Raw genomic sequence first — 66,294 nt, forward strand, 5'->3', positions numbered from 1 at the left:
CGTGACCTTGTTCCTGAAGAGGAACGGGGGTCATCACTCTTTCTGCCTATAGAGTGCACCCTGTTTGCAGAAGAGCAGCGGCCCGGCCGGGAGGTGGAGAAATTCTGAAGAATCGAGTTGGAGGACGAGAAGTGAGCTCTATCCTGTACTCGTGAGACAGAATGTCTCACACTCAATGGTCATTGACCTATGGCAGCTAAATATCGCCAAGGCGGGACAGCCTGCTACCGACCGAGGCCGCAAGTCATGAGGAAGCCGCCTTGGAAGCGGGTTTTCCGACTGTCGCTTTTTTGGGCGAGACTGAGCCCGCTAAGAATCTTAGCTCCTCTGATCCTTTTGAGTCCACCTTGGACGAGGAAAAATGGGACCTGCCCGAGCCTCGAAAAGGCCGAAAACCCCCACTGCCTCTTGCTCTGTTGGGGTTTGTTGTGTCCGGGCTGAGGAAAGGATGAATCCTTACCCCTGGACTGTTTGATGGTTACATCCAACGCTCACCAAACAGTCGGTCAGCAGAAAAAGGCAACTGGTTAGGCAACCTTTTTTGGAAGCAGAATCTGCCTTCCATTCACTTAACGAGCAGACCAGGCTCTGCTTAAAAACACGGAGTAGCGGAGGCTACCGCCGCACGGTTCGCAGAGTCCAGGACAACCTGAATCGCGTAAGAAACAAATGCAGACATTTGAGAGGTTAAGGATGCCACCTGCGGCACAGATGTACGTGTAACCGTGTCAATCTGTGTAATACAAGCTGAAAAAGCTTGGAGCCCCAAGGGAGAGAATGCCGGAGCCAACGGTGCGCCGACAGCCTCATAGATGGCTTTCGACCAGAGATCCATCTGTCTGTCAGTGGCATCTTTGAGTTTGCAGTTCCATCTCCCACTGCAACTATGGATCTAGCTACAAGCCTGGAGATTGGAGGATGCCGCTCGGGACATTGGGTCCAGTCCTTGACCAAGTCAGGGGACAGGGATAGCGTGTATCCTAAGCCGTTTGGAGAAGCGCATATCTGGATAAGCGTGGTGTTCCTGGACTGCCTCTCTGAAGGCAGAGTGGTCCAGAAAAATACGTGAAGCTGACTCCTCCACTGGAGGAGTTGTGAGAAATAACCCACATTCTATAGATGGACGCTATAAGATTATTTACTATGGCGTCACAATCAGGTGTATCCAGATTGAGAGCGGTCTCAGGATCAGAATCCTGAGCCGCTACTTCCGCCTCATTACACAGCGAGTCCTTCTGTCAGGACCCTGTGAAACCGAGGCCGCTCATAGCGAGCCCACTTAGGCTGTCTGGGACTGACGTCCGTGCAGAGCCGTGACTCTGGGATGCGTGTGACATTCCCGGAGCTGTTAGTTATTCACACTGAGGGGGGCCATGGATCAATGATTCAACAGTGCCCATATTGTGAGAGACATGTCCGGACTGCTAGGCTTCTAGTCTCATAGCCATAGTCTCAGAAAAACTGTCAGTAAATACTGCAGACACCGTCCTCATCCCCTGGCCATTAGTGCATACAATGGGAGTCTATGTACCTGCCGGCCGTATAGCCGTACATGCTGTACCAGCTGTATAGAAAAACATGTGGTTCTGCACCTTTGTTTTACACAGAGAATATGCTGATAACTCCTCCGCATAATCCAGGAGGGTATATACAACGTGCGACCAAACAGTGCAATGTATATAGTACAAGCATATCTATAAGTGCACTTCTGCACTAGTGGGGTTAGCACCACAGGTGCTGCTTAACGCCTGTTACAGCGATTGTGTGACTATCAGAATGCCAGGGTCTTCCACACTTGTCTCTGTATCGTACAGAAACTGACACTAATGGCTGCCGGTGTCCTTGTAGGGAAGGAAGCCGTGGGCGTGCCTGAGAAAGTGCGGGAATCCGGATTCACAGTGCACACAGTGAGAGGGGTGGAGTATGCAAAACATACTCCAGCTCTCAGCTCTGCTCTATGCAGCGTCACGCCCCTACCCTGACTGTCAGGGCTGTGGGCGGTAACGAAGGGAGACTAGGCCCAGAAGCCGGGGACTCGAGTTAACAGCGCGGCCGCCGTAAAAGCGCGGGCCGCGCTGAAGTCCCCGGCGCACCACAAGTGCCAGCCGCGCCGCAGTCCCAGCGGCCGGCGCGACCGCCCTAGAAGTGGCCAGCGTCCCGCCCCTCTCCTGACTGGCAGGTCTGGGGGCGGGAACGAACTAAAGCAGGCCGCAAAAGCCGGGGACTCGAGTTATCAGCGCGGCCGCCGTAAAAGCGCGGGCCGCGCTGAAGTCCCCGGCGCACTACAAGTGCCAGCCGCGCCGCTGTTCCAGCGGCCGGCGCGCCCGAGTCCTAGACGTGGGCAGCGTCCCGCCCCTCTCCTGACTGGCAGGTCTGGGGGCGGGAACGAACGGAAGCAGGCCGCAAAAGCCGGGGACTGTAGTTATCAGCGCGGCCGCCGTAAAAGCGCAGGCCGCGCTGAAGTCCCCGGCGCACTACAAGTGCCAGCCGTGCCGCAGTCCCAGCGGCCGGCGCGACCAGTTCCCATAAGTGTGCCTGCTTCAGCTAAGCTGAATGAGGCTATGGCACAGGCGCCGCAGCGCTGATGTCCCCCGGCGCACTACAACACCCAGCATGCTGCGGTGTGAGCGCCAAATGCACGGGGACACAGAGTACCTTGAGGAAGCAGGGCCATGTCCCTGATGTACTCCGCTCCATCCAGCATCTTCTCCAGGGGCTGTAGATGGAGCACGGTCTCAGTGCCTGGAGACCGGTAAATCCCACTTCACCCAGAGCCCTGTAAAAAGGGATGGGGAAGGAATCAGCATGTGGGCTCCTGCCGCCGTACCCGCAATGGGTACCTCAACCTTACAAACACCTCCGACATACAGTGGGGTGAGAAGGGAGCATGCTGGGGACACTATATGTGTCCTCTTTTCTTCCATCCGACATAGTCAGCAGCTGCTGCTGACTAAAAAGTGGAGCTATGCGTGGATGTGTTGCCTCCTTCGCACAAAGCACAAAACTGGTGAGCCAGTGATCCCACTGGGGGTGTATAGCCAGAAGGGGAGGGGCCTTACACTTTTAAGTGTAATACTTTGTGTGGCCTCCAGAGGCAATAGCTATACACCCAATTGTCTGGGTCTCCCAATGGAGCGACAAAGAAATGTGCAATAAGACCCAATAACTTTTAGGATTAGTGGCAGTCCCAGAAGTCGACCCCCCAGCAATCAAGTCTGGAATACTCAGCTTTGCGAGACTCCTGCAGGGGCTTCGAGATGTATCCTAGCTGACCAAAAAAAATTGTGAGCGCCAGCCCCGAGGGGTGCGGCAATGGCAGCCATATTGTTTGGCACCCCACTTTCTCAGAAACAGATCATATTACCGCTCCCACAGGGATGGTGATCACCCAGCTTTCCCGAGACTCCTGAATGACCAATCTGCTCAGGGTTAATTGGACTCACTGTCAGGAGGCGAGTGACGTCCCGTGCCAGCAGCAGGAATTAGGCACCGTATAGTAAGGCGGGTATACAACACCTGCGCTCGCTCACACAAGGCGGCAAATATCTGTAGACGCGACATCCCTGGCCCAGTCGCCCTCCAGATGTAGAAGTGAGTGGATGCGGAGTGCCCCTTTAATCGCCCATCTGATGCAGCAGCAGGCAAAATGGTAGTCACCCAACTTTCCCAAAAACAGATATAACAGGATAGATACAGGTAAGTAGAGGACGTGAGTTCTAGTGCACGGTGTGGCATTATTATTCCCGTCACAGGGGGTGATCGGCGCCATCATGTTGTATGATTAACCCTCTTGGAATATAATATTCCCAGCGTCTGTGTTCTGCTCTAACCTTTAACATGTCTTCGTGTATCCCGAAGTGCCCGTAGGAGCCGAAGTACGCGCCGTCCTCATTCTCATCCAGGTCTGCGATGGCCCCAGCGGAAGACGAACCACATCTGACATCTGCGTTCATCACAAAATCCTGCGCAACTTGTCTGTAATCAATTTCAAACATTCCCCCGAGACAGGATTACTGAACCGTGGAAATGAAGAGATGAGGACAAAACGGCGCCGCAGATGGGACGACTCCATAGCAGAAAGGCCGCAAACGCTACCGCCCCCCGGTGGCCAGAAGGGGGAACTGCTACACCACGCGATTCACTGACAAACCTCATTCTATGAAGCTCTTGCAGGGCGCTCGCCAGGTTGGCCTCGGCCTCCCGTGCCCGGATTTCCACCTCTTTTAACCGCTCGTGGACAGACGGTCCGGTGGCCTCGCTTTTGTTGGAGACCTGCAGGTCCTGCTCCATTTCATCAAAATCTGACCGGAGAAAAGAAGAGAAAATGTTCCGCTGTAAAAACGACATTGGATAGCCGACAACAATAAATGCCCCTTCCCCTTTTCAACTAGAAACCCCCCCCATCAAGCCTGAGAATCTGTCGGTCAGACGTATAAGGTCCCGGAAGCGGAGATATGAGGGGCTTTTGGTGACTGACGTAGAACATTCCGGTCACTGGGGATTTCATTCTATTGACTCCTCTGTCAGGATTATGATAATCAATGATGGAGAGGAGTGAATATTCCAGATTAAGGTCAGGCAGATTCTGTACAAATAAAATTTGATCTCAATCAAATATAATCTGAAAAGGTGATTACCGATTACTATGCTTCTATGTTTCACAAGCAAGGGAAGGGAAAGAAAGGGGTTAAAAAACAATAACTCTAGTGATGGTCCCAGACTCACCCCCTCATTTTTCCTGACTCCACAGGTTCTCCAGTTGCTATGGATCAACTCTGGATCTTTTGGTGCTGACTAGATCTCACATGATCTCTTGGGCACGATGCAGAAAAAAAATATGTCAAAGATGTGTGTCGCATGTGAGTCTTAGTAATCGTTGGAAGATACAGACCAAAGACAAGCAAGGAAAGGATCGGGAAGAAGGGATGGAGGACAGCGGGGCAGGGAGGCGAGCGGGGGCTGGGAGGCCCAGGGCGAAAGACGAGCGGTGCGGCAGGCCCAGGGCGAAAGACGAGCAGGGCAGCAGGCCCAGGGCAAAAGACGAGCAGGGCGGCAGGCCCAGGGCGAAAGACGAGCAGGGCGGCAGGCCCAGGGCGAAAGACGAGCGGGGTGGCAGGCCCAGGGCGAAAGACGAGCAGGGCGGCAGGAACAGGGCGAAAGACGAGCGGGGTGGCAGGCCCAGGGCGACAAACGAGCGGGGTGGCAGAACAGGGCGAAAGACGAGCGGGGCGGCAGGCCCAGGACAAAAGACGAGCGGGGCGGCAGGAACAGGGCGACAGACGAGCGGGGTGGCAGAACAGGGCGAAAGACGAGCGGGGCGGCAGAACAGGGCGAAAGACGAGCGGGGCGGCAGAACAGGGCGAAAGACGAGCGGGGCGGCAGAACAGGGCGAAAGACGAGCGGGGCGGCAGAACAGGGCGAAAGACGAGCGGGGCGGCAGAACAGGGCGAAAGACGAGCGGGGCGGCAGAACAGGGCGAAAGACGAGTGGGGCGGCAGAACAGGGCGAAAGACGAGCGGGGTGGAAGAACAGGGCGAAAGACGAGCGGGGCGGCAGGAACAGGGCGACAGACGAGCGGGGTGGCAGAACAGGGCGACAGACGAGCGGGGCGGCAGAACAGGGCGAAAGACGAGCGGGGCGGCAGAACAGGGCGAAAGACGAGCGGGGCGGCAGGCCCAGGACGAAAGACGAGCGGGGCGGCAGGCCCAGGGCGAAAGACGAGCGGGGCGGCAGGAACAGGGCGAAAGATGAGCGGGGTGGCAGGCCCAGGGCGAAAGACGAGCGGGGCGGCAGAACAGGGCGAAAGATAAGTGGGGTGGCAGGCCCAGGGCGAAAGACGAGCGGGGCGTCAGGAACAGGGTGACAGACGAGCGGGGCGTCAGGAACAGGGCGACAGACGAGCGGGGCGTCAGGAACAGGGCGACAGACGAGCGGGGTGGCAGGAACAGGGCGAAAGATAAGTGGGGTGGCAGGCCCAGGGCGAAAGACGAGCGGGGCGTCAGGAACAGGGCGACAGACGAGCGGGGCGTCAGGAACAGGGCGACAGACGAGCGGGGTGGCAGGAACAGGGCAAAAGATAAGTGGGGTGGCAGGCCCAGGGCGAAAGACGAGCGGGGCGACAGAACAGGGCGACAGACGAGCGGGGTGGCAGGCCCAGGACGAAAGACGAGTGGGGTGGCAGGCCCAGGGCAAAAGACGAGCGGGGCGGCAGGAACAGGGCGAAAGACGAGCGGGGTGGCAGGCCCAGGACGAAAGACTAGCGGGGCGGCAGAACAGGGCGAAAGACGAGCGGGGCGGCAGAACAGGGCAAAAGACGAGCGGGGCGGCAGAACAGGGCGAAAGACGAGCGGGGCGGCAGAACAGGGCGAAAGACGAGCGGGGCGGCAGAACAGGGCGAAAGACGAGCGGGGCGGCAGAACAGGGCGAAAGACGAGCGGGGCGGCAGAACAGGGCGAAAGACGAGCGGGGCGGCAGAACAGGGCGAAAGACGAGCGGGGCGGCAGAACAGGGCGAAAGACGAGCGGGGCGGCAGAACAGGGCGAAAGACGAGCGGGGCGGCAGAACAGGGCGAAAGACGAGCGGGGCGGCAGAACAGGGCGAAAGACGAGCGGGGCGGCAGAACAGGGCGAAAGACGAGCGGGGCGGCAGAACAGGGCGAAAGACGAGCGGGGCGGCAGAACAGGGCGAAAGACGAGCGGGGCGGCAGAACAGGGCGAAAGACGAGCGGGGCGGCAGAACAGGGCGAAAGACGAGCGGGGCGGCAGAACAGGGCGAAAGACGAGCGGGGCGGCAGAACAGGGCAAAAGACGAGCGGGGCGGCAGAACAGGGCAAAAGACGAGTGGGGCGGCAGAACAGGGCAAAAGACGAGCGGGGCGGCAGGAACAGGGCGAAAGATGGGCGGGGTGGCATACCGATCCTTTATTGCTTCTTATGTCTTTGGTCAGGATCTTTCAACACTGACAAAGACTCCATACAACATACGACAAAGATGTCTTTGTGCATCGTGCCCGTGTGGAATCTAGTCAGGCCCCCAAAAGATCCAGAACTGATCTGTAGCAACTGGAGAACCTGCAGAGGCAGGGCGAGAGTGGAGGGACCAGGGCAGGTGAATAAAATCTTGTGTGGTTTTTGTTTTTTTTAACTCTTTTCCAGCCCTCCAAATAAAATAGCGGCTGACTTAATTGCATAAGTAAACGTTCACTAAACTTTCCAGAGCACCGTGTGCATCACTTATTCACAGTCTTCAAGATCTCTTCTTGCTGCCTGTGAACGGGGACAGTCTAGTCGAATTGAGAAGCAGGAAAATTTTACGACGTGGCCTGCCTCTCGAGAGCAAGAGGCAGGAATGTCACACGGACAATGTGATGGGGGCGCAGATGCTCTGAAGAACAGAGAGTCTTCTTAAAGGATTGATAGAAGTTCTCCAGAATAAGAGCAACCAGGGATGAGATAATTCCCAGCTATAATGATCCAGTATTAAAGTAGACCAATCCCCCGTGATCGGAGCATTTATGTTGATATTCCAGAATATCGGATGTTCTGGATTAGATACCAGATGATGGGAATGAAGCCACATGTGTATCAGACCTTACCATATTGTAGCAATCCATCGTCCGGGATGACTGGTTTGAAGAATTCTTCTTTGTCCCAGGGTTTTGGGCCGGTTACACTGAGGACGCTCTCCGCAGAGCAACTCTGTACAAACATATCAAGCAAATCACCATTAGAAAAGCAAGAGTGCAGGCGTGCAGCTAAGGCTATGCTCACATTTCCGTTGTTTTGCTTCCGTCAGGTCCATCGTTGCGACGCAATGACAGATTCGTCATTTTTTAGATGTCAACTGACGCAATGGATGTGTTATTTCACAGAATTCTGTTCACAGGAATCTTGTGAAAACACTGATCCATCCCGTCCGTTACATCCGTTGTGTCTTCGTTTTTTGACGGATCCGTCGTGTTCCGTTTGTGTTTGGGACAGCCCAGTGGTTGTGCCAAACATGCTGGGCATGCCCAGTAGAACATGACGGAATCCAGCACCATAGACCGCCATTATAGCTTGTGACGGATGGCGACGGAATCCTGCGGAGTGCGTTTTTTTTTGCCGCTCCAAACAATGTTACATGCAGCGTTGCTCCGGATGCAACACAAGGCAATCCGTCGCGAATACAAGTCTATGGGGAAAAATGGATTCCTGCAAAATATTTTGCAGGATACCATAATTCCTCAAGGTGACGGATTGTGACTAATGCAAAACAACGGAAGTGTGACCCTAGCCTGAGGAAGGACCCAAAAAAAATACACCTTCCCTTTCTGAGACAAATAAGTAAAAAAAAACAATAAAAAACCAAACCTTCCTCAAGACCCCAGAAGACCACAACTCAGAATTCCAACATTTAAAGGAACTTTGTCAGCATAGAATGACTGTCCAAACCAAGCACAGGCGCTCGGTGCATCATGGTGTGGACAAACATTTAAGGGCAGTTCCCACCTGATAGTTTTCCATCTATGAAGCCAGCGCTGACAAAGAAGAAGGGGAAGAAAAGCATAGAAAACAAGCAGGTGGGAAGGTGCATCTGAATGAGTGGCCGCCATGAGACACTGAGCGCCTGTGCTTGGTTTGACCAGTCATTCCGTGCTGACAAAGTCCCTTTAAACAAGTGGCCCATGTGAAGATGCTGGCAGTCATCTGATGAATGAACAAAATACTGGATCTTAGGGGGATTGAATAATTTATGTTGGCATCAAAATCATTGTTCTCGGCAGCATTTCGCTGGTTTAATCAGGAGATGTGCTGCCGATTCCTTGCATTATATGGGGACATAACTTTCGCATTCATGACTGTTCTGTTCCCATCAGAAGTTGTGTAAACTGGTCAAAAATTGAGCAAAAACCTCAGTTTCTGTATAGCTGATTGGAGCCGTCTACAGGACGAATTCATCAATAAGGACCATTATAGTCCTGGGAAGCTGGAGGCAGCACTCACCGTCGATCTGATGAAGTTGATGAGTTTAACGTATCCGTAGAAGTCGAGACCTAGAGACAAGCCAGTGATACAAGTAATAAATTGGAATAGGGGGTGCGGGGGGTTTATAGGGGTCGTCCTGGTCACATACGTAAAGTTAGAGCATAAGGAAAGCATAGAGGTGGAAGCAATGTCCTTACGTAACAACACAAATGGACCCCAATCAGATGCTTTATTTAACTAGTATCTGCAACTTTTTAATATACTTAGAACATCAACGTTCACCTTATAGGAGCTCCGCTTGCTGTCAACTAATTCAGAATTTGCTACTTACAATTGAATCCTCTGTGAGCTTAAAGGGGCTGATTTCAGAAAGCTCCCATCCTCCAGATGCAAAAAACAAACTGTGCTTTACTCACCCACCCCAGGTCCAGCCTTGAGTCTCCTCTCCACCACCGCTCCTTCTGTTACTGTCTGCAGCAATGATGTCACATGAACAGTGCTGCAGGCAATCATTAAGCTCAGTGACTCGGGCAAAGATGCAGAATTCAGCTACTGGCAGAAGCACTGGACCCGGGGAGGGTGAATAAAGCACAGTTTGTTTGGTTTTGATACAAATTACAGCTGGAGGAGAGCGGTTTTACAACCTTAATTATCACTTTTCCCGGGAGGGTGCACCCTCTGACGGCAGAATCAGAACCATCAGGAATTAATGACGGCTTAAAGCATGGGTCCCCAATTCCAGTCCTCAAGGGCCGCCAACACTGCATGTTTTCAGGATTTCCTTAGTATTGCACAGGTGATAATTTAATCACCTGCACAGTTGATGATTCCAACACCCATGCAATGCTAAGGAAATCCTGAAAACATGCACTGTTGGCGGCCCTCGAGGACTGGAGTTGGGGAACCCTGGTTTAAAGGAAAGAATAATAATTAGGCCCTCAGCTGTGGTGATGATGCATCAGTTCTGGGGGAGTCACAGAAACTAAATAGCAGCCCCCCACTCTTCTACACAGACCAGTAAAGGTTCCACCGTCACAAGGTTTCTTAATCTTCAGAATAGACGCCCCCTACTGGACATTATCAGTGGAGCGCAGGCTGCGTACCGTGCAGGGAGGTGATCCGCTGGATGTCAAACTGATGCTGGGAGCGGCAGTGGGAGAAGGTGTCTTCTGGTGACGAGTCTCTCCTGGGGAGAAGAAGAGTCACTGATCACCCCGAATATCAGGCAGATGTGGGAACACACAGGGGACCCCGGTACTGTACGATTACCTGTCACAGAACAGACACCGGACCTCTACACCAGCACCCCCATCATCCTCATCATCCCAGGCACCGTCATCACCGTCCGACAGATCCGGGACGTCCTCAAAGTCCACATCATTCAGAGCTGAAAAACGGGAAACTATAGATCAGTAACAGATCGGGAGAAGGAACCTCTGTATAACACCATGGGATCTCCTCTGTGTATATATACAACACCGGTGTGACCGGATCTCCTCTGTGTATATATATAACACCGGTGTGACCGGATCTCCTCTGTGTATATATAACACCGGTGTGACCGGATCTCCTCTGTGTATATATATAACACCGGTGTGACCGGATCTCCTCTGTGTATATATAACACCGGTGTGACCGGATCTCCTCTGTGTATATATATAACACCGGTGTGACCGGATCTCCTCTGTGTATATATAACACCGGTGTGACCGGATCTCCTCTGTGTATATATAACACCGGTGTGACCGGATCTCCTCTGTGTATATATACAACACCGGTGTGACCGGATCTCCTCTGTGTATATATATAACACCGGTGTGATCGGATCTCCTCTGTTTATATATAACACCGGTGTGACCGGATCTCCTCTGTGTATATATACAACACCGGTGTGACCGGATCTCCTCTGTGTATATATATAACACCGGTGTGATCGGATCTCCTCTGTTTATATATAACACCAGTGTGATCGGCTCTCCTCTGTATATATACAACACCGGTGTGACCGGATCTCCTCTGTGTATATATACAACACCGGTGTGACCGGATCTCCTCTGTGTATATACAACACCGGTGTGACCGGATCTCCTCTGTGTATATATATAACACCGGTGTGATCGGATCTCCTCTGTGTATATATACAACACCGGTGTGACCGGATCTCCTCTGTGTATATACAACACCGGTGTGACCGGATCTCCTCTGTGTATATATATAACACCGGTGTGATCGGATCTCCTCTGTGTATATATACAACACCGGTGTGACTGGATCTCCTCTGTGTATATACAACACCGGTGTGACCGGATCTCCTCTGCGTATATATATAACACCGGTGTGATCGGATCTCCTCTGTTTATATACAACACCGGTGTGACCGGATCTCCTCTGTGTATATATACAACACCGGTGTGACCGGATCTCCTCTGTGTATATATACAACACCGGTGTGACCGGATCTCCTCTGTGTATATATACAACACCGGTGTGACCGGATCTCCTCTGTGTATATATACAACACCGGTGTGACCAGATCTCCTCTGTGTATATACAACACCAGTTTGACCGGATCTCCTCTGTGTATATATAACACCAGTGTGACCGGATCTCCTCTGTGTATATATAACACCGGTGTAACCAGATCTCCTCTGTGTATATATAACACCGGTGTAACCAGATCTCCTCTGTGTATATATAACACTGGTGTAACCGGATCTCCTCTGTGTATATATAACACCGGTGTGACCGGATCTCCTCTGTGTATATACAACACCGGTGTGACCAGATCTCCTCTGTGTATATATATACAACACCGGTGTGACCAGATCTCCTCGGTGTATATACACAACACCGGTGTGACCAGATCTCCTCTGTGTATATATATATACACACAACACCGGTGTGACTGGATCTCCTCTGTGTATATATAACACCAGTGTGACTGGATCTCCTCTGTGTACATATATATAACACCGGTGTGACTGGATCTCCTCTGTGTGTATATATATATATATATATAACACCGGTGTGACCGGATCTCCTCTGTGTACATATAACACCGGTGTGACCGGATCTCCTCTGTGTACATATAACACCGGTGTGACCGGATCTCCTGTGTATATATATATAACACCAGTGTGACCGGATCTCCTCTGTGTATATATAACACTGTTGTGACTGGATCTCCTCTGTGTATATATAACACCGCTGTGACCAGATCTCCTCTGTGTGTATTTGTGACTAGATCTCCTCTGTGTATATATAACACTGTTGTGACTGGATCTCCTCTGTGTATATATAACACCGCTGTGACCAGATCTCCTCTGTGTGTATGTGTGACTAGATCTCCTCTGTGTATATATAACACTGTTGTGACTGGATCGCCTCTGTATATATATAACACCGGTGTGACCGGATCTCCTCTGTGTATATATATAACACCGGTGTGACCGGATCGCCTCTGTATATATATAACACCGGTGTGACCGGATCTCCTCTGTGTATATATATATACACACAACACCGGTGTGACTGGATCTCCTCTGTGTATATATAACACCAGTGTGACTGGATCTCCTCTGTGTATATACAACACCGGTGTGACCGGATCTCCTCTGTGTGTATATATAACACCGGTGTGACCGGATCTCCTCTGTGTGTATATATAACACCGCTGTGACCAGATCTCCTCTGTGTGTATGTGTGACTAGATCTCCTCTGTGTATATCTAACACTGTTGTGACTGGATCGCCTCTGTATATATATAACACCGGTGTGACCGGATCTCCTCTGTGTGTATATATAACACCGGTGTGACCGGATCTCCTCTGTGTGTATATATAACACCGGTGTGACCGGATCTCCTCTGTGTGTATATATAACACCGGTGTGACCGGATCTCCTCTGTGTGTATATATAACACCGGTGTGACCGGATCTCCTCTGTGTATATATAACATTAGAGCAGCTGTAGAACTACAAGTCTCAGCACAGCCTGATCTGTCCGCCTGATAACAGCGCCATCATCCCCGGCTACTCACATGGAGCTCTGCACTGCGCCATCTTGAGTTCTGGCAAATCGAGGCCCCGCCCACCACAGCTTGTTTATGACAGATGCTGTAGAGGACCTGTGATGACGTCACGGTCATGTGACCCGGCAGTGTCGCTGTGGGTTGAGGCTGTGATTTGATGTGTTCGGTTCCGTCACCGTCCGCCGCACACTCCGCTCTGCCCCGTGCAGATAGGGCCGCTCCTCACTGCGGCAATGTGTCCGTGTACGTGACGTAGCTGTCGGACACTGGCCCCGCCCCACCGTTGGTTGCCATGGCACCCAGGTTTGCTGCAGGCCGCCATCTTGGTGCTCCTGTGAAGCCAGAGGCGTCTGAAGCGCCACAGTGAATAGTGCAGAGTTCAGTCTCTCATGGAGATTAAAAAAAAAATCAGTCAAAAGTAAAAAGTTTTTAGAAATAAACAGAAATATATTCAAATCATATTTCACTTTTTCTAATTTAAAAATAAATTAAAGAAACGCACATAAAGAATGGTCACATTCAGCCAAGTCCAAGCTACCAAAATATAAACTGAGGGCAGCAAGAATCGCCGACAGCTTCTCTATAAAGGGGTAAACTGATAAGTCTGCAGTCCCGCTATGTGTCCCTCTATGTGACTGTAGGCGCATTACTCCCCCATGGCCCGCACTGTGCGCTGCGAGGAGTCCGCGGAGTACTAAGCCGGTAACGGCGGTCATGTGACCACAATTGTGCGCTATGGACGTTCCCGGCCAGAACCTGACTGGTGGGCACAGCCTCGCTCAATACAAGTGTATGGAGACAAGGCCGCGACCACTGGATGTTCGCCCCTACTAGTCAGACACGCCCACTCCATATACAGTTAGGTCCAGAAATATTTGGACAGTGACACAAGTTTTGTTATTTTAGCTGTTTACAAAAACATGTTCAGAAATACAATTCTATATATAATATGGGCTGAAAGTGCACACTCCCAGCTGCAATATGAGAGTTTTCACATCCAAATCGGAGAAAGGGTTTAGGAATCATAGCTCTGTAATGCATAGCCTCCTCTTTTTCATGGGACCAAAAGTAATTGGACAAGGGACTCTAAGGGCTGCAATTAACTCTGAAGGCGTCTCCCTCGTTAACCTGTAATCAATGAAGTAGTTAAAAGGTCTGGGGTTGATTACAGGTGTGTGGTTTTGCATTTGGAAGCTGTTGCTGTGACCAGACAACATGCGGTCTAAGGAACTCTCAATTGAGGTGAAGCAGAACATCCTGAGGCTGAAAAAAAAGAAAAAATCCATCAGAGAGATAGCAGACATGCTTGGAGTAGCAAAATCAACAGTCGGGTACATTCTGAGAAAAAAAGGAATTGACTGGTGAGCTTGGGAACTCAAAAAGGCCTGGGCGTCCACGGATGACAACAGTGGTGGATGATCGCCGCATACTTTCTTTGGTGAAGAAGAACCCGTTCACAACATCAACTGAAGTCCAGAACCCTCTCAGTGAAGTAGGTGTATCTGTCTCTAAGTCAACAGTAAAGAGAAGACTCCATGAAAGTAAATACAAAGGGTTCACATCTAGATGCAAACCATTCATCAATTCCAAAAATAGACAGGCCAGAGTTACATTTGCTGAAAAACACCTCATGAAGCCAGCTCAGTTCTGGAAAAGTATTCTATGGACAGATGAGACAAAGATCAACCTGTACCAGAATGATGGGAAGAAAAAAGTTTGGAGAAGAAAGGGAACGGCACATGATCCAAGGCACACCACATCCTCTGTAAAACATGGTGGAGGCAACGTGATGGCATGGGCATGCATGGCTTTCAATGGCACTGGGTCACTTGTGTTTATTGATGACATAACAGCAGACAAGAGTAGCCGGATGAATTCTGAAGTGTACCGGGATAGACTTTCAGCCCAGATTCAGCCAAATGCCGCAAAGTTGATCGGACGGCGCTTCATAGTACAGATGGACAATGACCCCAAGCATACAGCCAAAGCTACCCAGGAGTTCATGAGTGCAAAAAAGTGGAACATTCTGCAATGGCCAAGTCAGTCACCAGATCTTAACCCAATTGAGCATGCATTTCACTTGCTCAAATCTAGACTTAAGACGGAAAGACCCACAAACAAGCAAGACCTGAAGGCTGCGGCTGTAAAGGCCTGGCAAAGCATTAAGAAGGAGGAAACCCAGTGTTTGGTGATGTCCATGGGTTCCAGACTTAAGACAGTGATTGCCTCCAAAGGATTCGCAACAAAATATTGAAAATAAAAATATTTTGTTTGGGTTTGGTTTATTTGTCCAATTACTTTTGACCTCCTAAAATGTGGAGTGTTTGTAAAGAAATGTGACAATTCCTACAATTTCTATCAGATATTTTTGTTCAAACCTTCAAATTAAACGTTACAATCTGCACTTGAATTCTGTTGTAGAGGTTTCATTTCAAATCCAATGTGGTGGCATGCAGAGCCCAACTCGCCAAAATTGTGTCACTGTCCAAATATTTCTGGACCTAACTGTACTTGTATAGCGTGAGGCTGCGCCCACCAGTCAGGTTCTGGCCAGAAACATGCATAGCGCACATTTGTGATCATATGACCGGTGTGATGTTCCCTCGTGAAGCAACCAGTGACCTCAAGGGCTGTCATGGGGCAATGGAGGTTTGAATGGAGGTCGGTCTTTTCAGCAACGAGGCCGCTGTTGTATTGGAGGCCTTTAGGAGGCGTCACACCTGTCCGCCTCTCGGGAATATGGTGTGTGATGGTGTCAGGCACGGAGCCGGACCCCTTTAGTCTTTATTCCAGACCGCTCACATGTCGGCATTACATTGATTTGGTGTGACCATTTCTCCAAAGTGTTCCAGGAGCTGTTTTTGAACACAACTCCAGGATGCATATTCCTCGCATTACTGTGAGCCGCCGGTGTAACCTAAACCTGCTGCATAAAGAGAGGAAAGTCCAGCTCACCGATCCTGCTGTCCACCGCTCCTTGTTCGGACCCAGCGCACAGAAAGCTTGGCTGCCAAATATCCAAAGAGAAAAGAAGTCCAGCGCAGTCCTCAGGTTATAGATAAAATCCATTTATTTAATAAATTTCCATAAAAAATGCGGTGTGCAGGATGATATTATCAGTCTATTACCCCATCGAACTACGCGTTTCGACACAGTCTTAGTTTTAGTCAAGAAACATGACTATGTGTTGAAACGCATAGTTTGATGGATTTTATCTACAACCTGAGGACTGCACTGGACTTCTTTTCTCTGTAAACCTGCTGCGGCGTCTCCAGACTCGACTCCCATGCCTTCGGCGTCTACAGACTTGTCTCCCACTTAGCACATCTAGGACGTCATTGATCGATGATTGCTCAGGAGCTGCCAGCAGCGGATCTTGTTGATTTGCCCAAGTGCATTAAGTGGAAGAACATTCCTCAAGCGCCCATTAATAATCTCAGTCATAGCAGCCGAGGCTGGAAGTGCCGGGATTTCTGCACCTAGCTTATACTTGAGATGTGTTGAAAGTTTTGCATCAATTTTCTCATCATTTGCAGAGTAGTGATGCGCGAGCACTACGATACTCAGGTCCTCGGTACTCGTAATGAGCAGCTTGACACTCGGAAAGGCTCGCCTTGCGTACCGAGTATAATGGAAGGTGTTGCTAAGCTCAAGCATTTTTTTAGAAGATCCAAAAAGGAGGTCTCAAGGAGGGTTGCAGGGGGGAAAAAAAAATAGCTGAAATGGATGGAAGCAGCATGGGGAAGACACCTAGACTCATCTCCAACTCCCAGGTCATTGCTAGGAACTAAATAAATAATTAAAAAAAACAAAACAAAAACTTTGTTGGGTCCTATATAGTTTTGATAACAAGCCAAGGTAAAACAGACAGCTGGGGGCTGGTATTATCAGGCTGGGGGGGACCATGGTTATTTGGCTCTTCTAAGCCTAAAAATATCAGAAAAACTCGCAAAGTAATGAGTAACCCGAATGCCGTACTTTTCGTGTGAGTAGCGAATAGTATGGCAATCTGGTTACTCGTTACATAGCGAGTATTTGTCATTGACTTGCATTGCACACGCTATTCGGAATGAATACGCTAGTATTAGACAGTACTTGTTATAAGTATAGTGGGTATGAATAGTTTGCTACTCGCTCAACTAACCAATTTTGGGGTGGCTGCTGGCTGCTATTTTGAGCCTGGAAAGGTCCAAATAACCATGGACCTTACCAGCCTAATCAGGTCAGCCCCCAGCTGTCTTTTTTACCTTGGCTGGTTATCAAAAATAATGTATTTTCTATAACTGTTACTTGTTTGTATATGTTCCTCCTGAATTGTAAAGCGCTGCAGAATATGTTGACGCTATAGAAATAAAGATTTATTACTATTATGATTAGTATTATTATTATTATTATTATTAAGGGGGAATGTAAGCTTTTTTTTTTTTTATTTGGTTAAATCAAACTAAACATCCTTTAGTGCCACAGACGGCAATAAAGGGTGCAAGTGTATAATATACAATGTACTGTGTTAATTAAACCCTTCCTATATGCCTGCTCTAATCTAAGCTCTCCCTCCTACATCATCTCTCCCTGAACTGCTTTCGGAGGAGAGTGTGCAGAGCATCGCGCCTCCAGTCTCATACAAGACCCGATGACGGTAGAATGAGGGTTACAGGAGGACCATTCAGTGGCCACAAACTACTGACTATAGACATCCAAAGTTTTGGATTTTTGAAAAAGTGGAGGAAAACTGAAAGTACAAAAATGAAAATTGTCCACATGTGTACGGGGTTAAAGAACCAGTAAAAAAAAAAAACCAGAATGAAACTGGGAAAAAAACAACAAACAAAAAAAACAACTTTGGCTCCAATAGAGAAGACTGGAGTCGTTGCCTTCAGCTCGTCAAGTGTCAGGTGCCCCCTTGTGGTTACATCTCAGCAGCACAGGTCACTATGACATCTGCGCTGCAGTTAGATCGCCCCCTGGTGTCTATTTTATAGTAATACATTTAAAAGCTGAACAATGTAATACTGATGTATCCAAATTCACTTTATTTTTAATATCCATTGTATAAGAGGGGGTCACTACGGTAAATATACATATCGTACAGTCGGCTCGTTTTCTGCCATTGTAATGTACCTTGATCACACAATGCAGTTATGATACGATGTATGGGGACTCTTTTAAACAAACCAATTGGGACTAATAAAAGGCACATGAGATATTATATGATACCATTGAAATGGGGTAGTCATTTCGGGAGCGCTCTGCATTCCAAGCAATTTCTGTATTGTGCTCTCACTTCATATCCTGGTGTTACGGTATTGGTCAACACCACCTACATTCCTTGTATATACAGCAGCAATCATAGGACAGTGTGTACAGTGCTACCTGTGCACTGCTAGGTCATAACCCAATAGATGCCACGGTCACTCTCCAGCATTAACATCAGCACAAACACTGCGCCTGCAGAGAGCTTCAAGGCCAAGCAGCTGCAGCAGCCGTACATCACCAAGCACAATGCCGAGCCGTACATCACCAAGCACAATGCCGAGCCGTACATCACCAAGCACAATGCCGAGCCGTACATCACCAAGCACAATGCCGAGCCGTACATCACCAAGCACAATGCCGAGCCGTACATCACCAAGCACAATGCCGAGCCGTACATCACCAAGCACAATGCCGAGCCGTACATCACCAAGCACAATGCTGAGCTATACATCACCAAGCACAATGCCGAGCCGTACATCACCAAGCACAATGCTCAGCCATACATCACCAAGCACAATGCCGAGCCATACATCACCAAGCACAATGCTGAGCCGTACATCACCAAGCACAATGCCGAGCCGTACATCACCAAGCACAATGCTCAGCCGTACATCACCAAGCTCAATGCCGAGCCATACATCACCAAGCACAATGCTGAGCCGTACATCACCAAGCAACAATGCCGAGCCGTAAATCACCAAGCACAATGCAGAGCCATACATCACCAAGCACAATGCCGAACCATACATCACCAAGCACAATGCCGAACCATACATCACCAAGCACAATGCCGAGCTGTACATCACCAAGCACAATGCTGAGCTCTACATCACCAAGCACAATGCCGAGCTCTACATCACCAAGCACAATGCCGAGCCATACATCACCAAGCACAGTGCCGAGCCGTACATCACCAAGCACAATGCCGAGCCGTACATCACCAAGCACAATGCTGAGCTATACATCACCAAGCACAATGCCGAGCCATACATCACCAAGCACAATGCCGAGCCATACATCACCAAGCACAATGCTGAGCGTCAGATGTAGCAATATAAAGCCGCCATCACTGGACTCTGGAGGAGACTTGTTCTGAGCACTGCTGGATCACACACACACACACACTATCTGATGGAGGAGTCTGGGTTTGGTGATTCCAGGAGAACGTTACTCCCTGACTGCATTGTGCCCGCAGTACAGTTTGGTCGAGGAGGGATAATTGCTCTCGTTCAACATCAACGTCTGACCTCCCTAATGCTCTTCTGGATGGAGTAGCAAAACTTCCCACAGACGCCTTTAAAATCTTGTACAAATCCTTCCCAAAAGAGCAGGAGCCATTATATGTGCAGAGGGGCCGACTCCATATATCTATTGGTTTAGGATTTAAAGTCAGAAAAGCTCCTGGAGGTGGAATGTGGAGAGGATCCGATACGTTGGTCCATATCTACCAAATAAAATACTCCAGGAATGTTTTCTCTGAATAAAATCATTTATTTTTTTCCTTTTCTTCTCCGCCAGAACAGACCACCATGAATTCCCTCCATGATTCCTCTCTGCAGAATGTAGTGCGCACACATCAGTGCCGGGCCGTGTCTGAGGTTCTCGGGTTCCTTCAGTCATATTGCTGTCTGCACATGTAGCCTTGTCCCCCATCGGGCCTTGGGGTCCAGCTTGTGCACGTCGCTATTCTCCAAATATGATGGTGGTTGTGACGAGCCGACGGGTGTGAAAACAACTTTAACCTTAAGACCACGTTCACACGTTCAGTCTTTTACATCATTTGTAGCCAAAACCAGAAGGAGTGAAACAATCAGAGGAAAGTATAATAGAAACATGGGCACCACTTCTGCATTTATCACACACTCCTGATTTTGGCTACAAATGTAAAAAACCTCAAATACTCAATGTGTGAACAGGGCCTGTATTTTGTAAATTATTTTACACCCTTAGGACACATGCACATGTTGCGCATTTGGTAATTTTTTTACCTCTCGTAGGCCGTTTATAGTGTTAACTCGCCCCCTGCCTTTCACGGGCACATGAACCGAAGTACTAAAATATCAGGAATCAATAGTCATACTCATTTTTTAGGTTTATTTTTTATTACACACTCAAATTAAAAAAATAAAAATCATTTTAAGATGTACCTCAGCTTTGTATAGAATATATATGTATATATCATATCACAAGTATTTGCATCTTGACACAAAGTATTATATTGTGCATAAAATAAAATTAAAAAAACAAGGCTGTTTTCTTCCAGAAATAGCGCCACACTTGTCCATTGGTTGTGTTTGGTATTGCAGCTCAGTCCAATACACTTATACGAAGCAAGCAACCAGAAGGCTTGATACTATCAAGATAACGGCGGAGAAGATCCTGGGGGACCTACCTAGGTGGAAAAGACCCTGGTGGAGCTACCTAGGAGCAGAAGGTCCTAGTGGAGCTACCTAGGAGGAGAAGGTCCTGGTGGAGCTACCTAGGAGGAGAAGGTCCTGGTGGAGCTACCTAGGAGGAGAAGGTCCTGGTGGACCTACCTAGGTGGAAAAGACCCTGGTGGAGCTACCTAGGAGGAGAAGGTCCTGGTGGAGCTACCTAAGAGGAGAAGGTCCTGGTGGACCTACCTAAGAGGAGAAGATCCTGGTGGACCTACCTAGGTGGAAAAGACCCTGTTGGAACTACCTAGGAGGAGAAGGTCCTGGTGGAGCTACATAAGAGGAGAAGGTCCTGGTGGAGCTACCTAAGAGGAGAAGACCCTGGTGGAGCTACCTAAGAGGAGAAGACCCTGGTGGAGCTACCTAAGAGGAGAAGACCCTGGTGGAGCTACCTAAGAGGAGAAGACCCTGGTGGAGCTACCTAAGAGGAGAAGAACCTGGTGGAGCTACCTAAGAGGAGAAGAACCTGGTGGACCTGTCTAGGTTGCACAAGATCGATCTTCCTACAGAGCGTTCATCCATCAAGTCACTATGGCTCAAAATTGAGTTGAAGGGAGTAAAATAATAAATATAATATTAAAATTACACACAGATCATTAAGGAAACCAGAAGAAGCGCTTAAGACCCGGCCATCTTTGGAAAACTCATTTTCATTTGTCCAAAAAAAAAAAAAATGGCTGCATAGAAGATGCCCACCAATTATAGTAGTTGTCATATTGCAGTTGATTGGGCAGAAGACCCCCTAAAGGCGGAGAGCATGCGGGCAGATAAGGCATGCGGGCAGATAAGGCATGCGGGCAGATAAGGCATGCGGGCAGATAAGGCATGCGGGCAGATAAGGCATGCGGGCAGATAAGGCATGCGGGCAGATAAGGCATGCATGCCACTACATAGGTTTCCATTACCTGAGCAATAATACATTCATTTGCATTAATTACACCAGAGCTCCACAGTGAAATAATCCTGCGTTCACACGTCCGACATTCACAGTCTGAACACGGACCTCAGTGTCATGTGTAAAGTGAACAGATGGTAACGTCCGGGCTGCACGAGTCTCCTGACGCCAACTCAACAGCCTCACGACCCCCGGTCGGTCCGGACGGTGCAGTCAGCGCGCACTTTACACATGATTCCCCCACAAATGTCTCCTGGCTGTCCAGGAATAGTAAATCAGGGGCTTTCTTCTGATAACAGCATCACACCTGCCTTCAGGAACTGTTTAGTATTGCAGCTTAACCCCATTCACTTCAGCGGCACTGAGTGACCGGACACAACCAAGGACAGGGGCGGCAGAGTTGCCCAGAAGAAAGCAGCCATGCTTTTCTTATTCCTTAAGTATGAATAACCCTCCCTTTTTTGCATTAATGGAGTTATCTGGCATCGTTCAGAGCGGCTCTGGGTGGAGAGCACCATTAATATATATTAAAATGTTTTACATTCGTCAGCGCCTCTGCCCTCGCTGCCACTAGCACTTCTTCTCCTCTTCCATTTTCCCCAGGGCGTGTATGGCTTTGTTCTCCAGCAGATCCACCTTCTTGTCACTCTGCAGAACGGCGTTATTCAGCATGGCCTTCACCAGCGTAGTGATGGGCACAGTCAACACGGTGGGGAAGAAGTAAGCCATTGGGGTCATCATCTTCCTCGTCATCCATTCTGTAGGACGATACTCTTCACGGTCACACATGAGAAATCTGTAATAATAATAGGGGATGCAGGCAGTCACTTCAATGGGAGGGGCATGGGGATTATCCCTCCGTTTAATTGATGGCCGACCCTGCCACATTCCATCCTGTCGTTACAATCCGATATAAATGGTGACAGCGGTTATTATAGTGATTTGTGGTAAATGCTGTGCACTTCTATCAGCAATTACCAGAATAATATAATACGAAAAATACGGTATTCTCTAAGATGCACTTTTCCTGGCAAAAATTGGGGAGGAAAATGAGGGGTGCGTTTTATAATTCGAATGTAGATTACCGGGAGGTGGTGGAGAGGGGTCGCAGGAGCAATGCACCAGGCTGTGCTGTGCCCTGGGCTGTAAGTGGTGCACTGTGGGCTCTGCTGCACTGTGGGCTCTGCTGTGTTCTGCGACGGGCGGTGTGTTGCGGGTGGTGCGTTGTAGGCTCTGCTGCGCTGCGCTGTGGGCTCCGCTGCACTCTGTGCTGGACGGTGTGCTGCGAGTGGTGCGCTGCGGGCTCTGCTGTGTGGTGTGCTGCGGGCGGTGCGCTGTGGGCAGGGGCCACCATCCTGAATGTCGGCAGTGAGGGCTTCAAATAATGGCACCCAAAGCCAACACGTGCAGAGATGGAGCTGTCGACTCAAGATCTTATCTGCGCATGCGGCGCCTCCGGGCCACTGATCTCCCAGCAAACTTGAGGAAAACGGCATGTGCTCAATGACAAGATCTCGGCTTGTCATTGAGCCGAGAGCTCAATCTGCGCACGTGCAAACTCTAGCTGCCATTTCTTGGAAGCCCGCACCGTCAACAGTTTCTGGATGCTCCTCCTGCCTCACAGTGCCGCCATCTGCAGCGAGCATCTGGGACACCCGCAGCATTGACCAACTACAGCACCGCACCTGCCTCCTGTGACCCCGCTCCACCATCGCTGCCACCAACCTCCCCCTCTCCGGTAAGACACCACCGGATTATAAAACGGACCCCATTTTGTTCCCTTTTTTTTCTTTTAAATTTGGGGTGCGTCTTATAATTCAGTGAGTCTTCTAAAACGAAAAAAATTCAGTAATTACCTATATGAACCCGGATCATCTACTTACGCGGGTCTGAAGATGGAAAACCGGTCAAATCCAAGTTCTTCTACCTCTGCTTCCACTTCACCCTAAACATACAGAACACATCATGTGACGCCCTGGGAAAGCCAGGGGTCACAGGTCACTACACCACACGCACCCCACATTCCCTGCAGGCACACCGAAGTCAAACTGAAAATCCTTGTTGCCTTGCTCCAGGGGCTGGTGTCCACACCAGGGGGTGGGCCAGGCGGTTGGCTCCACCCACCGAGGAGTTCACAGCTCTGGAGGCGGGAAAACCAGGCAGTCCAGCTAGGGATGTGAAGGAGAAAAGTCAGCTCAGGGAAGAGCTTGAGATGAGTGTTAGAGTTGAGAGTAGAAGGAAGTGGTAAAGGAGCAAGTGACAGTAGTGGAAGTGACAAGAGAAAAGTGGCAGCAAGAAGCCTGAAGTTGGTCCGGGTGTGTGCCCCGGACTGAGACAGCAAGGTTGGCAGACGGCGGTGACCGTCTGCAGGTGAGACTGATTGGAGGTTGCCGAAAGGACCGTGGACGGGTGGTGACCCGGCGGTACCGGAGCGGTATACGAAGATTAGTCAGCACCAGGGCAGGGGCCTTTCGGATCCCGGCAAGGCTAGGAGTCGCCATAATTTGCCAAATCCGTTAGTGAAGGGGACGACTGTCTCTCAACAACTAAGTCCCGATTGAAGGCAACAGTCCGACCGTAAAGGGGAGACACCGCCACCGCCAAGTCATCAGTTTCCCAGGGCCAGCGCCTGCGGGCAAGAGTAGAGCTCCTCCGGTTCATATCCAGGCCAGGGGGGCGGGTTACCGGTGGGAACCCATCGCAACCAAACAACAACACATAGGTGCAGGAAGAAGACCGTCACCGTCACCTGCAGGGGATACCAACAGTGCAACCGTCTGAGGGACCCGTCCAACCAGCCGTTTGTTTACCGAGAACTGTGTCGTGTTTACTGGCTGAGTGAGTACCTCCGTGCCGTGCGGCACAGCGCTGCCCCTGCGCCCCTGCACCTCCACAGGCCCCCTACCCGCCTGCCCACCATCTATCCCCATCACTGGGCCCCGGGATCACCAACCCCTACCCACGGAGGGGCAACACAACAACTGGCTGCTCCATACCATCACTCCCGGGATCCCCAGCCAGAGCAGCGGTGGTGTACACTTAATCACCACAACCGTGGGTGGCGTCACGGACAATAAACAATCCCCACACCTAAACCCCCCTTTCACTCACGGGTGAGGAGCGCCGCTAGAGTCCCCGGGATCCGGCTCGTCGCTCGAGCCACAGAGCAGCAGCAGGCCGCAGCAGCCGCGGCAGCCGGACCCGAGCAGTGGGAGAGCGCGGCGTCCCCTCCTCCGCCCGCGACAACTACATTACGGATTTCCGGAATCGGAAGCCATTCTGCACTTTGCCGCTCCACATCAGCATGTACACAGCCCGTAGGATGCTGGATGTCAATGAATGGAAACCTTCTTGATTACTTTCAGAATTCCTAAAAGTATGGCTGCTGTAAAACATGCTGAGCGTTGTAGTTGTGCAACAGCCACGTATCGAGAAAGTCTGAAGGTTATCAAGAATATTTCCATTCTTGAAAAAATTATTCCCAGCACATTAATCATTACTGGATCTCTGGTGGTCGGACCGCTGGGAGCCCTAGTGATCCCGCAGCCAGGGATACCGGCTCGTCAGTGCTGTCTTGAAAACAGAGGACATGCGCATGCGCCAACTGCTGGAAAAAGTCTTGCGCGTCATCCATAGACAATTAACAAAGAGCCCAAATCTCGAAATTGGTGATCGGTAAATTATCCCCATCTAATAAATAGATTTGTCAGATGATGAGCCCCAGTTTTTTGCACTGACCTTAACCCTGAGATAGAGGAAGCTGCTCCCCTTGTTGGCACCTTTGGAGGACTCCAGATTGAAGTGTTGGCATCCGCCCGCTTTCGCCAGCTGCGCCGACTTGAGAACGTAGTCGTGATCCACTCGGATAAATCCGGCCTGCAGCACACAACGCACAGAGTCACATCACATCCAAAACCATCAAATTACTGCTATAAGTCCACTCATCACTGACAGCCAGACTGGTTTGTCAGGTCTCCGTAATGAGAACAGTCTTCCCCAGTGGTCCCCACAAAGCTTCTCATAAGCCAGATCAGTTACCCACACTTTGCACTGATGAGGGGCAATCACCCCGAAACACCGTGTCTGCAAATTGGGATTCTGATCTGGCATAAATCCTAGGTCATATGAAAAGGCTCGTTAAAAGGCCACTTTTGACTTTTACGATTGCTACTTCCAATAGGTGGCGCTAGAGTTTGTCTCCTTTCCTGGAGAGACAATTTGCAAACAGTTTGGATCTTATGCGCTTCCATTCATTCATTATAGTAAGTGACCCCCATCCACACAAGTCATAATATTCATGCACAGGAGAGTAACTGCAGATACCCCAGGGTCCTGGATCCAAGGGGGGCCAAAAAGATCACTTTGGCCCATTTACAAAGATTAAGACTATTACCTCGGTGGCTATGGTTCTATAGAGCTTGTAAATACATGACATACTGCGTCCAGGACTCAGGATGTCCCGAATCATGGGAACATAGCCTTACAAGCAAGACACCAGTGACGGTCGGTCTCTGAACCAACGAGCTGTAAATAAAAGTGTTAATAGATCGAAAACGGCTCCCGCGGAGAGCACTCGTGGCCCCGCAGAAGAAGACACGCTGTGTCCAGGATGCAGCATGTCCGGATCATGGGCTCGTAGCCTTACAAACGACACAGCAGCGGCGGTCGGTCTCCGAAGCAATGAGCTGTAAATGATATTAATTTAATATCTCGAAAACGGCTGCAGACTGCAATAAGCAGCAAATAGCAAAAGTGCTTGTTTTTGGGGTGAACAGTGGCGTAACTAAAGCTTGATGGACCCGGATGCAAAATTTGGACCTGGCCCCCCCCGGGCTCCCTCCCCTTATCCCCACATGTTAGTCAAATGTATGTATGTCTACATTTAGTGTCCCAAATCCTATAAAGACATTCGAGTTATCCTCCCCCCATTATGTAGTAATGTCCCCCATCTGGTTCTAATGTACCCCATCTTGGGCCCCTTCCTGGTAAATATGTCCCCCATTCTGGCATGTATGTTCCCCATCCTGGCATATATGCCTGCCCCTCATCCTGGTATATACTGTCCCCCTTCTGGTATATATGTTCCTGGACCCGTCCTGGAATACACTGTCACCTCTGGTATATAATGTCCCCCTTCTAGTATGTAATGTCCCCATCCTGCTATATATGTTCCTTTCCTTGTCCCCTCCTGGTATATACTCCCATGCCACGTGGTGTCCTCCTCTATAGCCTGCCCGCAGTGGCCGGCAGCTTTTATCTGCGTTCAGGCTATGGCAATGCCTGATGTCATTGCCATGGGCCGCCTCAGTCACGGGGACGGCTTCTGTTTGGCCGTCAGCATGTATCACAGTGCAGGGACCCGACGGGTCTCTGCACCGCGATGCATTTCAACTGGATGTGCGGCTTTCGGATGCACATTCAGCTGAAGCAGCGACTGCAATCGTTCCGCCCCTGGTGGAGAATAATCCATTAAATATGTGATAGTTGGGGGCCCCATCATTGATTTAACACTGGCTTCAAGTTACACCTCTGTTCCCTCCGATCCAAAGCTCAGAGCTCTGCAAGGACCTTGTCTACATGGTATGGCTGACCATTTATTGTACAGCGCTAATATGGAGTGATGGTTGAGCATGTGCACCGCTAATATGGTACGACAGTTGAGCATGTGCACCACTGATCCATTTATTGTACAGTGCTAATATGGTGTGGCGGTCGAGCATGTGCACCGCTGATCCATTTATTGTACAGTGCTAATATGGTGTGGCGGTCGAGCATGTGCACCGCTGATCCATTTAGTAGACCGGGCTAATATTGATCAGAGCCCTTAGGGTTACTTTGCATGCTGCGACATCGCTAGCGATCTCGTTAGCGATGTGAAATTCTAGATCGCAAGTGCGATCTTTCGGGATCGCACATAGGTCATTTTACGCACTTGCGATCTAGAATTTCACATCGCTAACGAGATCGCTAGCGATGTCGCAGCATGCAAAGTACCCCTTAGTCTATATGTCCCATCAGATGCCATATTGCTTCCAGGGGACAATATGGAGCCACAGACTCGTCGGGCCTCTGTGTGCCGCCATAGAAGTCCCATGCGCATTTGACAAGCATAGCCCATTTTTTATTTTTATATTTTATTTAAAGCCATCATCAGATATAATGTGCTATTGGGTTTTATTCGCCGGCTCATGTATGGAAGGGGTTAAGCGCTTTGACAATTATTTGACTGTACGGAATTAAAGATACAATACCGATTTGTTTTCCAGGTTTTTCTTTAAATATTTAATGGCGCTGATTGTGGCTGTGGATATTGCGGTATATTACGGTAGAACAGTGCCCACTTTGTCTCCGGTAACACCCGTGCTGGGCGCATTGTGCCGCTATAATGCCCGATGATTATTTTATTACCTCCGGAGCGTGGAGCGTCCGAGCCTCACATTCCTATGCAGCTTTCTAGCGTCGCCCAATGGCTGCCGCCGCTACCCACGCTGACAAATCCTTGGCCTTGATTAAATCGAGCCTCTAATTTCCCTGCCTTTCGTTCTGCGCTAAACGCCACTTAATAGAGTCCTGCCATCTTCAATTGTCCGCGGGAAATTAGAGTGACACAAATACCGGCAGCTTTCATTCCCCCTTCAATCTGATTAGTCAGTCATTTCAATCCTACCCCCGGCTATCCCAGGCTGGCGTCCCCCCCACCCACACTCATTGTCCCCGACTTACAAGTGACACATTCTCCTTGAAGATCGGGCCAGTGAGTGCTTGGGAGCCCCTCTCGGCCTTAACCCATCATTCCACCTCAATGGGCACCGCCTGACAAAATGCCCACACCTTTGTTTCTCTTGTTGCCTTGCAAAAAGTTGATATATTGACGCCTGAGCCATCGCGTCCCCTTAATCCGATACACTTTCCCAAATCCTCTGAGACCCCAAGCGGACGGTGAGTAAGCCCCCTATTATCCTGTATTTAACCTATAATTACACCATGCAGCATTTCCATGGTAGAGAATGCAAAACAGGACGAGGCCATACAGATCCGTGACATCTGCATTCATCACAAAGAGCAGCGAAACAGAGTTTCCCCAAAATCACTGAGACCGTGTGTGAGACATCGAGAGCCGGCAATACTAACGGGATGGAAGAAATAAGGAGGATGGCATCCAAAGGGGCCATAACCCAGCTCTCCTGACCCTAGTGCCTGCGGGGTCAATGCTTACTATACATATAGCATTCTAGTAGCAGGAGGATCTGGATGAACAGGAGCCCTGCCTGCAAGATGCCAGTGCTTACTATACATATAGCATTCTAGTAATGAAGCAGGAGGATCTGGATGAACAAGGCCCTGCAAGATGCCAGTGTTTACTATACATATAGCATTCTAGTAATGAAGCAGTAGGATCTGGATGAACAAGGCCTTGCAAAATGCTAGTGATCCCTTTAGATCTAGCTTTCTATTCATGGACCAGGATGAACAACAGCCCTGCAAGATGCTAGTGATCACTTTAGATATAGCTTTCTGTTCATGAATCAGGGGGAACTGGATGAACAAGGGCCCTGCAAAAATCTATTGATCCCTTTAGATCTAGCTTTTGACTCATGAACCAGGCCGAACTGGATGCACAAAGGCCCTTTAGATTTAGGTTTGTAGGCATGAACCAGGGGAACTGGATGAACAGGAGCCGTGCAAGATGCCAGTAATTGCTTTAGATCTAGTTTTCTGTTCATGAACCAGGAGGATCTGGATGAACAAGGCCCTGCAAGATGCCAGTGTTTACTATACATATAGCATTCTTGTAATGAAGCAGGAGGATCTGGATGAGCAGGACCCCTGCAAAGTGCCAGTGTTTACTATACATATAGCATTCTAGTAACAAACCAGGAGGATCTGGATGAACAAGAGCCCTGAAAGATGCCAGTGTTTACTATACATATAGCATTCTAGTAACGAACCAGGAGGTTCTGGATGAGCAGGACCCCTGCAAAGTGCCAGGGTTTACTATTCATATAGCATTCTAGTAATGAAGCAGGAGGTTCTGGATGAACAGGAGCCCTGCAAGATGCCAGTGTTTACTATACATATAGCATTCTAGTAATGAAGCAGGAGGATCTGGATGAACAGGAGCCCTGCAAGATGCCAGTGTTTACTATACATATAGCATTCTAGTAATGAAGCAGTAGGATCTGGATGAACAAGGCCTTGCAAAATGCTAGTGATCCCTTTAGATCTAGCTTTCTATTCATGGACCAGGATGAACAACAGCCCTGCAAGATGCTAGTGATCACTTTAGATATAGCTTTCTGTTCATGAATCAGGGGGAACTGGATGAACAAGGGCCCTGCAAAAATCTATTGATCCCTTTAGATCTAGCTTTTGACTCATGAACCAGGCCGAACTGGATGCACAAAGGCCCTTTAGATTTAGGTTTGTAGGCATGAACCAGGGGAACTGGATGAACAGGAGCCGTGCAAGATGCCAGTGATTGCTTTAGATCTAGTTTTCTGTTCATGAACCAGGAGGAACTGGATGAACAAGGGCCCTGCAAAATACCAGTGATCACTTTAGATCTAGTTTTCTGTTCATGAACTAGGAGGGTCTGGATGAACAGAAACCCTGCGAGATGCTAGTGGTCACTTTAGACCTAGTTTTCGGTTCATAAACCAGGAGGAACTGGATAAACAAGGGCCCTGGAAGATGCCGGTGATTGCTTTAGATCTAGTTTTTTGGTCAATGACTAGAAGGAATTTTAGAACTAGGTTTGTAGTCATGAACCAGGAGGTCTGGATGAACAAGGGCCCTGCAAAAAAACAGTGATTGCTTTAGATCTAGTTTTCTGTTAATGAATCAGAATGAACTGGAGCCCTGCAAGATGCCAGTGATCACTTTAGATCTAGTTTTTTTGGTCAATGACTAGAAGGAACTTTAGATCTAGGTTTGTAGTCATGAACCAGAAGGAACTGGATGAACAAGGGCTCTGTAAAATACCAGTGATCACTTTAGATCAAGATGTCTGTTTATGAACCAGGAGGATCTGGATGAACAAGAGCCCCGCAAGATGCTAGTGATCACTTTAGATCTAGTTTTCGGTTCATGAGCGGGGAGGAACTGGATGAACAAGGCCCTGCATGATGCCAGTGATCATTTTAGATCTAGGTTTCTAGTCATGAACCAGGAGTACCTGGATGAACAGAAGCCCTGCAAGATGCCAGTGATCACTTTAGATCTAGTTTTCTGTTATGAACCAAGATGAACTGGATGAACAAGGGCCCTGCAAGATTGGAGAGATCACTTTAGGATCTGGCTACCTAGTCATTAACCAGGAGGAATTTGATGAACGAAGGCCCTGCAAAATGCCAGGGATCACCTTAGATCTAATTTTGAGGTCATGAACCAGGAGGAACTGGATGAACAAGGGTCCAGCAAGATGCCAGTGATCACTTTTAGATATGACTTTCTATTCATGAACTAGGAGGATCTGGATGAATCGGAGCCCTGTGAGATGCCAGTGATCACTTCAGATCTAGTTTTCTAGTCATGATCTAGGAGGAACTGGATGAACAAGGGCACTACAAAATGCTACTGATCCCTTTAGATCTAGCTTTCAATACATAAACCAGGAAGGACCTACAAAATATCAGTGATCACTTTAGATCTAGTTTTGTAGTCATGAACCAGGAGGAACTGGATGAACAGGAGCCTGCAAAATACCAGTGATCACTTTAGATCTAGGTTTCTGTTCATGAACCAGGAGAACTGGATGAGCATAGCTATAGGTAAAGATGGAAGATGAGCCTTCATAGGGCTTTATAACATATAATCAAATACATCCGGTGTATCCTAAACATTTTTCTTACATATGGAAACTCCCAACAATATGAGCACTCGGAGAAAGCGGAGTCATAATCCAAAATTTTATATTAAAAAGGTATAAGTTTATTCATTACAAAATTCATACAATAAACACACAGTAAAAATTGGGGGGAATGAGGTGCAAAGGACAGCAATACTACCACAATAACAGTAGTTGGTGAGTATAGAGAGATTCAAATGGCATGTAGTGCAAGCCACATCCGGTACAATAAATATCAGTACAGTAGTGCTAATATCTGGGTCAGCCTATTCCCTCAACGCACAGGAGTCACACCAGTAACCATAGGGATCCTCCTCCCACCATATATCACAGGCTACTGTCAATATCGCGACAGAAACTGTAACATTGTAATAAGTATTTGTAGTATGGTAGTGGAGGCAGAGATCCCAATGGCCTCATGGAAGTATGCCGCAGGTATGTGGTATAAGGCTGACACCCAGAGCTAGGCACTCACAGAAGGATCAGTTACATCGGATGTATGGTGGATCTGCACATCAGCCAAATAGAGTAAAGTCCACATAAAGTTATAAAAACTCACCCATGGTATAAGATGCGGTAGGACTGTCCAGGGGGCCCCGACGCTGCGTTTCGCGTAGGGCTTCCTCGGGGGGCCATGCATTGGTTTTGTGTGTCGGGCTTTTTAAAGCCCAGCGTGACTGTGAAATCACCGCCATATGCGGCGCATGCGCAGCGCGAGCGGGCAACACGGCCGCATCACTTCCGGTCTCAGAGTGACGTCACGGGTCAGGGAAAGCCCTGGTGACGTCACAGAGTCCCGCCCACATCACTCGGAGAGACCTTCCAGGATGCGCCTAAGCCACCAGCCCCCGGCGCGCATGCGCACTGGTAATCCCACAGATGGAAGGTAAACAGAGGGTCATATAGCACATAAGTATAGGAAGAGAGATCAACCATATGGAATTTATCAAGAGTATGATACATTAGCATATATATAATACATGGGGAAGAGCAACAATTATTTGTGGCAATATAGATCATAAATAAGTTATTGTTGCTCGAGGTGATGACATCAATAGTTGAAAAAGATGGATCCCATCTACCTGTACGAAAAATAAATAAAAACACAAATAAGAAAAATTAAAAGAAAACACACATTAAAAACAAAGGACCCAAGAAATGAGCTCAGCATAATTTACAAGAAAGGAGCAAAGCTCTGTTGCTCGTTAAGACCACCTGGTCTAAGCGTTCCCAAAGTGTGGATCCAACGACATTCACGTTGTGCCAGAAGGCGCTTCATGTCGCCCCCTCTAGCACCTATCTTAACCTGTTCAATGCCCCGGACCCGGAATCCACCAGGATCACAATTGTGATGGGTGAAAAAGTGCCTCGGTATGGGCTTGAGGAGGGACGGCTCTTCAGCGGTGCGTGCTGCCAAGATGTCTCTTACGTGTTCACGTGTGCGAACACGCAATTCCCTGGAGGCGAGGCCCACATAGATTAGATTACAGGTGCATGTTGCGTAGTACACCACATAAGTGCTACTACAAGATATAAAATCCAGTATTTTAAAATCCCTCGATCCGTCCGCCGAAGAAAATACTGTGGATCTCACCATGTTGGAGCATGCACGGCAATCACCGCAGGGATAGAAGCCGACCCTTCTCCCACCCACACCCCAGGGACTATTCACCCTTGCTACATAGTGGCTTTTGACCAAATGGTCCTTCAAGTTCATACTCCTCCTCGCTGTCATCAGGGGAGATGTAGGTAGCACACCAGCCAATGTTGGCTCAGTGAGCAAAATGGACCAATGCTTCTGTAGAATTTCACGCATCAGCTCCCAACGATGGTTAAAGGTGGAGATAAATCGGATGGCACCAGGAGATGACTGTCTGGACATGGGTGTTAAGAGGTCATTCCTCTTGCTGGATTTGGCCCTAAGGTAACCTTTCCTAATGCACCTCCTGCTGTAGCCCCTCTCGGTAAACCTGTTTCTCAAATCATTGGCCTGTTCCTCAAAAAGCGTGCCCGTAGAGCATATCCTTCTGGCTCTGAGGAACTGGCCCGTCGGAATTGCCCTGATGGTAGATGGTATGTGGGCCGAGGAGGCGTGCAGGAGGGCATTAACAGAGGTCTCCTTTCTGTATAGGTCAGTATGTACAACACCATCGGCCTGTACCAAGATTTTTATATCCAAGAAGTCAATCTCCCGTTTGTCAGCCTTATAGGTAAGTCTGATGTTGGAGTCGTTGCAGTTCAATACCTTCATAAATGTATTTAAATCAAAAAGTGAACCTTGCCAGATGAACAGTACATCATCGATGTACCTGTACCATCCTTGTACCTGGGGAGCAACGTCTGCCCCGCCGAAAATGCCCCTCTCCCAGAATCCCAGGAAGAGGTTAGCATACGACGGGGCACACGCCGCTCCCATAGCTGTACCCTGTTGCTGTAAAAAATACCTGTCCTTAAAAATAAAAAAATTATGTGTAAGTATGAACCGCAACAACTCCAACACCAGACCAACCAAATCCCCATCAAGATTGCTCATGGTGAGAAAAAATTGTGATGCCTCTAAACCATCAGCATGTTTAATACTTGTGTAGAGGCTTTCTACATCCGCAACTACCAGGAACATGTCAGGTTCCAGGGTCATGCCATCAAGACGTTTAAGGACGTCCATAGTGTCTCTGACATAGGAGGGCAGCGTCTCTACTAAAGGGTGCAAATAATGTTCTATAAATTTACAAATTGGATCGCATAGCCCTCCTATGCCAGAAACAATTGGACGTCCAGGTGGGTTCTGGGGGTCCTTATGAATTTTTGGCAGCAGGTAAAATGTAGGAATGATGGGATTTTTTACCATAAGACCGTCAAAGATTTTTTTGGTAATCGTACCTGCGTTTAATGCCCGCTCCAAAATCTTTAGTAGAATGGAGGAGAAGCTTCCCATAGGATTATGGGTCAGGGTGGTATAAACCTCCTTACTACGTAGCTGCCTAAACGCCTCACGCTCATATTTCTCCACAGGCCAGATAACCACATTCCCCCCCTTGTCCGCAGGTTTAAAGAGTACGTCGTCCCAGGATTTCAACTCATGTAGGGCCAATCTTTGATCCGAAGTCAGATTATCTTTTTTCTTTTTATTATCAATCTGCTTCAGATCATTAGCCACCAATTGTGTAAAGATCTCAACCTGGGGACAGATGGACAATGAGGGGAATGTGGTCGACCTGGGGAGAATAGAGCGGGGGAATCTATCAGGTGTATCAGGGATGGACTCACTTGCCAATTCCTCCAGAACACGAACCGCCTCCCGTTCAGCTCGACTGTTGAGGCCCAATTCAGAGAGATTATTCCTGGAATGTAGTTTTTTTAAAATAATTTTCCTCGAGAAAAGATGCAAATCTTTTAAGGCTGTAAAATAATCAAAATGATTAGATGGTACAAATGTGAGACCCAGGGACAGAACTTCCCGTTGTTGGGGGGTAATAAAGTGAGAGGATAGATTAATTACCTCCAAGGTTCTGTTCCTGGCTCTCTTATCAGACTGTGTGGGTGGTGTTGTCTTACGTTTGGTCGATTGTGTAGTGGACCTCAAATTTCTGATGAAGCCCAAAAACCACCTGGACGTCCAATTGTTTCTGGCATAGGAGGGCTATGCGATCCAATTTGTAAATTTATAGAACATTATTTGCACCCTTTAGTAGAGACGCTGCCCTCCTATGTCAGAGACACTATGGACGTCCTTAAACGTCTTGATGGCATGACCCTGGAACCTGACATGTTCCTGGTAGTTGCGGATGTAGAAAGCCTCTACACAAGTATTAAACATGCTGATGGTTTAGAGGCATCACAATTTTTTCTCACCATGAGCAATCTTGATGGGGATTTGGTTGGTCTGGTGTTGGAGTTGTTGCGGTTCATACTTACACATAATTTTTTTATTTTTAAGGACAGGTATTTTTTACAGCAACAGGGTACAGCTATGGGAGCGGCGTGTGCCCCGTCGTATGCTAACCTCTTCCTGGGATTCTGGGAGAGGGGCATTTTCGGCGGGGCAGACGTTGCTCCCCAGGTACAAGGATGGTACAGGTACATCGATGATGTACTGTTCATCTGGCAAGGTTCACTTTTTGATTTAAATACATTTATGAAGGTATTGAACTGCAACGACTCCAACATCAGACTTACCTATAAGGCTGACAAACGGGAGATTGACTTCTTGGATATAAAAATCTTGGTACAGGCCGATAGTGTTGTACATACTGACCTATACAGAAAGGAGACCTCTGTTAATGCCCTCCTGCACGCCTCCTCGGCCCACATACCATCTACCATCAGGGCAATTCCGACGGGCCAGTTCCTCAGAGCCAGAAGGATATGCTCTACGGGCACGCTTTTTGAGGAACAGGCCAATGATTTGAGAAACAGGTTTACCGAGAGGGGCTACAGCAGGAGGTGCATTAGGAAAGGTTACCTTAGGGCCAAATCCAGCAAGAGGAATGACCTCTTAACACCCACGTCCAGACAGTCATCTCCTGGTGCCATCCGATTTATCTCCACCTTTAACCATCGTTGGGAGCTGATGCGTGAAATTCTACAGAAGCATTGGTCCATTTTGCTCACTGAGCCAACATTGGCTGGTGTGCTACCTACATCTCCCCTGATGACAGCGAGGAGGAGTATGAACTTGAAGGACCATTTGGTCAAAAGCCACTATGTAGCAAGGGTGAATAGTCCCTGGGGTGTGGGTGGGAGAAGGGTCGGCTTCTATCCCTGCGGTGATTGCCGTGCATGCTCCAACATGGTGAGATCCACAGTATTTTCTTCGGCGGACGGATCGAGGGATTTTAAAATACTGGATTTTATATCTTGTAGTAGCACTTATGTGGTGTACTACGCAACATGCACCTGTAATCTAATCTATGTGGGCCTCGCCTCCAGGGAATTGCGTGTTCGCACACGTGAACACGTAAGAGACATCTTGGCAGCACGCACCGCTGAAGAGCCGTCCCTCCTCAAGCCCATACCGAGGCACTTTTTCACCCATCACAATTGTGATCCTGGTGGATTCCGGGTCCGGGGCATTGAACAGGTTAAGATAGGTGCTAGAGGGGGCGACATGAAGCGCCTTCTGGCACAACGTGAATGTCGTTGGATCCACACTTTGGGAACGCTTAGACCAGGTGGTCTTAACGAGCAACAGAGCTTTGCTCCTTTCTTGTAAATTATGCTGAGCTCATTTCTTGGGTCCTTTGTTTTTAATGTGTGTTTTCTTTTAATTTTTCTTATTTGTGTTTTTATTTATTTTTCGTACAGGTAGATGGGATCCATCTTTTTCAACTATTGATGTCATCACCTCGAGCAACAATAACTTATTTATGATCTATATTGCCACAAATAATTGTTGCTCTTCCCCATGTATTATATATATGCTAATGTATCATACTCTTGATAAATTCCATATGGTTGATCTCTCTTCCTATACTTATGTGCTATATGACCCTCTGTTTACCTTCCATCTGTGGGATTACCAGTGCGCATGCGCGCCGGGGGCTGGTGGCTTAGGCGCATCCTGGAAGGTCTCTCCGAGTGATGTGGGCGGGACTCTGTGACGTCACCAGGGCTTTCCCTGACCCGCGACGTCACTCTGAGACCGGAAGTGATGCGGCCGTGTTGCCCGCTCGCGCTGCGCATGCGCCGCATATGGCGGTGATTTCACAGTCACGCTGGGCTTTAAAAAGCCCGACACACAAACCCAATGCATGGCCCCCCGAGGAAGCCCTACGCGAAACGCAGCGTCGGGGCCCCCTGGACAGTCCTACCGCATCTTATACCATGGGTGAGTTTTTATAACTTTATGTGGACTTTACTCTATTTGGCTGATGTGCAGATCCACCATACATCCGATGTAACTGATCCTTCTGTGAGTGCCTAGCTCTGGGTGTCAGCCTTATACCACATACCTGCGGCATACTTCCATGAGGCCATTGGGATCTCTGCCTCCACTACCATACTACAAATACTTATTACAATGTTACAGTTTCTGTCGCGATATTGACAGTAGCCTGTGATATATGGTGGGAGGAGGATCCCTATGGTTACTGGTGTGACTCCTGTGCGTTGAGGGAATAGGCTGACCCAGATATTAGCACTACTGTACTGATATTTATTGTACCGGATGTGGCTTGCACTACATGCCATTTGAATCTCTCTATACTCACCAACTACTGTTATTGTGGTAGTATTGCTGTCCTTTGCACCTCATTCCCCCCAATTTTTACTGTGTGTTTATTGTATGAATTTTGTAATGAATAAACTTATACCTTTTTAATATAAAATTTTGGATTATGACTCCGCTTTCTCCGAGGGCTTTATAACATAATATATTTATATATGATCAGGAATCGAATAGAGATTGTGTGTATATATATATCTGAGGTCACAATCCCCTTATGAATTTCAGATATTAGCAATCTATCGCTCGGTATGAGGACGCCTTGTCGGTGCAGATCGGCTCGCTCAATCTGTTTTATATTTATGGGTATATTCTATATAATGTCATTTAGTCTTCTCCATATATCCTGTGCTCGCACATGTCTTGGGGCTTGGCTTCATGTGAGCGGACTTTGTATGTGACAAATGGGAAGATAAGTGATAAAAGTGAAGATCAAAGGTTACTTTTAATCTGGGATCAAATTCTAATAACAGAAAAGTGGAGGAGAAACAGGTCACGTCCATATGTAACAGCAGTTATAGGAGAGCAGGTCTGATACATAGTAACAAAAAGGATACAGCTGCACTCTGCAGTGCTAAGACATGTGTAACAATGGATATGGGAATATAGACATGCATTACTGCTATAGAAAACATGGAAAAATTGAGATACTTTGCACACAAAAATGGCCAGTTTTAGGTGAGCCCAACAGCCAACGGCAAGGTGACCACTATGTGGCTGTTGGGCTCACATAAAACTGGCCATTTTTGTGTGCTAAACTTTTACCAATTGGAGTTTGTCTTACTGGCCGTTTACACATGGCGTTATCTGCTCTGGATCGCTCAGTGCACATAGGCGGCCGTAGGTCTCAGAGGGGGCTGTCATATTTACACCGGATGGTGCTGACCATAAAATACCGGCGCCCATTCACACAGCAAGATAATCGAGAAACAAGCGCTTTTTGACACTGCTCAATCACGATTATCTTGCAGTGTAGATACCCCTTACGAGAGACTATTGCCCACCGCACTAATGCTGACTGTGCGGCACTAGACGCTATGGGTGGGCTACAGCCTGCAGTAGAGGAGGATTTCTGGAGGGGCACAAGCTGAGCGTCTGCATCGGAGGACATTAGCCCCTGCTCACTGCTACATATGACCGGCATGTACATCAGATCAGATAAAAACAATTCCGGATTTTGGTGCGGCGCTCACCTCCCCAGATTTGGCTTTTGTGGTTCCAAGGCAGCAAAATCCTACGTCGTGTTCTTGAAATGCAGCCGAATGCTCCTCTAACTTCTCAAAGTCAACCACCTCCTGCTTCTAGAGGAATCCAAGAGAAAGATAAGGAGGGTCAGCATGAGTCTGGGGGTCCACAGCGAGCAACACGGGTATAATTATGTATACTGGTAACATCTATAGCCAATAAGGCTAACATGAAATACGTATAATATGTAATCACATAAGCGGTCCACTCCCTGCCCCCCACATGATCATGAACCTCCTGAAATGCTCTGTACTGCTGGGGTTCTGCTACTCTGACTATATAACTCAGGCTGTGAGCTCCCATAAGATCACTACGTTTCTCTGCTGAAATACTCTGTGCTGCTGTGCAGATCTATGCTCCTTCCACTATGTAACCACTCACTGACTCAGTGATCTGCCACAAGATCAGCACTCATCTTCTGAAAAACTCTGTGCTGCTGTGCAGATAGATCTCCTTCCACTATGTATCTACTTTGTGTCTCTCAGGCTGTGAGCTCCCACAATATCAGCACATTTGTCCCCTGAAATACTCTGTGCTGCTGTGCAGATCTCTAGCTCCTTCCACTATGTAACCACTCTGTGACTCTCAGGCTATGAACGCCCACAAGATCAGCACCCTCCTCTCCTGAAATACTTTGTGCTGCTGTGCAGATCTATGCTCTTTCCACTATGTAACCACTCTGACTCTTAGGCTGTGAGCTCCCACAAGATCAGCCCTTTTCTCTGCTGAAATACTCTGTGCTGCTGTGCAGATCTCTAGCTCCTTCCACTATGAAAACACTCCGTGACTCTCAAGCTGTGAGCTCCGAGAAGATCAGCACCCCCTCTCTTGAAATGCTCTGTGCTGCTGTGCAGATCTATGCTCCTTCCACTATGTAACCACTCTGACTCTCAGGCTATGAACGCCCACAAGATCAGCACCCTCCTCTCTTGAAATACTCTGCGCTGCTGTGCAGATCTATGCTTTTTCCACTATGTAACCACTCTGTGACTCTCAGGCTGTGAGCTCCCACAAGATCACCACTTTTCTCTGCAGAAATACTCTGTGCTGCTGTGCAGATTTCCTTCCACTATGTAACCACTCTTTGACTCTCTGTGAGGTTCCACAAGATCAGCACCTTCCTCTTCTGAAATACTCTGCGCTGCGGCGCACACCGCTCTGCGGACCCTCTGTTGTTAGGAATTGTTCCTTCCATTAAATGCTGTCTTTCACCTGCAACAAGATCAGCACCCTCCTCTTCTGAAACACTCTGTGCTGCTGTGAATATGGCCTTCCACTATGTAACCACTCTGCGACTCTCAGGCTGTGAGCTCCCACACTTTTCTCTCCTGAAATACTCTGTTCTGCGGCGTACACCGCTCTCTAGACCCTCTGTTGTTAGGAATTACTCCTTTCATTGCATAAACTGTCAATCACCTGCCACTAGATCAGCACTCTCTTCTTCTAAAATACTCTGTGCTGCTGTGAGACTGCACCTTTTTACTATGTAATTCTCAGGTCTGTGATCTCTCACTTGTCTACATCCCCCTTCCCAACATTATAACAGTGTCCTGATCAGGTGCCGCCCTGTCCTTAGTCTTTCCTATTAGCGGCCAGGTCACTGCCTCCCACAAGAGCAGCACACTCTTCTCCCGCTGCTCTCATGGATCCAATAATCTGATTGGCTGCCATGTGTTCTACGAGTTATTAGACAACATTATTAGTGTCCTGATCAGGTGCTGCCCTGTCCTTAGTCTTTCCTATCAGCCGCCTCATTCGCCAGGTCACTGCCTCCCACAAGGGCAGCACACTCTTCTCCCGCTGCTCTCTATGATCGGATTGGCTGCAATGTGTTCTATGAATTAATACAAAACATTATATAATATTATCACCCACCACATCTTTATAAGCCTCGTCCTCGAAGTTTATCTTCCGGCGCCCGATGACGGTGACTTTACTGAAGAGCTGACTCTCTACTATCTGCTTGAGAAGTTCTTTCCCGGTTTCTCCGGACGCCCCGAGGATGAAGCAGGACTTGTTCAGCTGCCGGTAATCTTCTTGCAGAGTCTTCAGGTCTTTCGCCATCCTGTGCTCAGGAAGGAAATGATGAAACGTCAGGTTTCTCCTCAATTATAGCCACAGCCAGCGGGGAATATCGGGCTCGGAACGTTCGGCTGCTATAGTAACAAATTACAGACTAATGGATAAACAACACACAAGACTCTGCGGTGGACGGAGAACGTTCAGGGGGCACTCTGTGCTATTACCATCCTACCCAAATAAAAGATGCACCGAGGAGGGAAGGTCCTAGATATCAAGATGGCTTTCTGGAAAAACTAAAAAAAAAATGTATTTAGATAGATAGACCCCTGTTTGGCTAATTACAAGGGGTCCCCATCCTGGCATGTGTGACTGGGGCTAAATAAATAGAGGAAGCCCCTGAGAAAAAACTTAACTAGGTACTATTGGAAGGTCATGCCAACACTTGTGGACCAATGCAAAATCTCCAATAAGTCCACAATTAGTGCTGGTCTCATATAGTCCAAAATATACTTGTGGGTCCCCCCCTTTGCTCCAGGGCCCAGGAGCACAGCAACCCCTGCACTCACTATAGTTAAACCCCTGCATGCCCATCTTCCTTAGGGATCAGATGCTCTGGTGCTTCATGCTCGATAGGGGCCACCCTATGAGAACTTATAAATGGGTGGGGGTCCAATCACAGGGTCCAGCACCAATCAGCAGAATTGGGGCACTTTTATACCCGTTGGAATGGTGCAAGAGTGCAGATACTGGACCTTCATTCATCCTCTATGGGGCTGCGAGAGGCAGAATGAGCTCACTTATAGGTTCTCAGTTAACTCAGTTTACAGCCATACCCTGTGCCACACACAGAGGCTATAGAAAGCAAACAATGCAAGTATTTTTTTTAAAATAAAACCCAACTACAAAGATTAATTTTAGCCCAAAATACATGAAGTAAAAAAAAAAAAAAAAAAAAAAAAAAAAAAAATTGTCTCTGCAGGTGAAAAACACTTTTTTTTTTTAAAAATAAAAAGTGCACCCGTTCTGGATGGACAGGGGGGGTCTATACTGGAAGCTTTTCCATGAATGGTGTGAACATGCCACGTGCAGGACACTCCCCCAGGTCCGGGCTCTGGACATGGATTGTTCTACGGACGCCTCATTTTGGTATTTTTCCTGGAAAGTTCTTGATGTGTTTACAATGGGGGGGGAAACGGCTTTTTTACTGTTCAGCATCAAACCTGTTTACTTCATGTCTATATTTAGTCAGCGACCGAAGTATGACTCCTACTAGGATTATATATAGAATATAGGGTCATTTCTGGAATGAACGAGCCCCCCTCTGCACCAACTCTCTGCTGAGCCTGTGCTGATGAATAACAGCAAATCTGAGCAAGCAGAGCTGCAGTGTAAAGCAAGGAGGAGTGACAGAGCAGCAGCCTCTGATTTGACAATTCAATAGGGCTGAGCCAACTGACCAATTCCGAATTCCCCCTTGCACGTCCCTTTAAGAGATGTCTGAATGTAAACGAGTGACATAATCCACTGTTTATTCACGGAGCACCCACTGTACATCCACACCCAACATCCATAATCTCCCCCACACGGGGTTATGCTGAGCAAATGCAAAAGAAAGCAATGTGGGTCCTAGTCTATGTTAGTGGAATATCCCCCAGAATACTAAACCGGGGGGCGGGGGGGGGGGTATTGCTGCTGCAATTCACCCAACATGTTGCAAATATCGCCCTAAGACCTGTTCAGACAGCAACAATGGGCCCAATCCATCATTTACAGCTTTTTTTCCTAGCACTTTTCTCTTTTTTTGCACCAAATTATTCGCATGCAGTTCATGAATTTTGTATTATATAAAGAAAAATGTTTATTTTTTTGCTTTTAACCTATGAGTTTTTAGTGCAAAAAAAAAAACAACCCCCCCCCCCCCCCACAAACAAGCAAACCACACATTCCAATAAAATGATGCAAAATTGGCTCAAATGTTAAGCGCCTATATAAAGTCACTGAGAGACTGGATTACATTTGTGCAGCAAAAAGTTTGCAACTTTTTAAAAAGTTGCAAAAGTTTTGTTGCACAGGAAAAGTCGACTAGAAGGTATCTGGAAAACCCAAACCATTAAAAAGTGCAAATTAAAAGAAGAACAAGTGAATAAAATAATAAACAAAAAGGCGCAAATGTAATAATGACTACGGCACAATGTGTCCATTGTGAGATATGAAAGCTCAAGTCATATAAGAAAAAAAAAAGGAGCAAGTTTGCAAATAGTCATTAGGAATCGCTTCCCGTTTTCTGTACACAGCTCCCATGCATGGATCTAAACCCACCCGAAAAAATGGGATCATCAACATTCCAGACTTACTGATACAAGGGCAGGTCCAAACCACCCACAATGTTATGTAAATAAGGTCCCCAGGTGCTAAACCCCTAAACACTACCACACCTGTCATCCAGGAGGGGGACGGCTACTGAGGGTTATACCGCCACATAGTGCACCGCGCCAGCTTACTGTCACACTCATACTATTAGATCAGGCCGGCTGCCCAACATTTCTATAAATGCATCACAGTAAGCGCTGCCATCGCCTCCCCTATACTATGTCAGATCGCATCCTGCAAAAGCGAATAACCCAAGGTTTACACCCGGAATGACGGCCTTTTCTGTAACTTTAAGATTTAATTCCATTATTTGTGATTTGTTTGTAATGTTGGTGCAAGTCAATAAGGACCTTGATGCAGGACGTGCACATTTTGGCCAAAATATCATTTTTGCAGGATGCAGCTAGCAGTGAGCACTTAGAAGACGCTGGGTAGCAAAGGGGTTGTCTAGGTCCCAGCCTTATATACTGATGGTCTATTCTTAGAATAGGTGGGGGTGGGGGGGGGGGGGTCCACCTATTTTTTATTTTTATTTTAACTCTGGAGTGGTGCTACTTCATATGCTTAGGTGAATGCAGTAAATACCATAGGCTTCAGTCATAGGGGCGGAACTTTGAACATGAGTGACAGTGACTGATCCAGCAAAAGCTCCGCCCCTATGACTGAAACTTGCATTTACCTAATTATATAAAGTTTTTTTTAAGATAAATACAAGGGTTTCTTTTTTAAAACCATGCTACTGATGCACACTACACCCTTTAAAAGACATTAGGGGGGTGATTTAATATCAAACACTGACATGACAGGTTCCCTTTAAGTCTATGTTCACATCAAGGTTTTTGAAATGTTCAAAAACGATGTTTTGTTTTGGTTTTTTTTTAGCAAAAATGGTTTCAGGAAACTTCATTCTTTGCGAGGTTGGGTGTCTTTGGAGGCGTGAGGGTATGGTAACAGTCTTATTTACATGGATTTTAAATATTTATCCTTTTCTTGAAAACTTTTTTTTCCAGCCTTTTGATTGAACACTGCTTAGCTTTGAGAGGTTTTGTTCAGGATCAGTGTCAAAGAAGTGACATGAATTTTGTTTTTTTCACCAGTTTTTCAAAACTTCTTACGTTTTCATGATGAGCATCTGGTGAGATTTTCATGTTACAGACTTTCTGCACCTATCATGTAAATTAGGTGACTTGCATGTTTCATTGCATGTTTCTAACCTGCGTTGTATCATGTCTTCAACTGGAGTTTTTTTTTGTCACTTTTCGGTATGTGATGCTTTAAATAAAACTGCTTTGGTTTTAGAATTTCCTGGTATTTGGCTTTGACAAAACTTTGATATTCTTAAGTGCGAAATACATGTATTGTTTATGTGTTTCCACGGCTGAAAACGCACTAAAAACACAAGGGTGTTTTTTTACCTGCAGATTTTCTTCATCTAATGCAAGTCTATGGGGGGGGAAAAAAAAAAAAAAAAAAAAAAAAAAAAAAAAAAATCGCACAGAAAACTCAGTATACCTGCAAGAGAAATTGACATTTTGCAGATTTTAGAAGCACCAGGGGTCAGTTTAAAAATATAGCACAGTAGATATAAGATTTGTATGAATCACATCCACTTTGCTGAAACTGTAAAGACGCTGCGTTTTTGAGGCAGAGAAAATACACAGCGTCAAAAATTAAAAACTCATCGTGGGTGCACTTCGTGGGGAGAGGGGTCCAACAAGAGAGAGAAGAATTTGAGAGGATCCGCTCCAGAAACTACATGTGAACATAGATTAATACTAAGGCGCCACCTTCCTTATAAATCTCCTGTGCAGCCCTGTGGCCAGAGCGCCCACTCCCGTGCGGCCCTGTGGCCGGAGCGCCCACTCCCGTGCGGCCCTGTGGCCGGAGCGCCCCCTCCAGTGCGGCCCTGTGGCCGGAGCGCCCCCTCCAGTGCGGCCCTGTGGCCGGAGCGCCCTCTCCCGTGCGGCCCTGTGGCCGGAGCGGCCCTGTGGCCCGCGCGCCCTCTCCTGTGCGGCCCTGTGGCCGGAGCGCCCCCTCCAGTGCGGCCCTGTGGCCCGCGCGCCCTCTCCCGTGCGGCCCTGTGGCCGGAGCGCCCTCTCCCGTGCGGCCCTGTGGACGGAGCGCCCTCTCCCGTGCGGCCCTGTGGACGGAGCGCCCACTCCCGTGCGGCCCTGTGGACGGAGCGCCCTCTCCCGTGCGGCCCTGTGGACGGAGCGCCCACTCCCGTGCGGCCCTGTGGACGGAGCGCCCACTCCCGTGCGGCCCTGTGGACGGAGCGCCCTCTCCCGTGCGGCCCTGTGGACGGAGCGCCCTCTCCCGTGCGGCCCTGTGGCCGGAGCGCCCTCTCCCGTGCGGCCCTGTGGCCGGAGCGCCCCCTCCAGTGCGGCCCTGTGGCCGGAGCGCCCCCTCCCGTGCGGCCCTGTGGCCGGAGCGCCCTCTCCCGTGCGGCCCTGTGGCCGGAGCGGCCCTGTGGCCCGCGCGCCCTCTCCTGTGCGGCCCTGTGGCCGGAGCGCCCCCTCCAGTGCGGCCCTGTGGCCCGCGCGCCCTCTCCCGTGCGGCCCTGTGGCCGGAGCGCCCTCTCCCGTGCGGCCCTGTGGCCGGAGCGCCCTCTCCCGTGCGGCCCTGTGGCCGGAGCGCCCTCTCCCGTGCGGCCCTGTGGCCGGAGCGCCCTCTCCCGTGCGGCCCTGTGGCCGGAGCGCCCTCTCCCGTGCGGCCCTGTGGCCGGAGCGCCCTCTCCCGTGCGGCCCTGTGGCCGGAGCGGCCCTGTGGCCCGCGTGCCCTCTCCTGTGCGGCCCTGTGGCCGGAGCGCCCCCTCCAGTGCGGCCCTGTGGCCCGCGCGCCCTCTCCCGTGCGGCCCTGTGGCCGGAGCGCCCCCTCCAGTGCGGCCCTGTGGCCCGCGCGCCCTCTCCCGTGCGGCCCTGTGGCCGGAGCGCCCTCTCCCGTGCGGCCCTGTGGCCGGAGCGCCCTCTCCCGTGCGGCCCTGTGGCCGGAGCGCCCTCTCCCGTGCGGCCCTGTGGCCGGAGCGCCCTCTCCCGTGCGGCCCTGTGGCCGGAGCGCCCTCTCCCGTGCGGCCCTGTGGCCGGAGCGCCCTCTCCCGTGCGGCCCTGTGGCCGGAGCGCCCTCTCCCGTGCGGCCCTGTGGCCGGAGCGCCCTCTCCCGTGCGGCCCTGTGGCCGGAGCGCCCTCTCCCGTGCGGCCCTGTGGCCGGAGCGCCCTCTCCCGTGCGGCCCTGTGGCCCGCGCGCCCTCTCCCGTGCGGCCCTGTGGCCCGCGCGCCCCCTCCAGTGCGGCCCTGCGGCCTGTGAACATGGCTGAGAACTGGTGCTAGAACCTGTCCATGTAGCAGCGGTCACATCATGGAAATCTCAGCAGATTACAAATGAATTATTAGCAAATGAGAGTAAATTGTTAGTTGCTGCACAATTTTTGGACAATATTGTGAGACTCGATCTGGAGTTTGGGCGTTCATGTAATCAGGCTATATACTGGCTGCCATAAATTGCAGTGGTTTTCTGCTGCACAGTAGCCCCAGCTCGGCAGTGGTATAACCGGATTGTCTTGGTTTATGGAGTTGTAAATACAGCAGCGGTGGAAATACTGGATTTGCTGTCATCAATCCTATTGTCGGAGGACAGAAGACGGCGGACGAGTCTGATCAGAATGAGCACTGACCTTAGGGAAGTCCTGACAGCCGCCAGCATGACTGTGCAAATCCGGTCCTGCCCGAGGACGGGTTGTGTAATGTACAGTGTACAGTGGGGTAACACCCTCTGCAAATGTGTAAACTCCTAATACGGGTGTATTTATCCAGGGCGATCCTGCTGCCTGCCCCGAAAAATAAAAAAAAAAAAAACACGTTCCCATTAAAGAATTGGCTGTGAGATGGATTTAATTCAATAAAACTTGCATTCTGCATTAGTAAAATGACGCAAGGGACGTGGACGCCATTTTTTTTGTTCTGGGAGTGTCAAAAACCTGCTAAATGAATAGATATGTGAACAGCCCCATACTCTTTGCAAAACGTGCGTGCTTGACCTCCGCTCTAGTTATTGTGCATGGGGATGTGGGAGTACAGCACTTGGCATTTTTTGGCAGTCCCATAGTCAATGAATGGAGCGCATGTGCACCTTCGCTCCTTTCTCTGGGCATCTTGGTGTCTTCTAAGGATCAGTGGGGGTTCCAGTTTCTAGTAGTCGCCCCCCCACCCAGCGATCAGTAACTTATCCTCTATTCTGGATATAATAATATTTATTCATTTATATAGCGCTATTAATTCCACAGCGCTTTACATACATTGGCAGCACTGTCCCCATTGGGGCTCACAATCTAAGGTCCCTATCTGTATGTCTTTGGAGTGTGGGAGGAAACCGGAGTACCCAGAGGAAACCCACGCAAACACGGGGAGAACATACAAACTCCTTGCAGATGGTGTCCTGAGTGGGACTAGAACCCAGGACCACAGCGCTGCAAGACTGCAGTGCTAACCACTGAGCCACCACAAGACTGCAGTGCTAACCACTGAGCCACCGTGCCGCCCAAATATCTGGATATTGCTGCAAAATCCAGGCGGGCACTCCCTTGTTGTGGTGCACGAGTGGTAGGTTGGCGAACCCAAATTCCAAAGTTTTACAGATCCAGCATTCACTGAAAAAAGTTTTTCCTTCCCTTTAGAGATTAATTTTCATAGATACATCTGCATTTTTGACACTATGGAAAATTAAAATAAATCTCTAAAGGGAAGGAAAAACTTTCTGTGTCGGTTCTTTAAAATTTTGCTACTTTGGCTATGGGGATAACTTGTTGTTTTGTGCATAACCCTTCAATTATTAGAACTTTCTAACCAAGCATATATAGCTATAGGGACAAAGCGGATCCAGCTCAGGCTGGTACAATTGTTTTGAATTTGGAGGTTATATATTATGTTCCCTATGGAGAAGCAAAAAGGGGATTAGGGAGCAAACAGCGGACTCTGGGGTGTGAGCTGATACCAGAAGGGATCCAGATTTTGATCTATGCACCTGCCCCCCTCTCCTGGTCCTTCCCTGCCAGTGCTATGTACGCACCGATGCTTTGTCTATATGGAGATTTCATATTGCGTTCCCAGTTTGCTGTGTGATTGACGCTTCGCCAGGTGAATTCTAGAACTAGGAGAAGGTGAAGGAGCTTAACGCACATAAATGAAGGAGCTTAACGCACTTAAATGATTGGCGTATAAGGAGTTAATACCCACCAGTGTGTGCTTAAATGGTTAACAGAAACCAGAACGATACAGAAAAATAACCGTACGGACCCACATGGTGCTGAGAGGGTTAATATGTAGTGGGGAGTGCGGTGCTGACAGGGTTAATATGTAGTGGGGAGTGCGGTGCTGACAGGGTTAATATGTAGTGGGGAGTGCGGTGCTGACAGGGTTAATATGTAGTGGGGTGTGCGGTGCTGACAGGGTTAATATGTAGTGGGGTGTGCGGTGCTGACAGGGTTAATATGTAGTGGGGTGTGCGGTGCTGACAGGGTTAATATGTAGTGGGGTGTGCGGTGCTGACAGGGTTAATCTGTAGTGGGGTGTACAGTGCTGAGAGGGTTAATACCTGGGCAGCTCCGCGGGCTCCTCGTGCAGTGATATGGCTATTAGGAGGATGAGGATGGTCCCAGCGATCCCGCAGACGGCGCCCCTCACACCTGGCATAGAGACCCCGCTCCGGTCTCTTCCTGTCTTACAGCACAGCGCATGCGTGGACCTGACGGCAACTGATATAGTGTATCAGCTACATCCCCACAGGTAACACAGCCCTGTACCGTATATACAGGAGCACTGACGCCTCACTCACCGTATATAGCCACATATAGGAGCCTCTGCCCAGTATACAGGTGTAGACCGCTGTAAGTGTGGATTCACAGTAGGCATTGGTGTTCTATTGCTAGAATGTTCCATCATCATGGTACAGGGATGGTGCACATGACAATGCCAAATATAAACCAGAACTTTACAGAAATTACAATAAGCATATGAAACCATGTGGGGCTGAGAGGTTTAATACGTAGTGAAGGGTGTGATGCTGAGGGGGTTAATGTGTAGTGGGTGTGTGGTGCAGAGAGGGTTAATTTGTAGTGGGGAGGGTGGTGCTGAGAGGCTTAATATGTAGGTGTGGTGCTGAGAGGGTTAATATGTTTAGTGGGGAGTGTGGCGCTGAGAGGGTTAATATGTAGTGAGGTTTGCAGTACTGAGAGGGTTAATATGTAGGTGGTGTGGTGCTGAGAGGGTTAATATGTAGGTGGTGTGGTGCTGAGGGTTAATATGTAGGTGGTGTGGTGCTGAGAGGGTTAATGTGTGGTGCAGAGAGGGTTAATGTGTAGTAGGGGGGTGCGTTGCAAAGAGGGTTAATGTGTAGTAGGGGGGTGCGTTGCAGAGGGTTAATGTGTAGTAGGGGGGTGCGGTGCAGAGGGTTAATGGGTAAGAAGGGGGTGCGGTGCAGAGAGGGTTAATGGGTAGTAGGGGGTGCGGTGCAGAGAGGGTTAATGGGTAGGAAGGGGGTGCGGTGCTGAGAGGGTTAATGTGTAGGAAGGGGGTGCGGTGCTGAGAGGGTTAATGTGTAGGAAGGGGGTGTGGTGCTGAGAGGGTTAATGTGTATGAAGGGGGTGTGGTGCTGAGAGGGTTAATGGGTAGGGAGGGGCTGTGGTGCAGAGAGGGTCAATACCTGGGCAGCTCGGCGGGCTCCTCGTACAGTAATATTGCTATGATTAGGATGAGGACGGTCCCAGCGATGCCGCAGACCCCCACTCCCGGCATAGAGACCCCGCTCCGGTCTCTTCCTGTTCAGCCCTGCAGCACGGCGCATGCGCAACCCTCACACAGCTCCTGATACATTGTATCATTTACATCCCGACAGGTAACAGCAGCCCTGTACCGTATTTACAGGAGCACCGACGTCTCACTCACCGTATATAGCCACATATAGGCGCATCTGCCCAGTATACAAGTGTGGACTCGCATTAGGTATTGGTGTTCTATTGCTAGAATGTTCCACTAGTGCAGGGGTAGATCAAGAAAAGAAAAGAGAGTATACCTAATGGGGATCACCAACAAGGCTGTATATGAAAATAGAAACTTTATTACAAGGGCAAAAACACATGACAATATTCAAACATATGGAAGTGTACAACACACAGTGACATTAAAAACATTTAAAATAGCCAAAAGGGCAAAATCTCCACCAAGCCAGAACCCTCAGAATTTAGCCTCTCCTCCAGAAGCAAATACAGATCAAGTGTTACGGTCGTTCTGCTAATCCCAGAGCTTAATAAATATATTCACAATAGAGCAGGCAGGGTTAGTGCATAGACAGTCACAGTACAAATGAGACAGGTAAGATTGTTTTAGGAAAAGACAAAAGTGCAAACCTCTGGTAGAGGATGGAGATAGGTACTATGCAAAACCGTTAATAACCATAAATAACTGATATCAGAATCTTAGGGTTTATGATTTACATCGGTTGCTGTGTACCAGAAAATATGGAGTCCGTCTAACCCCATGTATGCATTCAGCGGATTAAACAATTTACCCAGAAAATGGCTAAACTAGTTATAAAGCGAAAATCAAGCATACAGTGCCATAATAACCCAAAGTCACTGCATAATAATAAGGTCTCACAGCAAATAAGAGGTTTGTTGATATCCACATAGGTGTTTACAGAGTAATGATGCTCACACCTGTCCTGGGTAAAGTGATGGACAACATGTATGGCACAGCGAAATCCTAATTGCGGCTTGTCAGACCTATACTCACTACCTATACTCACTCATCTTCTCCCCTGAGGAAGCCACCATTACGGTGGCGATACGCGTGGGGTAACCACGCCGGAACCCGCCCTCCCTGCATTCCAGTCCCACATTATCCCATGTGGTTAGGTAGTGAGTATAGGTCTGACAAGCCGCAATTAGGATTTCGCTGTGCCATACATGTTGCCCATCACTTTACCCAGGACAGGTGTGAGCATCATTACTCTGTAAACACCTATGTGGATATCAACAAACCTCTTATTTGCTGTGAGACCTTATTATTATGCAGTGACTTTGGGTTATTATGGCACTGTATGCTTGATTTTAACTTTATAACTAGTTTAGCCATTTTCTGGGTAAATTGTTTAATCCGCTGAATGCATACATGGGGTTAGACGGACTCCATATTTTCTGGTACACAGCAACCGATGTAAATCATAAACCCTAAGATTCTGATATCAGTTATTTATGGTTATTAACGGTTTTGCATAGTACCTATCTCCATCCTCTACCAGAGGTTTGCACTTTTGTCTTTTCCTAAAACAATCACTTGTGTGTCCTCCTTGTGATGAGATGTGATCTTGGAATCAAGGATAAGGATGGAAAGACCTGACTGCCGCCTCATGAAGCACTTTTTTGGACATTACCAGCTTTACTCCCAGTGTGGTTTTTGCGATGTCGCTTAGCCACACATAATTACTAAATGTGCATTTGATGTGTTTGGGTGACATTTGTGATGCTATGGTGGATGATGTTTGGTTGGATGTATGTGGGCGTGTCCACGGTGGTGCTTCTTGGCTTTGGCCGGGGGCGCCGGCGTTGGTCACGCCCACATGCAGGAATAGGTGGATATGTTCCCATTCTGGATGTGGATTTACAACACATTTGGGATGCATGGCCTCTTCTGCCTTGTACCTTGACGTGGTAGTGACCACCTCGGGACTTCTGGCTGTGTCTGGGGGCTCCCGATTGTGGTCACGTCCGCGTGTATGGACGATATGTGTGAACGCACTGATCCGTCAATATGATGTCTCCTTTGAGTATTGTGAGACTGTGCAGGCCTTTTTTAAGATAATCTTTGTCACATGGTATCATATTCATGGGTCCATCCGAACGTATATGTGCTCAGGTGGTTGAGATATGATTTGTATATGGTTTAACCGTTTGGATGTACCCCTGATGTGACTATGACTTGTAGCCGAACCAGCATGTACTCCTTATATGAGTTGCTATACGGCTGTCTAACTATGGATGCATCGCGTTGATGTGATTGGTGCACAGATACTTATAATATGCCATATGTACAGTCTACAGCTATATATGTGGAGAAGGTACGCTTGCCCTTTATGTTACCAACATCATGTGCAGTACGTAATACATCTGTCACTTTGGTCCGCCTGTCCGTGATGTCCTTCTTGTCCCTCCTAGCGCGCCGTCCAGACGAGAGTCTTGGGTGTATGCACCCGGCGGCATCTTAGGCGGCCATGCGCATGCGTCAATGACGTCACCGGAGAATTTTCTCCAACGCATGCGCACTTGGGCCGCCGCTGACCGCCGGTCTGCATACGATCCTCCCATGACGCGGTGGGCGCGTGCGCACGGCGGACGGTGAGATGGACATCACCTGGAGGCAACGGGGTATTTAGGGGAGGGGGAAAGGAGTCCACAACAGCGTGCGGTGCCCCTGAAAAAGGTATCCGAAACGCGCGTCGGGCGTGGACTCTGGACCGGCTCCCCTACCTACTCCGACCTTCGGTATGTACCTATAACATATATGTGACCCGATCGTGCATTGTGCACTCCGGGTTAGTACTGCATTATCCGATATCAGAGTTAGGTTGAGGGAGTCACTCTCTATGCTTGGGGATAACCTAGGGGTATTGTGATTGGCAATTTGCCGTTTACTCACCTAAGCATAGTGGATATACTTTTATCCGGTCTTGGTCCCCACGTTAGTGAGGTTACAATGTCCTCATAAGTGATGAGTATTACTAATCAGGAGTATGTGTGTGCACTCCTGTTTTTAATTTGTATGTACATTTCATGAATAAAATTGGATTAATCATTCCTTTGTGTGTTTCACATAATTTTGCAGTTAGACTGGAATGTTTCCTTCCATAATCAGATCCTATCAAGTGGGTTTTACTATAGGCAGATGATGTTTTTGCCTGACATGTATATTCACAACACATTATACCCCTTTTCTTCTATGAAAATTTGTTCAATGTCCCATGCATGCTGCCCCCTCCTCACAGTGTCCCATGCATGCTGCCCCCTCCTCACAATGTGCCATGCATGCTGCCCCCTCCTTACAATGTGCCATGCATGCTGCCCCCTCCTCACAATGTCCCATGCATGCTGCCCCCTCCTCACAGTGTCCCATGCATGCTGCTCCATCCTCAGTGTCCCATGCATGCTGCTCCATCCTCAGTGTCCCATGCATGCTGCTCCATCCTCAGTGTCCCATGCATGCTGCCCCATCCTCACAGTGTCCTATGCATGCTGCCCCATCCTCACAGTGTCCCATGCATGCTGCTCCCTCCTCAGTGTCCCATGCATGCTGCTCCATCCTCACAGTGTCCCATGCATGCTGCCCCATCCTCAGTGTCCCATGCATGCTGCTCCCTCCTCACAATGTCCCATGCATGCTGCCCCCTCCTCACAGTGTCCCATGCATGCTGCCCCCTCTTCACAGGGTCCCATGCATGCTGCCCCCTCCTCACAGTGTCCCATGCATGCTGCTCCCTCCTCACAATGTCCCATGCATGCTGCTCCATCCTCACAGTGCCCATGCATGCTGCTCCATCCTCACAGTGTCCCATGCATGCTGCCCCCTCCTCACAATGTCCCATGCATGCTGCTCCCTCCTCACAGGGTCCCATGCATGCTGCTCCCTCCTCACAGGGTCCCATGCATGCTGCTCCCTCCTCACAGGGTCCCATGCATGCTGCTCCCTCCTCACAGGGTCCCATGCATGCTGCCCCCTCCTCACAATGTCCCATGCATGCTGCCCCCTCTCCTCACAGTGTCCCATGCATGCTGCCCCCTCCTCACAGTGTCCCATGCATGCTGCCCCCTCCTCACAGTGTCCCATGCATGCTGCCCCCTCCTCACAGTGTCCCATGCATGCTGCTCCCTCCTCACAGTGTCCCATGCATGCTGCTCCAGCCTCACAGTGTCCCATGCATGCTGCTCCATCCTCACAATGTCCCATGCATGCTGCCCCCTCCTCACAGTGTCCCATGCATGCTGCTCCCTCCTCACAGTGTCCCATGCATGCTGCCCCCTCCTCACAGGGTCCCATGCATGCTGCTCCCTCCTCACAGTGTCCCATGCATGCTGCCCCCTCCTCACAGTGTCCCATGCATGCTGCCCCCTCCTCACAGTGTCCCATGCATGCTGCCCCCTCCTCACAGTGTCTCATGCATGCTGCCCCCTCCTCACAGTGTCCCATGCATGCTGCCCCCTCCTCACAGTGTCCCATGCATGCTGATCCCTCCTCACAATGTCCCATGCATACTGCCCCCTCCTCACAGGGTCCCATGCATACTGCCCCCTCCTCACAGGGTCCCATGCATACTGCCCCCTCCTCACAGGGTCCCATGCATACTGCCCCCTCCTCACAGGGCCCCATGCATACTGCCCCCTCCTCACAGGGTCCCATGCATACTGCCCCCTCCTCACAGGGTCCCATGCATACTGCCCCCTCCTCACAGGGTCCCATGCATGCTGCCCCCTCCTCACAGTGTCCCATGCATGCTTCCCCCTCCTCACAGGGTCCCATGCATGCTGCCCCCTCCTCAGTGTCCCATGCATGCTGCCCCCTCCTCACAGTGTCCCATGCATGCTGCCCCCTCCTCACAGTGTCCCATGCATGCTTCCCCCTCCTCACAGTGTCCCATGCATGCTGCCCCTCCTCACAGTGTCCCATGCATGCTGCCCCCTCCTCACAATGTCCCATGCCTGCTGCCCCCTCCTCACAGTGTCCCATGCATGCTGCCCCTCCTCACAGTGTCCCATGCATGGTGCCCCTCCTCACAGTGTCCCATGCATGCTGCCCCTCCTCACAATGTCCCATGCATGCTGCCCTTCCTCACAGTGTCACATGCATGCTGCCCCCTCCTCACAGTGTCCCATGCATGCTGCACCCACCTCACAATGTCCCATGCATGCTGCCCCTCCTCACAATGTCCCATGCATGCTGCCCCCTCCTCACAATGTCCCATGCATGCTGCCCCCTCCTCACAGTGTCCCATGCATGCTGCCCCCTCCTCACAGTGTCCCATGCATGCTGCCCCCTCCTCACAGTGTCCCATGCATGCTGCCCCCTCCTCACAATGTCCCATGCATGCTGCCCCCTCCTCACAGTGTCCCATGCATGCTGCCCCTCTCCATGAGCTCCTAATGCTGCCTTATTCTTTTCCATAATGACACCTCCATGCTGCCCCATTCATCATACTAAGACCACCACACTAACGCTTATGCTGAGACCCCCCCCCCACACACACACTACCCCACTCTTGATATTGACTCCCCTACATTGCTCCACTCCATACTGAGCCCACACATGCTGCCCCTTCTCCATAATGAGCTCCCAATGCTGCCCCCCTCTTATTCTGAGTCCTTACACTCCCCCCCATCGATTTTGTCATTGCACTATCCCTCAACCCTTGTCCTCTGTCTCTAGCATTGGCCCCTCTCTCCCATTCCCCCAGCAGCAGCCTCTCTCCCCCGTCTCCAGCAGCAGCCTCTCCCCCAGCATCAGCCTCTCTCACCCCAGCCTCCCCCAGCATCAGCCTCTCTCTCCCCCAGCATCAGCCTCTCTCTCCCCCAGCCTCCCCCAGCATCATCCTCTCTCTCCCCAGCCTCCCCCAGCATCAGCCTCTCTCTCCCCCAGCCTCCCCCAGCATCAGCCTCTCTCTCCCCCAGCCTCCCCCAGCATGAGCCTCTCTCTCCCCCAGCCTCCCCCAGCATCAGCCTCTCTCTCCCCCAGCATCAGCCTCTCTCTCCCCCAGCCTCCCCCAGCATCAGCCTCTCTCTCCCCCAGCATCAGCCTCTCTCTCCCCCAGCATCAGCCTCTCTCTCCCCCAGCCTCCCCCAGCATCAGCCTCTCTCTCCCCCAGCATCAGCCTCTGTCTCCCCCAACCTCCCCCAGCCTCAGCCTCTCTCCCCCCAGCCTCAGCCTCTCTCCCCCCAGCCTCCCCCAGCCTCAGCCCTCTCTCCCCCCAGCCTCCCCCAGCCTCAGCCTCTCTCCCCCCAGCCTCCCCAGCCTCAGCCTCTCTCCCCCCAGCCTCCCCCAGCCTCAGCCTCTCTCTCCCCCAGCCTCCCCCAGCATCAGCCTCTCTCTCCCCAGCCTCCCCCAGCATCAGCCTCTCTCTCCCCCAGCATCAGCCTCTCTCTCCCCCAGCATCAGCCTCTCTCTCCCCCAGCATCAGCCTCCCTCTCCCCCAGCATCAGCCTCTCTCTCCCCCAGCCTCCCCCAGCATCAGCCTCTCTCTCCCCCAGCCTCCCCCAGCATCAGCCTCTCTCTCCCCCAGCCTCCCCCAGCATCAGCCTCTCTCTCCCCCAGCATCAGCCTCTCTCTCCCCCAGCCTCCCCCAGCATCAGCCTCTCTCTCCCCCAGCCTCCCCCAGCATCAGCCTCTCTCTCCCCCAGCCTCAGCCTCTCTCTCCCCCAGCCTCCCCTAGCATCAGCCTCTCTCTCCCCCAGCCTCCCCCAGCATCAGCCTCTCTCTCCCCCAGCCTCCCCCAGCATCAGCCTCTCTCTCCCCCAGCCTCCGCCTCCTCTCCCCCAGCCTCCCCCAGCCACCCCCTCTCTCTCCCCCAGCCTCCCCCTCTCTCTCCCCCAGCATCAGCCTCTCTCTCCCCCAGCCTCCCCCAGCATCAGCCTCTCTCCCCCCAGCATCAGCCTCTCTCTCCCTCCAGCCTCCCCCAGCATCAGCCTCTCTCTCCCCCAGCCTCCCCCAGCCTCAGCCTCTCTCTCCCCCAGCCTCCCCCAGTCTCAGCCTCTCTCTCCCCCCAGCCTCAGCCTCTCTCTCCCCCCAGCCTCCCCCCCCAGCCTCAGCCTCTCTCTCCCCCCAGCCTCCCCCCCAGCCTCAGCCTCTCTCTCCCCCCAGCCTGCCCCCCCAGCCTCAGCCTCTCTCTCCCCCCAGCCTCAGCCTCACTCTCCCCCCAGCCTCCCCCCCAGCCTCAGCCTCACTCTCCCCCCAGCCTCCCCCCCCAGCCTCAGCCTCTCTCTCCCCCCAGCCTCCCCCCCAGCCTCAGCCTCTCTCCCCCCCAGCCTCCCTCCAGCCTCAGTCTCTCTCTCTTCCCAGCCTCCCCCCCAGCCTCAGCCTCTCTCCCCCCAGCCTCCCCCCCAGCCTCAGCCTCTCTCTCCCCCCAGCCTCCCCCCCAGCCTCAGCCTCTCTCCCCCCCAGCCTCCCCCCCAGCCTCAGCCTCTCTCTCCCCCCCAGCCTCCCCCCCCCAGCCTCAGCCTCTCTCTCCCCCCAGCCTCCCCCCCAGCCTCAGCCTCTCTCTCCCCCCAGCCTCCCCCCCAGCCTCAGCCTCTCTCTCCCCCCAGCCTATCTCTCCCCCCAGCCTCCCCCCCAGCCTCAGCCTCTCTCCCCCGAGCCTCCCCCCTAGCATCAGCCTCTCTCTCCCCAGCCTCTCCCAGCCTCAGCCTCTCTCTCCCCCAGCCTCCCCCAGCCTCTCTCTCCCCCCAGCCTCCCCCAGTCTCAGCCTCTCTCCCCCCCAGCCTCAGCCTCTCTCCCCCTCCAGCCTCAGCCTCTCTCTCCCCCCAGCCTCCCCCCCAGCCTCAGCCTCTCTCTCCCCCCAGCCTCCCCCCCCAGCCTCAGCCTCACTCTCCCCCCAGCCTCAGCCTCTCTCTCCCCCCAGCCTCCCCCCCGCCTCAGCCTCTCTCCCCCCAGCCTCCCTCCAGCCTCAGCCTCTCTTCCCAGCCTCCCCCCCAGCCTCAGCCTCTCTCCCCCCAGCCTCCCCCCCAGCCTCAGCCTCTCTCTCCCCCCAGCCTCCCCCCCAGCCTCAGCCTCTCTCCCCCCAGCCTCCCCCCCAGCCTCAGCCTCTCTCTCTCCCCCCAGCCTCCCCCCCAGCCTCAGCCTCTCTCTCCCCCCAGCCTCCCCCCTAGCCTCAGCCTCTCTCTCCCCCCAGCCTCCCCCCAGCCTCAGCCTCTCTCTCCCCCCAGCCTCCCCCCTAGCCTCAGCCTCTCTCCCCCCAGCCTCCCCCCCAACCTCAGCCTCTCTCTCCCCCCAGCCTCCCCCTCAGCCTCAGCCTCTCTCTCCCCCAGCCTCTCTCTCCTCCCAGCCTCCCCCTCTCTCTCCCCCCAGCCTCCCCCCCAGCCTCAGGCTCTCTCTCCCCCCCAGCCTCAGCCTCTCTCTCTTCCCAGCCTCCCCCCCAGCCTCAGCCTCTCTCTTTTCCCAGCCTCCCCCCAGCCTCTCTCTTTTCCCAGCCTCCCCCAGCCTCTCTCTTTTCCCAGCCTCCCCCCAGCCAAAAAGAGGCATCGCAACGATCATCAACTAACCTGTAAGGTGCCCATACATTCTAGGCTCTGCCTTACGCATACCTGCTCCGGTGCCTGCTGTCCTGCCCTGCTCTGCTTCTGGCTGTCTCCAGCTCCAGTCACGTCCTCCTCCGCGGCGTGTGTCGTCTGCAGCATTGGATGCTGCAGCACGGGGCAGTGAGCTGATTGGCGCGCCCCTGACCCGGAAGTGCAGGCGCTGGAACTTCCGGGGTTAATCAGCTCACTATGCCTGGCGCCCTCCGTGTATTTAAAGAGACAGAAGTGCACCTTTCCTCCCTCTCACCCCCCCCCCCCCCGAGAACACAGCGAAGTGCAAAGGAGGGAGGGGCGGGGGGCGGGGATGTAAAAAAAAAAAAAAAAAATTATATATTTTTTTTTTTATTTTTTTTTTGCTGCCAGAAAGTGCCGCCCCCCCGCAACGTGCCGCCCTAGGCACGGGACCTTGGGTGCCTAGTAACAAATACGGCCCAGGCTCTGGGATTAGCAGAACGACCGTAACACTTGATCTGTATTTGCTTCTGGATGACTAAGGGAGAGGCTAAATTCTGAGGGTTCTGGCTTGGTGGAGATTTTGCCCTTTTGGCTTTTTTAAATGTTTTTAATGTCACTAAGTGTGCGTTGTACACTTCCATATGTTTGAATATTGTCATGTGTTTTTGCCCTTGTAATAAAGTTTCTATTTTCATATACAGCCTTGTTGGTGATCCCCATTAGGTATACTCTCTTTTCTTTTCTTTTCTTGATCTATACTGTTGTGTTTACCGGGAGATCCCACTGGATGGTGCCCTTCCTTGTGCATTGTTTCCACTAGTGCAGGGGTGTATCAGAGGGTGCAGCAAAACTCTGACTGGGGCTTACACCTCTATGACAAAAATCGGTCATAAAAAAACAACTATATTTTTTGGAACACAGGATGCCATAGTACAGCAACCATGCACACAGTGAAGCCGCTGTGCCACCACGAATATTGCAAAATGTAATGGCACAGGGATAATGTACGCAGCGAGGCCGCCATGGCACAGGGATAATGTACGCAGCGAGGCCGCCATGGCACAGGGATAATGTACGCAGCGAGGCCGCCATGGCACAGGGATAATGTACGCAGCGAGGCCGCCATGGCACAGGGATAATGTACGCAGCGAGGCCGCCATGGCACAGGGATAATGCACGCAGCGAGGCCGCCATGGTACAGGGATAATGCACTCAGCGAGGCCGCCATGGTACAGGGATAATGCATACGGCGGGTGGTTTCTTCCAACTTATCCGAGGTTGACGGGGCCCATCACAGCGGGTGACCGATACTTCCCGGGTGAGCGGCATATGAGTGAGTAAAGACACCTGGAACCTGTAGAGACTATGTCCGCCTGTCATTCCCGGCGCCGCCGCCCTGCGCCTCAGCGACCGCCATCACTACTTCCCTCATCATTCTCCCCTGGGCCCGCTCCACCTGTGGGGAGCGAAACCATCTTTGCTGTTACTACCATCTGCCCCCCCCAGAGGACTGCGACAGCAGCGGCGGCTAATCCCTGGCCGTGTACCGCAGGTGGCGTCACAAAATGAACCTCCACCATCATTCTTATTTTCCTATCTCCCTCCATGTACACCTCGGGGGCCACAAAACTGGGCACAAGGGCCACCCCGTGACATCCCTTGACCCTCACCTGCCCGGTGACGAGTAATCATCTTTGACCCCCTGGGGTGTTACATTGCCATGGTACATGGATAGTGCATATGATGATGCCGCTGTGATACAAGGCAGACACATCACGTGATAGCAGCATAAAGTGGTGCAATATGGCAGTGGCACATTGTCGTTTGTCCTAGGTACCAAAGTCTACAGTGCGCAAAACTCTCCACGTGCAAGCGGGTGCATGTGCCCCCAGTCAAATGAGCGGCACCAGTAAGCGCTGCTTCTTCTCAGTGTCACAGTGAGTGCATGCCCAGCGCTGCCTATGCAGAGCCCAGCGCTGCCTATGCAGAGCACAGCTGGCCAGATAAGTTTGTCACTGCCTGAAGTGCTCTACAAAGGAGAGATTAGCGATCAGAGAATTGACTGGCAGGACTCTGGTGAATCAGTGAGGTCAGTCCCCATGTCATTACTGGCTGAACAGATCTGCAGACCTGCCATGGAGCAGTCACGAATTACTGACCGGCCCAATGCACCTGTTGCGCCCCTGCAGCTTCAGTCGCCTCAGGGTACTGCACCTCACTTAAGATGCAGTATTCATCTCGGGTGAGGAGGGGGTTAATCACCGGTGTTCCACATATCACATTACATACAGTTTAGGTGTCTTCTCACTGGGGACTGGACTAGAGTAGATAGGGGTATGGCCATCACGAAGCATGGGACTTTCCCGGTCACTAGCACAACCACCTGGGGCCGGGCACCACTTGGGGTAGAAGTAGGAGCAACCTGTACACAATCTTCAGTCAAGTGGTGACTCCAGTTCTCGCGACACAACACCACTTCCTTCTTTCTTCACGGTACCCAAGGCTTGGAGCGGGAGGCTCAGCCCGGGTTCCTCACTTCTGACGGGACATCCCTTAGAAAGGACACTTTCAAACACCGCTACCTCTAACTTATCCGGGATTGGCTGGAGCCCATCACGGTGGAGACCGGCACCTCCCGGGCAACCCACGGACAGTGAGTAAAGACCTGGAACCACAACTACTGTGTCCGCCTGTTCATTATTGGCGCTGTCTCCCCACGCTTCGGTGTTAATGGCCACTACTACCTCCATCATCCTCCCTGGGGCCTAGCTTCACTTGCGGGAATCTGAACCATCCCATCTGCGACACCATACGCCCCAAAGGACAGTGACCGCAGCGGCGGCTAATCCCTGGCCGCATACCGCAGGTGGCGTCACAAGACAACTACTACCCCCAACATCCTTTACCCCCATCATCCCATCCCTCCTTCCTTTTATTGTATAACTCGAGGCCACGAAGCCAGGCAGGACGACCCGTGACACCCCGGACCCGACATCACCGACCCGGCGCCGAGTATATTTAACCCCTGCCCCGTGGGTGCTACACACCAGACGGTCCCATCTCTAGCAAGAGGACAAGCTGAGCGGAATGAATGAAGACCGCAACGAATGATGCGCTCCATACAATACTGTCTTTCCTCATTACATAGAGAGGCTTTTATGTTTTTTTACACTTTTTTTTTTTCCCCCCCCAACCCTAACAAGGAAATCTGCTTAGGATAGGTGGAAAGTTTGGGCTATGTGTGGGTATAGGGCTAGTCTAATGAAACAATGGCATCAATTATCCAAAAAGATAAAGTCCAAATAATTTAATTTTGGGATTTCAGCAAAAAGTAGGAAAAAATAGAAGGTCAAAGGGAAAACTATAAGTGTATCAGGATTTTTTTTTAATTTAAAACATGTTCTCCGATTTTATTTTTTTTAATTTTATTTATTTATTTTTTAAAAAAAAATTTTTTTTGAAAGTCGCAGGATGACCAGCTTTATTTGTTGGCAGCCTCAAGGAGGAGGCAATAGAAGATGAGGGGGGCACAGCTCGACAATTTGTATTGTATGGCCATAACAGTATGATGACTTGATTTTTAAGGGATGAGTTCTAGTTTTGAATGACACCATTCAATGCACCAAATAATGAATTGAAAAAGTACAGTAAATATATATATCTAAAGGTGCTATTGACATGAATTTCTCACCAGAAGTTGGTAACAACCCATCCAATCCACACAGGCAAAAAAAATCAAACCATAGATGTCCATAAATTTAGTGATTTGTAATAATGAAAAATGATACAGAGAAAGTATCTGTTAAGTACACTTAACAAAATTTAATTAATACGTCGTACAAAAGCCTTTGTTGGTGATGAAGCTTCCAGACGCCTCCTGTATGGAGACACTAGTTGCGAGTATTGCTCAGGTGGATTTTGGGCCATTTTTCCACACAAACACCCTTCACATCCTGCAGGTCCCGTGGGCTCCTTCCATGAACTCGCACTAAAGTCCCTAGATCCCCCTTTCATATAGTGTGATTCCAGTGCCCCCCAAATAGTGTATAGTCCCCACAGTGATTTCCTCCACAGTACCCTCCTCACATACAGTATGGTGACCCTACTTTATCCCCATCAACTACCCCGGCAAAATATGGTGACCCTAACACAGTATGATTCGCAAATATGATCCACACAAAGCCCTCCATGCAGTATAATGGGCCTATATACAATAAAATAGGATTACATTCAGTATAATGACCCCTCCACCTATTCACACTGTATATTGTGCTCCACTAGCCTTCCTATGAGGGACCCCATATAAACCTTCACACTGTATAATTGTTTAACTGCTTGCATACAGAATAATGGCTCACAACTAGCACTCCATAAAGTATAAAGGCTCCCAACACAGCCCTCCAAATAGTATAATGGCCTTCACATAGTATTATGGGCACCCATATATAATAATGCACACACTTTAATCCTCCATATAATATTCACTCCCATACTCCTCCATATATTATAAAGCACCCTTCATAGTTCTCCATATAGAAAAATGCACCACCAGTAGTCTTCCATATAAACTAATGTACCCATATAGTCCTACATACAGTGTAATGCACACCCCATAATCCTACATACAAAATAATTCACCTCCATAGTTCTCCATATAATATATTGCACACTCCATAGCCCTCCCTATAGAATAATACACTCCATAGTCATCCATATAGCATATTGAAGACCCCATAGTCCTCCATAGAAAATAATGCACCCCCATATGTTATCATGCACTCCCATAGTCCTTCATATAGATAAATGAACAACACATAGTCCTCCATATAATATATTGCACCCCCCATAGTCCTCCATATAAAATAATTCACTCACCCAATAGTCCTCCATATAGTAACATGCACACCCCGTAGTCCTCCATATAGTATAATGCCCACCCCATAGTTCTCCATATAGTACAATGCCCACCCCATAGTCCTCCATATAGTATAATGCCCACCCCATAGTCCTCCATATAGTACAATGCCCACCCCATAGTCCTCCATATAGTATAATGCCCACCCCATAGTCCTCCATATAGTATAATGCCCACCCCATAGTCCTCCATATAGTATAATGCCCACCCCATAGTCCTCCATATAGTATAATGCCCACCCCATAGTCCTCCATATAGTACAATGCCCACCCCATAGTCCTCCATATAGTATAATGCCCACCCCATAGTCCTCCATATAGTACAATGCACACCACCGTAGTCCTCCATATAGTATAATGCCCACCCCATAGTCCTCCATATAGTATAATGCCCACCCCATAGTCCTCCATATAGTAACATGCACACCCCGTAGTCCTCCATATAGTATAATGCCCACCCCATAGTCCTCCATATAGTATAATGCCCACCCCATAGTTCTCCATACAAAATAATGCATCCCTCATAGTCCTCCATATAGTACAATGCACACCACCGTAGTCCTCCATATAGTATAATGCCCACCCCATAGTCCTCCATATAGTATAATGCCCACCCCATAGTTCTCCATACAAAATAATGCATCCCCCATAGTCCTCCATATAGTACAATGCACACCCCATAGTGCTCCATATAGTATAATGCCCACCCCATAGTGCTCCATATAAAATGGATCCCCCATAGTCCTCTATATAGTATAATGCCCACCTCATAGTCCTCCATATAGTATAATGCACATTAGTCAGTAACTCTGCTACCTGTCTGCCAGCGCTCTCCAGCAATCCTGTCACCTGTTTACAGTCGTCTGTATCCTTTCTGTGCTTTTGTGGTCTTCTGCTATTCCGCCATCTTTCACAGGTCTTTGGTTGTGCTGCCATCCGCCCATGCTCTTCTGGTTATGCTCATCAGTTTGGTTGTGTAACTCTTCTTGATGTCCGTTATCTGTTAACCCCAGAACTTCATTATTAAACAGTTATTTTACCATTTTCCATGTCTGTGTTCCTTTAAACCCCATGTGGCTGCTGCATCAGTGCCCATATCTTCTCCCGGACCAGCGGGCTTAAAGGATCTACCGCCACTGTGTGATCCCACCTCATGTAGCAGTGCGCATGTACAATTCCTTGAAAATGTATTCATAGCCAATAATCGTTTCCACATTTTTTCTCATTACAACTGCAAACCTAAATGGGATTTTATCTGATATACCTACATTAAGTAGTAAATATTTGTGAATTGTACCAAGAAATAATACATTGTTTTTCTAAATATATTAAAAATATAAATCTGAAAATTGTGATGTGCATTTATATTCAGCCCCCCTGAGTCAATATGTTGCAAGACCACCTTTCTTTGCAATGACTGCTGCAGTCTTTTGGGGTCTCTCCAGCTTTGCACATCTAGAGGCTGAAATTTTTGCCCCTTCTTTGCACACGAGACATCTGTGATCAGCAATTTTCAGGTCTTGCTACAGATTCTCAATGGGATTTCCGTGTGCCTGCACAGATCACACACATGAATATGCTCTGATCTAAACCCTCCATTGTAGCTCTGACCGGATGTTAAGGGTCGTTGTCCTGCTGGAAGGTGAACCTACGTCCCAATCTCAAGTCTTGCAGCCTCTAAGAGGTATTCCTTAGGGCTGCCCTGTATTTAGCTCTATCCATCTTCCCATCACACTGACCAGCTTCCCTGCCCCTGCTGAAGAAAAGTCTCCCCATAGCGTGATGCTGCCACCACCATGTGTGACAGTGGGGATGGTGTTTTCAGGGTGATGTGCAGGGTTAGTTTTCCACTACACATAGAATTTTGCATTTACCCCAAAAAGTTCTCCGACCAGAGCACCTTCTTCCACTGTTCGCTGTGTCCCCTAGATGGTTACATACTGCAAATGGGACTTCATATTTCTTTGTTTTCAAATATGGCTTTCTTCTTAATACTCTTCCAAAAATGGCCAGATTATTAGCTTATGTGTCAGCGCACATGAGCGATTTATTTTCTCAGCCCTAATCGGACCGAGAAAACAATTGCAGCATGCTGCAACTGTAATGCGAGACTCTTTCTCTCGCACCCATTCAAGTGTATGAGGCGAGAGAAAAATCGCACTGCACTCGCGGTACACCGGTGTACCATGAGTGCAGGGCGAGAATGGCAATAGCCGGCTACGGAGGAGAGAGGGAGATAAATCCCTCCCTCCCTTCCCTTCTCCGTGCCGGCCCGCCCCCCACAGCTAAGGTCTGCTCGCATGGTCGGACCTCAGTCACAGGGACACTTGCATGACACTCGGCTCTGCTGTACTGCCAGCGCGAGCCGAGTGTCATGCGAGGATCGCAGTAGTCCCTGTGTGGCCCCGGCCTAATACTGAGAGAAATTAGACATAGGTGACTTAATTTAATAATTACGTGACTTCTGGAGGCAATTGGTCACTCAGGATTTTATTTAGGGATATCAGACTATGGGGGGACTAAATAGAAATGCACATCACAATTTTCAAATGTATGTTTTTAATATATTTAGAAAACCAGGTATTTGCTTTACACTTGACAAATACTTTGTAAATCACATAAAATCCCAATTTTTCAAGACCATGTTTGTGTCGCGGGCGGGGAGGGGACGCTGCGCTCACCACGCTCGAGTCCGGCTGCTGCTGCTCGGTGGTTCGAGCGGTGGGCCGGATCCGGGGACTCGCCCGTGAGTGAAAGGGGTGGTTTGTTGGTGTTTGGGATGTCGGTTTGTGACGCCACCCAAGGTGTGTGGTAA

General features: G+C 49.8%; 2 protein-coding genes across 4 annotated transcripts in view; both read right to left on the minus strand.

Annotated features, from left to right (window-relative positions):
* PRMT3 (protein arginine methyltransferase 3) overlaps positions 1-13,244 on the minus strand; it is a 130,944-nt gene extending 117,700 nt beyond the window's left edge. Inside the window, exons 1-7 of the mRNA XM_075326667.1 lie at positions 13,005-13,244; positions 10,235-10,352; positions 10,069-10,151; positions 8,984-9,033; positions 7,594-7,696; positions 4,151-4,301; positions 3,831-3,975 (exon numbers count right to left, since the gene is read on the minus strand). Of these exons, the coding sequence (XP_075182782.1) occupies positions 3,831-3,975; positions 4,151-4,301; positions 7,594-7,696; positions 8,984-9,033; positions 10,069-10,151; positions 10,235-10,352; positions 13,005-13,026 (672 nt within the window). The 5' untranslated portion in view covers positions 13,027-13,244. The remainder of the gene's footprint in view (positions 1-3,830; positions 3,976-4,150; positions 4,302-7,593; positions 7,697-8,983; positions 9,034-10,068; positions 10,152-10,234; positions 10,353-13,004) is intronic.
* Positions 13,245-20,331: 7,087 nt separating this feature from the next.
* On the minus strand, positions 20,332-50,136 carry HTATIP2 (HIV-1 Tat interactive protein 2). 3 transcript variants are annotated; one of them, XM_075325581.1, is made up of 6 exons: positions 49,982-50,136; positions 40,772-40,961; positions 38,845-38,952; positions 25,320-25,457; positions 23,465-23,526; positions 20,332-22,377 (listed from the first exon to the last, which is right to left on the minus strand). In XM_075325581.1, the coding sequence occupies exons 1-6, from the start codon at positions 50,071-50,073 to the stop codon at positions 22,152-22,154; spliced, it is 816 nt and encodes a 271-aa protein (XP_075181696.1). In that variant the 5' UTR covers positions 50,074-50,136; the 3' UTR covers positions 20,332-22,151. The 3 variants fall into 3 exon arrangements, with proteins under 3 accessions (XP_075181696.1, XP_075181695.1, XP_075181698.1); XM_075325580.1 differs by lacking the exon at positions 49,982-50,136 and adding an exon at positions 48,875-49,025; XM_075325583.1 differs by lacking the exon at positions 49,982-50,136 and adding an exon at positions 46,959-47,037.
* Positions 50,137-66,294: the final 16,158 nt, after the last annotated feature.

Source organism: Anomaloglossus baeobatrachus, chromosome 10 (genome assembly GCF_048569485.1).
Source record: "Anomaloglossus baeobatrachus isolate aAnoBae1 chromosome 10, aAnoBae1.hap1, whole genome shotgun sequence".
NCBI lineage: Eukaryota > Metazoa > Chordata > Amphibia > Anura > Aromobatidae > Anomaloglossus > Anomaloglossus baeobatrachus.

Bases quoted from the DNA above. Each gene is read 5' to 3' on its own strand.
- HTATIP2 (XM_075325580.1), bottom strand. From the start codon at position 48,972: ATGCCAGGTGTGAGGGGCGCCGTCTGCGGGATCGCTGGGACCATCCTC. The intron at 40,962-48,874 runs GTATTAACCCTC...TCCTGAGCACAG, and splicing joins GAGCCCGCGGAGCTGCCCAG to GATGGCGAAAGACCTGAAGA. The intron at 23,527-25,319 runs GTCAGTGCAAAA...CTGTATGTTTAG, and splicing joins TCCTCTATCTCAGGGTTAAG to GGTGAAGTGGAAGCAGAGGT.